Genomic DNA, 72,089 nt, shown 5'->3' on the forward strand with positions numbered 1-72,089 from the left:
GTGAGACCATGTTTGAAAAAAAAACAACAACAACAACAACAAAAAAAAAAAACCGGAGAAGCACTTTACTTTTATATTTACGTTTTATTTGAGAACAGTTTTCCCCTGAATCTAAGAAAATTTTTCTCCTCTTTTTCCCCTGCCCACATCATCTTAGATCATTCTATTCTACGTATTGTTCTTTCTTTCTGACTGCATTTTTACTTTAACTGATGTTTCCAGTTTTTCTTTTCTACCTCTATTCTTTCACAGCTTACATGGATATAGCTACCAACAGGCTCTAGAGGTCACCTAGAACATATTAAGGGTTAATTCTGCATTTTAAAAAGCATTAAACTAATACAGATAATTGAAAAATAGTCTGCCAGTCCCTGAACCTCAAGAAATTTGGAACTCAGCTGTATATTCCTCTGTACGTACACTCTAGCTGTTATTTGAGGTTGTATTTTTCTCTCTGGATTTTTACCAGATTTTCACAAAATGGCATAAGGGTCAGTACAGCTTGGTTCATTGCACACTATTAGAGAAGTTGTTTGCCAGATATTGTTAACAGGGACTAGGAGAATAAAGATAGTATCATCCCCCAGGTTCCTGCCAATGGATGGGATAGACATTCACATAAACATTTTTTTTTCAATGACTATGTTGTCAATACTAATAGAGGCATACCCAATGTGCTGTGGGAGGACAAAGAACAGATAGTTAGCTTAATCTAGGGGTTTAAGAAAAGTATCTAGAAGCAATGACAACTTAGAGTCTTAAAAGATGTGTAAGAGTCAGTCATAGGACTTCTATGTGTATGTCACAAGGGGGGATTGGAAAGGTAGCCTGTGAAGGTAATGAATGTTACCAAGCAGTGTCTGCTGTGTTCTATAGATCATTGGGACCCAATAAAGAGTTTTAAGCAAAGAGGCCTGTCATGATTTAAATATGAGGTATCCCCCAAAAGCTCATGTGTGAGACAATACAAGAAGGTTTAGAGGTGAAATGATGGGTTATGAGAATTTAACCTAATCAGTGCATTACTCCTCTACAAGTGATTAACTGGGTGGTAACTGTAGGGAGGTCGGGTGTGCCCTGAGGAGATGGATCCCTGGGAATGTGCCTTTGGGATATATACTTTGTCCTTGTTGAGTGAAGCTCTCTATCTCTGCTTCCTGGTTCCAAGTTCTGAGCTGCTTTCTTCTGCCACACACTTCTGCCATAATGTTCTGCCTCACTTTGAGCCCCAAGTAATGGAGTTGGCTGTCTATGGACTGAGGCCTCTGAAACCATGAGCGCCCAAATAAACTTCTCTAAAATTGTTCTTGTCAGGTCTTTTGGTTGCAGTAGCGAAAAATCTGACTAAAACACATAATGTTCTCAAGTTCTTGCCGTTTTCCTGTAAATGATAAAATTTTATTCTTCTTTATGGTGGAATAAAACTTCATTGTGTATATACACCACATTTTCTTTATCTAGTCATTGGTTGATGGACACCTAGAATGTTTCCATAGTTTGGCTATTGTGAATTGTGCTGCTATAAACATGGGTATGCATGTATCACTATTAGCATGATGACTTTAATTCTTTAAGATAAATACCAAGTAGTGGAATAGCTGGGGCATATGGTGGTTACACTCCTAGTGCTTGGAGGAACCTCCATATTGATTTGAATAGTGCTTGTATTAATTTACAACCCTATCAACAGTGTAAGAGTGTTCCTTTTCCTCCACATCCTCTCCAGCATTTATTGTTGTTTGTATTCTTGATGGATGCCAGTCTGATTGGAGTGAAATAAAATCTCAATGTAGTTTTTTAAATAATTTTTTATCTTTTTTTAAAATTTATATGTGGTGCTGAGGATCGAACCCAGCGCCTTGCCTTGCATGTGCTAGGCAAGCGCTCTACTGCTGAGCCCCAGCCCCAGCCCCTCAATGTAGTTTTGATTTGCATTTCACTAATTGCTAATGATGTTGAACATTATTTTATGTATTTATTGGCCATTTGTATTTCTTCTTTTGTGAAGTAATTTTCTTAGCTGCAATATTTTTAAAAGTTAAAATTAATGCAAAAAAATCCACTACGAACAAAACCTCAATATTGTAAATAAAGCAGGCTGTTGTTTGTTTTAGGCGCCTTTGCTATTGTGCAAGAAGGCAGTTGTTTCTGAACAGTCTAGGGTTCCCAGGGCCCAAATGGATGTTGTATTTCCCATCAGGCAGATTTATGAGGATTGACAAAAGCAAGTGAAAAGATTGGATAATGTTGGTTTCAGGGGAAACTCATGAGACTCAGGCAGTTACACAGAGGACCCCATACTTAGGAGGGCTCCACACTTGGTTCAATGTGCTGCCACTGCTGGAAATTCTTCATAATTTTTTAAAGAAGGGGCCTTATATTTTTATTTTGCACTGGGTCCTCAAAGTTTCACTCAAGCTGTTTCTGAATGTCTTTTTATTTTTTCTTCAAATTTCATATCGGCATTAGACTGAATTCCGTCTTCTTTGTCATTATTGTAGAACTTTTCAGAAATTTTCTATGTGGTTTAAAATATTAGAGGATGTTTTGGTTTAACTTTTTGTTGTTGTTGTTTCAGGCTCCAAGGTAGGTGCTATTAGAATCTACAGATTGTGGCTCAGTGGTTGAGCGCTTGCCTAGCACGAGCAAGGCCCTGGGTTCGATCCTCAGCACCACATAAAAAGAAATGAATAAAATAAAGATATTGTGTCCAGTCACAACTGAAAAATAAAAAGAATCTACAGGGAAGTGGTCAGGGATGCTACGAAAAATCCTGTAATGTACAAAACAGCATCCCAAAACAAGAAGTTGTTTGGTCCAAAATGTTAATAGTGCTGAGGCTAGGAAACTCTAGGGACAAGGAAGTTGTTAACAATATCTTGAAATGGGTCATTGACAACAAATACAAATCTATAATTTGATGATTAATTAGCTGGGAGGGAGTAGAGTTTGAGGCAAAGAAGGACTCCCAAAATTTTTCCTAATAGTGCACATGTTAATATAGAGAATTCAGGAGGAGAAACTAGTTAGTTAGAGGCAAAAAAGAGGACATCCAAATGGAGATGTTTGTTCAAAGGCACGCATCTGAAGCTCTGAAGACAGAGATTTTAGAATTGTCAACAGATTCCTCTGTTGTGGTTTTCTGCCCAACCAAGACCTCTGGGCAGTTCATACTTCCTGCCTTAAGAATGGAGGAGACAGCTAGGCACAGTGGCATGAGCCTATAATCCCAGTGACTCAGAAGACTGAGGAAGGAAGATTGCAAGTTTTAGGTCAGCCTTAGGATCTAGCAAAATCCTGTCTTGATATTTAAAAAATAAAAAAGGGCTGGGGACATGGCTAAGTGGTAGAGTACAACACACACACACGTACACACACACACACACACACACACACACACACACAGGTACATCTAGACCAAGGGCAAGAAAGGCAATTTTGGTTATTTAATATCCTAAGGACGTTTTTGAACCTTGTGGTGGAGAAATAGTACATTTCAAATAATCAATCCCTGTGTCTATAATTACGGAGTTCATTGTCATGCTATAAGTTACAGGCTGGGGATAACAACAAAGGATCCAAGTATTTTTCCCTGAGAGGAAACAAATATTCCACAGGTTCTGAAGGAGGAAGAACAGAGAGATGCAGAGGAAGGTATGGCAGGAACAACAGGATTGGGTCAGGGATACCAAATGGATGGGGGCGGGATTGGCATGAAAACCTCCCTGGCTCTACCTAAGCAGGTAACAAGGTGCTGTGTTTTCTGATTGATGCCACTTTGCTACCAGGGGGAGGGGAGAACAGCACAAGATCAGCAGCTGGACTACACCTAGTAGTGACATCTGCCTATAGGCAGCCTTCCTTTCCAAAAGCTGCAAACACTTGCCACCACAGGACATAGTGAAAACCCTGTCACCTGTTTTTGAGTAGAAATAAAGGGAAAACACTCCATTACAGATGAATGTCAAAGCAATCAATCTCCCACTGATTTGGGTAAGCTATTTCTGAATGGCTCTCCTCCTCCTCCCCCCTTCCCCTCCTCCTTCTCCTCCTCTTCCTTCTTTTGTGTGTGTAAGGTAAGCGGGGATTGAACTCAGGGGCAATCGATCACTGAGCCACATCCCCAGCCCCATTTTGTATATTATTTAGAGACAGGGTCTCACTGAGTTGTTTAGCTCTCCTTTTGCTGAGGCTGGCTTTGAACATGTGATCCTCCTGCCTCAGCGTCCCAAGCCACTGGGATTTCTTTAATTTTTATATCATCTAAGAGTGAACTCAGAATCAAGTAAGAGACCATTTGTCAAACAGGTATTAGGTGTCAGAAACTATGGTAGGCACTTTACATGTGTACTTTATTTAATTCTCACATTAAAGCACGAAAGTAGGTGTTATTACAGTACTTTTTTCTTTAAGTGATGAAAAACTGAGGCTCAGAGGGGTTAAAAAGTTTACTAGTCAGTGGTAAAGATTCACACTAGGGTATTTTTGACTCCTTTCCCTTAATCTCTAGAAAAATGAGTTTTCTTATTGCAAATTGGGCATAGTAACTAGCTCATGGGTTTGTGTGAGGATTAAGCCAGAGACATCTGTAAGGGGTGGAGAATAGGGTGTGGCATGTGCTACGTGCTCCATTAGTGACAGCTGTTATTGTTGCTGTCTGCCAGCCCCAACCTTCCCAGGGCCCTCCTGGCTCAAGTCCCTGCTTTCTTGGCAGACAGAGCACTACTCAACTCTAAACCAGTTCTGACCAAAGTAGGCAGATGTCAGCTAGGAGCTCTGAAATTAGTGTGCTGCCACAGGGCTGCCAGGAGACACGGGGCAGAATATTCAGTTGCCCAAAGAAGGTACTGTTTTTGGAAAATAAAGCTGAATGGCCCCATTTTGTGAACTTTCTTCCGGGAATGTCCACAGAAGTGAACTGGGCTTTGCCTAAAGTGGACAAGAGTGTTCACAATGTTAACTGATACCTAAAATCACTCCAAGCAGCTGTTCTGCAGGCTCTCCACCTACTTCTGCCAGAGGATGAGTTACTATCATAACTCAGATAGTAACCACCATGCTTACCATCTGTACTTTCACTTATTACTTACACTCAACTAGTCACTGAGCTATCTATCTGGATTTAGATCTATTTAGGTACCTTTCATAAATATAACCCAAAGAAAGGAGGTATCCCCTAGTCCTGTCCATAGGGAGGGCTGAGAATTGGGATAACACATGAACAAGGCAATGCAAATTCCCCATTTGTCTCTCTCAGACCATGAGCTCGAGAATAATGTATTTGAGTGGCAGAATAATGTAGAGAAATGAGATTGCTTTTCACAACACAAAATTTTTTAAAAAGCATTTTTAAACAAGGAGGGTGCTATGCATTTTAAATGTATATGTTTTTCTATCTGTGCCCAACACAATGGCTGCCTTTCTTTAATATAATAGTAATATAATTCAAATGGTTAAAAAGGGCAACTTTTTGGTAATTCGGGGATATTCCAATTAGCAACTCTATAATCTCTAAAATCAGGCCTTTAAAAGATAAGTATAGTTGGGCTCCATGGTCCATGCATGTAATCCCAGTGAGTGACTCAAGAGACTGAGGCAGGAGGATCAGATAGCAAGTTTGAGGCCAGCCTAAGCAACTTAGCCAGAATTTGTTTCAAAAAAAAAATAGATAGGGCTGAGGATGTAACTCAGATGTAGCCTGCCCATGAGTTCATTCACCAATAACACATACACACACACACACACACACACACACACACACACACACCATTAAACCAGTGCTGAAACATTAAAGTTTAAGAAGGGGAAAAAAAACCCAATCACACATATCTTACCTGCCTGACAAACTTCTGTTCCAAATACATTCTCTTCCAAATGTTGTTAATAGCACCTGTATTTTATGAAGCTATAAACTTAATGTATATTTAATTTTCTGTTCTAATATTTTCAGGTCATATAATTTTACAACTATTTTTTTTTCTTTATTGCTAAGTTACTTTTTAAAGTTTAAATATTTGTTATTTTGATGTAAAAAGCAGAGCAATGACATGGATAAATTTTTAAAATCAATATTGAGTAATTTTCACAAACAAAGTAATTTTCTATTTGATAGTTATATTTCATAATACATACATCTTTAAACTGAATTGATAAGTTATTCTAACATACTTTTGGTTGGGAAGTTAATAAGCTAACTTTTTTATCAGTATTTGTTTTATGTACTTTTCTGTATCAATACTATATTTCACATAACAGTATGTTATTATTCAAACAATGTGGAACCACACAGCATGGACAGTGAGGTCCCCCTGTAATACTGCTTCCAGAAAAAAACATTGTCTCATGAGGGCTGAACTCCTTAAGAATTCTGTAGTCTGCTGCCACATAGTGGTAAAGAAAGTAGCATAATAATTGTAGCATAATAATAAACATTTGCCTTGCTACCCATAATGGGCACTGCACTATGTACATAGTGGTAAAGAAAGCAGCACTGTGCCCTATTATTCTAGCATAATAATAAACATTTGCCTTGCTACCCATAGTGGGCACTGCACTATGTACTGGGGATCTGAAGATGGTTTCTGTCTTGGAAAATTTCCTAACTTAGTAGACAAAACAAAATTAACTAATATGTACTAACAAAGTTCCGTGACAAAAATCTAAGTTTGCTGGAGAAAGAGGGACTTCTTATCAAGCTTTATTGAGGAGGTAACGTTTGAAAGGGATTCTCAAGTGTGAGGAGGTTTCTCAGGGGGAAATAAAACAGACCTCCTGCTAGATAGCATAGCATGGAGACTGATATAAGGGAAAGAAAGAGAGGAGTGTTACATAGACAATGCCCAGACCCCCTTTTTGTGGTGCTGAGTCAAACCCAGGGCCTTGAGGCAAGCACTCCACCAACTGCATTATATCCCCAGCTTCCTAGTGGCTGCCTTTTGAAGTGGGGGAAAGGATAATATTGGAATTTAGAGAGTTTGAAAACCATCTAAAATGTTCATTACACATAATCAACCTAGTTTTATGTTTAAATTTTGTGCTAGCTTTGGTGAAAGTGTATGCCATTAAAGACAAATAACTTTACATGAAAACATGAGCATTGATATTTCCTTAGGAGACACTGGAGAAATTCAGACAATTCTTTAATAAATTATTATTTGGTTATGATCCCTTTGTTAGCACATTTTAAGCACCAAGAAAGTCTGCAGATGTTTTATAGTACCATCAGCCTCCTAAATGACCCTACAATGATGATTTTTGTGTAGACCCTCCTACACTGAATATGGATGTTTTTTCTGGAAGCAAGTGCTCTACCGCTGAGCCACAACCCCAGCTCATGTTGTTGTATTTTAAGCCAGATAAATATATAGATAAATAATAGAAGTACTTTGATTTCTTTCACTGATGTGGAAACATTTATATTAAGAAATAAAAATGACAAGGTATCACTTCTGTGGCCATAAAAGTCACTGAAGCTTCTACTTTGCTAAGTCTTGCTCTTTCGGGGGAAGGCCAGCCACCATGTTATAAGGTTGCTCAAGCAGCCTGGGGAAAGGTCCATGGCAGGGAGGAGCTAAGACCTCCTACCAGTGACTAGCATAAAGGATTGTGTCTTTTTTTTTTTTTTTTGTGGTCCTGGGGATTGAACTAAGGGCTTTGTGCATGCAAGACAAGCACTCTACCAACTGACCTATATCCCAAGCCCAGGAGTATGTCACTTTTAAAGTAGATCCTTCTACCCCATCCAAGCCTTTAGCTGATGCCAGTGTGAACCAACATATCCCTCCCACTCCCTACTAGGGATTGAACCTAGAGGCATTTTACCACTGACTTATATCCCTGGCCCTTTTTAATTTTTTAAAGATTTTTAAAATTTGGGGCTGGGGATGTGGCTCAAGTGGTAACATGCTCACCTGGCATGCGCGGGGCTCTGGGTTCAATCCTCAGCACCACATTAAAAAAAAAATATAATAAAAATGCTGTGTCCACCTAAAAAATAAATATTAAAAATTCTCTATTTTTTTTTTTTTTGGAGTCTTGGTCTTGGTTGGACTCAGATGTCCATACTGACCTCAAATTTGTGATTCTCTGCCTCAACCTCCCAAGTCATCAGGATTATAAATGTGCACCATTACAACCCATGTAAGCCAAAATCTTGACTAATAACTTAGGTGTTAATCTCTGTGATAGCACTAAGGTTGCTCTGAATTTGACAAGAAACTGAGAGGTAATAAATGTTGTTGTATTTTATTTATTTTTATTTTTTAATTACTTTTTAGTTGTAGTTGGACACAATCTCTTTTATTTATTTATTTTTATATGGTGATGAGGATAGAACCCAGGGCCTAACACATGCTAGGCAAGTGCTCTACCACTGAGCCACAACCCCAGCCCATGTTGATTTTAGAAGTACATTGATTTCTTTCACTGATGTGGAAACATTTACAATAACAAATAAGAAAATATCATATTAATTAATAACAAAATGTTTATATTCATAGCACTAGTATGCTTTTGGAGTTCATTTTAAACATAGAACTATAAATAAGACTTTTTATGAGAATTACTTATATAAATTACCATTTATTACTGACAGATTACTATAAATTATAATTTTAAGAAATATAAAGTTGACTATGAAACGTGAGAGTTTATTACACTTTCTGTATGGAAAACAACATTTCAAGAGAACCTTATTTTTGTTCAGTTGTATTGCTTCTGAAGTTTTGGCTAGTATGGAGATCTTAATGAACAGGCAACAAATATATATGCAATTAAAGTCTTTTGTGGTCCTAAAAGGCTAGATTTTAATTATTCAAATGTCCTCATAATTATAAAAAAATTTCAATGTTATATCTGAAGACTGGGGATGTAGCTAGTGGCAAAGTTCTTGCCTACCATGTGGAAATCCCTGGGCTCAATCCTAAGACTACAAAATAAAATAAGATAAAATGAAATAAAATTATATATGAAAATGTGTCATTCAAAATTTTTAAAATTTCTCCTTTCTAATTGAAAGGAAAATGCTATTTTAAGAGATGCATATTTATAATGGTAAACTATATTGAACAAGATATGGCTATATGGATTACTTTCCTTGATTTTATCTAGTCCATTTTAACTGTGTCATTTAAGTGTTTTCACTTACACTTTCATATACTAAAGATTACTAGTCCTTTAAAATTCCCTTGAAATATTTTTACAAACAAAACAGTTATTTTTTTATAAAGTTTGTGGTTCACATTTATGCTATTGTGTTCTGCAAAATCTCAAGCAGAGAATTTAAAAGTTTCAACTTGGTAGTACCACCAGGTGCCGATAGAAACAAAAGGTTTATTTTTCTCCAAGTGTGTTAATATTTTAACCTTTAAAACAAACCTTCTTTTGACCCTACTTCCCTAGGAGTTACCATCCATTTATTTGTCCTTTTGTATACTACAAGTACTGGGAGTTTCCTCTACAGTCGTCCCTAAGTATCCATGGAGAATTGGTTCTAGGCTCCTCCCCTGCTAAGAAGATACCCAAATCTGAGAATGCTCAAGTTCCTTATATAAAATAGCACAGTATTTACATATAACCTCAGCATATCCTCATGTGGAGTTTGAATCATCTTTAGATTACTTATAATACCCAATACAACATAAATGATATGTAAATAGTTGTTACATTGTACTGTGAGGGACAAGGAAAAAGTCTGTGTGTACATATTGACACATTTTTCCCCCTGAATGTTCTCCATCCATAGTTTGCCAGTCTGTGGATGTGGAATCTGTAGTTAGAGGGTCAACTATAAATGATTTTGCTAATTCCTCTTCCCCTAGTCTCTTTTAAACTCATTCAAACCTGCTCCAAGTGAACATCTGCCCATACCACTCTGTGGATGCCAACTTCATCCTTCCAGCTGCTCAAGCCAGGAATCTTGGAATGATCTTTGACTCTTCTTTTCTTCATTTTATCCTTCATAAAATTCCAAATTACATCCAGAGTCTGTCCATTTCTCACAGTTTCCATTGCTAATACTGTGGTCTGAGCTACCAGTACTTTGCCTGCTTGCTTTACAGGAATAGCTTCATCACTGGTTTTTCTGTATCCATCCACTAAGGTCTCTTCTCAGCAAAGCAGCCCAGTGATTATTTTGAAATGTAAACTAGATCCTATTACTTTCCTGCTCAAAATGGTTCTTCGTTTCACTTAATGGTGAAAATCAAAGTCCTTATAGTAATCTGAAGGCTTTACATAATCAGAACACCCTGTCTCACTTTGTACTACTTATCTTTTGCTCACTTGGCTCTGGCCATCCTAGCTTCCTTGCTGGTCTTCCAACAGGCAAGCTCCTGCCCCAGGAGTTTTCCTCTGGCTCTTCCCTCTATATGAAAAGCTTTCTCCTCCCCCAAGTGTCTACATCACTTGTGAGTCTTTATTCAATGTTGCCTACTTGATCACCCTATTAAAAATGGCAACAAATCTCCCCTCCACGCTCATCTTTTGTTCTCCAATTTTTTTCCCCATAGCAGTCACTACCTCCTAACATATATGTTTATTATGTTTGACTCCTAGCCCACCTCCCTTTGTGTGGGTGATAGAGTCACAATTTTTGATCCTTATTTTCAAATGGTTTGTTCAGAACAAAAAAAGGGTTGGAAATCTTTAAGAGTTACATAATTATTTTAGTGGGCCTGGAACAACACATTTTAAACACACCCCCCTTAAAAATGGATCAGATGATAAATTTTGTTTTGTGTATTTTATCATAATTAAACATAAATGTAAATACAGAAAAGTTAAGAGCTCTTGTAGAGTAACAAATATTTCAAGAAATTTTTGTTTGTTTTATGTGTGAGTACTTAAATATACTTGTTTTTAAACAACAAGGTACTCCATACTATCAGTCCTCATCAATAAAACATTTTAAACAATTACTATGAAGTTGTGCACCTACTGATGGTTTCTCTAGTTTTTAGTATAATGAAAGTTGGTGTATTTTAAAATACAGAAACTGGGGCTGGGGATGTGGCTCAAGTGGTAGCGTTCTCACCTGGCATGCGTGCGGCCCGGGTTCGATCCTCAGCACCACATACCAACAAAGATGTTGTGTACGCCGAGAACTAAAAAATAAATATTAAAAATTCTCTCTCTCTCTCTCTCTCTCTCTCTCTCTCTCTCTCTCCTCTCTCACTCTCTAAAAAAAATAAATAAATAAAAAATAAAATACAGAAACTGGCTTATAATGGGTAAAAGTAACTTTAGGAAATAATAAACTCTTATTGAGCTTAAAAAAATCTTAGGTTTCAAGGAAGAAACCCGTAAATCAGTTTTTCTCTGCTTGGGCATTTTGCTCCCCAGGGGACAGCTGCCAATATTGGGAGTCTTCTTGGTTATCACAACTTGTTGAGAGGATGGTACTCCTGGCATCTACTGGGTAGAGGCCAAAGAAACTCTAAACATCCTGCAGTGTAGGGGACAGCATTCCTCAATGAAGAATTATCCCACCCAAAATGTCAGTAGTGTTGAGATTGAGAAGCCCTCCTGTGAACAAGGCCTTAACACTCCTTTTTTCTTACAGTAACTGCTGTTAATTCTATTTAAAATGGGTGTAAAGAAGAAGAGAGAAATGCACGTTGCTGCATTGACAGTTCGTCATCAGGACCTTGAAATTTTGAGATGTAGGTGATTTCAAAGTTCATTTACTAAATACATTTTTTTCAACCAGTTTGCAAGTAGAGTGTCTTAATCCTTGCGACCCCATAGCACATAATTTTCAAATTCTATTTAATTTTTCATGTTTCTTATGTCCAGTTTTAGATGTAAAAATGGTTTTCTTGAATTTTGACTTCATACTAAGGTCTACTTGCTTTTTTGGTTTTAAAGATTTATAGAATTCATAACAAAGGGAAACTCATCTACATATTGTTAAATCATTGACTTTTCTTTGCATTTGTTATGTAGCTTTTGCTGATGGGGAAGGGAAAAATCTAGCTTCTTTGCTGTTACATTGTGTGCAACTCACAGATGGAGTGTCACAAATCCATTATATTAAACAGGTAAGGCCGAATTATTACTCATGAGTGTATCCTGAAGGTTATGCTATTATAGATTTTTAAAATTAACTGACAGCTTTTGGCTTAAATTATTCAATGTCAACTTATTGAATAATATCAAATTATTCAATATCAACTAAAGAATACGATTAAAAAAATCTCTTCTGTTTTTTTATATAGTATTTATTCATAGCAGTAATAGAAGTCATATTCAGACTTCTATTATAATTAGAGCTATATAGATAGGATAGGAAATTACTTACCTTTTTAGTAATATTAAAACAATTTCTGTAGATTTGAATCCTCAAAATTTTTCAGCAGCCACATTTAAAAGTTAAAATATAAAGATTACCCTCATTAGTATTTCAGTTACTATTTGAGTTTACCACTTGAGCTTACATAATATTTCTTTGGAAAGAAATTAAATAGATTACCGATACTACCATAATTTTAAGAATGCTGCAAATTTTCTCTACCTTAAGCCTTTAATAGGTCTGTAAGTCTTAAAGAGGTAGGTCTGGAGTAGGAAAAGGGATTTAGGAGCATATATTGAAAAGGTTAATAAATACTAAAAATAGATATTTTAAATCAGTACAATATGGAAAACATTCCACAGTACAATCAGTATAATTGAGATTTAAAAGAGTATTTGTAACCAACCATATTACTTTGTTATAGTTGATATTAGAAAAAATGACTTTGAATTTTTTTGGATTATAGATTGTGCCTCTACTGGAGAAGTTAGATAAAAATGGCCTGTGTGATCCCACTGTTCAAAGTTGTTTGGATATTTTAGCAGGCATTTATTTTTCTTTGAATCTGAAGAATCCCTTGAAGAAAGTATTGGCAAGGTAAGGACAAAAAGGAAGGGAAGTTGGGTATTATAAAAAGTAACCAGGGCTGGGGTTGTAGCTCAGTGGTAGAGCCCTCGCCTAGCATGTGTGAAGTCCTGGATTTGAGCCTCAGCACCACTTAAAAATAAATAAATAAAGGTAGTTGTGTCCAACTACAACTAAAAAGTATTAAAAAAAGTAACCAAAGTTCCTTTCCTGTTCTAATAAAACAAAAAATATCACTAAAAATTTCATTCATACAATCTCTCTTCTCTCTCTCTTGTTCTATCTCAGTTTCTTTTTAGGTCACAGACCTTAACGAACAGACTGCTGCTTTGGTCTGGGTGATAGTTTGCTGACTCTTGGTTCAGTCCACTTGTTGCTACTTTTTTCTCTATTTGTCTCAGCTGTTTAAATGTGGATAATCCAGCAATGCAGAACAATATGCTTGATTTAAAAATGTCAAGCAGTATAGAAATACACAAAAAACTAGGCTTATATTTCACCATTTCTGTCCTATCGCCTTTTCCTTAGTAAAGGGTTATCACTTAACATTTTGGTATCCATCTTTCTAGACTTTTTCTTTATATTTAGCACATGTGTGTTGTGTTTTAGTTTTTACTTTTTATATAAGTGAGGTTATATTCTACATAATGCTCTAGAGTTTGTATTTAAACTAAACAGCATCTTAGAGATATTTCCATCTCAGTATAGTCCTTTTTATTTTTTAATAATGGGAATTGAGCCCAGGTGTGCTATATTGCTGAGCTACATCCTCATTTGCTCTCCCTGCCTTTTTTTTTTCAAATTTTGAGATAGGGTCTCACTTATTTGCCCAAGCTGCCATTGAACTGCTTTATTTAGTTTCCTGAGTTGCTGGGATTACATGTTGTGCTGCTGTGCCCAGCTAGGTTAGTTTTTTTTTTTTTTTTTTTTTTTTTTTAACTGCGGTTAAAAAGCATATAACTTAAAATTTACTTTCTTAACCATTTCTAAGTGTACAGTTCAGTATTGTGAAGTGAATCCATGCTACTGCTCACCAAATCTCCAGAACCTTTTCATCTTGTAACACTGAAACTTTGTGCTCATTAAGCAACTCCCCATTTCTTCCCCAGCTTCTGGCAACCACCATTCTACTGAATGTTCTTAGGAATTTGGTTACTTTAGGTACTTCATGTAAATGGAACATTTGTATTTTTCTTTTTGTGACTGACTTATCTCATTAAACATAATGTCCTCAAGATTCATCCATGTTATAGCATATAATAGAATTTCCTTCCTTATGGATTAAATATATTTGTTTATATGTATATGCCTCATTTTGTTCATTCATCCATTGATGGACGTTTGGCTGCTTCTACCTTTTGGTGACTGTTTAATGTGTCTATGGACATAAATACTCAAATATCTCTTTGAAATTTTGCTTTTTGTTCTTTTGGATATACTCAGAAGTGGGCTTGCTGGATCATATGGTAATTGTTTATAGTTTTTGAGGAGCTGTCCTCTTGTTTCCTATAATGCAACATTTTACATTCCCGCCAACAGTCTTTATTCTAAGAGCTACAGATATATTCCATATTATGGATATATTAGAAATGTATTTCCTGATTTATTTAATCACTTTTCCATTGATGGATATTTGGTTCATTTTCAGCTTTCCTTATTTCAACAATTTTGCAATAGTATTTTTTTTGGTGGGTGGGCACCAGGGGTTGAACCCAGGGATGCTTAACCACTGAGCCACATCACTAGCCTTTTTTTTTGTATTTCATTTAGAAATGTGGTCTGAGTTGCTTAGGGCCTTGCTCAGTTGCTGAGGCTGGCTTTGAAGTCATGATCCTCCTGCCTCAGCCTACCAAGTCTCTGGGATTACAGGCTTGTGCCACTGTGCCTGGCTAATATTTTTAATCTTGTTCATAATCATGTATGTGTATACATGAGAGAATTCCTAGAAATAGAATTTTTAAGACCAAAAGTTATTCATGTTGAAATTTTTATAGCTATTATTAAATTGTACTCCCCAAAAGTTATGCCAGTTTGTACTTCCATCAACAGTGAATGAGTGCCTGTTTCTTCATAGCTCTCTAGCACTGGTTAATATCATTCTTTAAATCTTTAAAATCTAAGGGTGATAAATACTCTCTTGTATAATTTGCATTTCTCAGATGCTCATGTAGTCGAACATTTTGTAATGTGTGAAGTTTGTCTTTTTAATCATTACATAACTTTTGTATATCTTATAATTTTTTTCATTTGTAAGAACTATGAGTAGATTATATGCCATATATATTTCTTTTTCTTGTTTTAAGTTTTCTTAATGTTATCTTTTAATGAAAATTAAAGAAATATTTTGTTATCAACATTATTAATACTTTTCTTTGTATAGATTCCTGAGCTTCATGCCTTACTTATATGTTTTCTCTAAGATGATGATGATGATGATGATGAATCATCCTAGGCAAGCACTCTCTACTGACCTGTATTCCCAGCCTTCTAATACAAGATTATTAGAGAATTATTTACTTGTCTTATAATTATTATTTTTTTTGTTCAGCTTTAAAATTCATCTGGAATTAAGTCCTGAGTATAATGTGAGGTAGAGGTTCAACTTAGATTTCTTTTTCATATAAAAGTCACTAATCACCAAACTCTTGAATATTCTTGTCTTTCCTCACATATTAGGGATGCTACGTTGTTGTGTTATATATGCTTACATAAACAAGAGTTTTATTGATTTTAGACTTGGACATGTTCATTGATATAGCACATCATAGTCTTATTTATTGTAGTTCTATAATGTGGTTTAGTTATGTAATTGTATGTTACCTCTCTACTGACTTTCTTTTTCAGAATATTCCAATTTTTGAATTTTTTTCTTCCAGAAAAGCTATTCAATCAATCAAAAAAAAGCCTATTGGTTTTGATTTAGATTTTTTTTAAATATAGTTGTTGATAGACCTTTATTTTATTTATTTATATGTGGTGCTGAGAATTGAACTCAGTGCCTTACACATGCCAGGCGAGCGCACTACCGCTAAGCCCCAGCCCCAACACCTTGATTTAGATTAATTGAGGTAAAATTGACATAAGTTTAATTTATCCATTCAGTAAAGTTTTATCAACTACCTACTATGTTTTAAACAACGTTCTAGGAATTGGAGATATAATGAATCAAATAATCTAGAATGGGGTTGTATTACAAGGGGAAGATAGAAAATAGACAAAATAAACAACGTATAGGATATTAGATGGCATGGGAGCTAAGGGATGGGGGAAAGAACATCAAAGGTGGGGTAGTAATTTCAGTGTAAAATACAGTGGCCATTTCACATAACTTTGCTCTATGTGATAAGGTGATTTTTGGTTATTGGGTATTTGAGAGAAGAATGTTCTGGGTGGAAGAAATAATAAGAGTAAAGACTGTTAGGTTGTCAGAGGCCAGGGTTGTCAGAAGGCCATGTAACTAGAGCTAAGTGAACAAGGAGGTAAGGTTGGAGAGCTAATAGTGGATGGTGCAGATTGTATAAGGTCATTGAAAACTGTGTTTGTATGCATGTGTTTTGAAGTTGTTGAAGGCTTTTAGGCAGGTCAGCTCTGCATATGTGTGGGTTTTTCATTCAGCCAACCATAGATCAAAATATTCAAAAAATTGCTTTGTGCTACACATGTATAGACATTTTCCTTGTTACCATTCCTAAACAATACAGAATACTAACTATTTACATAGCATATACATTTTATTGGGTATTTAAGAAATCTAGAGATGATGTAAATATATGGGAGGATGTACACAGATTGTATGTAAATACTATGCCATTTTATATAAGAGACTTGAGCATCCTCACATTTGGTATTTGTGTGGGATCTTGGAACCAAATCCCTGTGGATACTGAGGGAGGACTGTCACATGGCATTTTAGAATTATCACTCTGGCTTTTCTGTTGAGAATGGTATAGGAGATGTGAGAGAAGCAATATGGAGCCAGGGAAACCAGAAGAGAAATGATAGACCAGGGAATTCCAGTGATGGTGATATGAAGTTATAATTTTCTGGCTATACTTTGAGGGTTTAGTTCAGTATTTCTACATTCGGATGATTATCCTCCTTCCCCACATATTGGCAGTACGAAGTTGTCAGATTTTTAATATTTGATTCTTTTTCTAGCTCACTAAATGGCCTACCTAAATTTTTTCTAACTGAGGCTGTACACAGTTTTACTTCTCGTCTTCAAGAAGAATTGAATACTACTGATCTATACTCATATAGGAAAGTAATTGACAATATATCTTCCTGTATGGAGAATTTTAATTTGGGTAAGCCAGCACTTTTCTAATACTTTTTCTGGATAATAACCTGTCATGTCATTATTTTTTAATGATGTTAAGTTTAGTGAAATTCCTTACTAATATTAAATTTTTCCCCTGATAGGTAAAGCAAGTATTAATAATCTTCTTAAAAATGGTAAGTGCTATTATTTTATTTTGTTCTTAGGGTATTTTGTTGCTTATGTATCATTTTGGAACTGGTGCTTTTAAGTTTTTTGGCAATAGGAAAAAATCACTAAAGTACATCATGCTCTTTTTAAAATCTTTGCTTCTCTATTATGATATTTTAGAAAACCGATTTAAAATATGTTCTTGTACTGAAGTTAAAATTCCCAATTTTAAGTTCTGTATTGTCATTATATTCTTTTTGTTTCAGTACTTCATTTCCTGTGGAAGAGTTTAATTGAAATCCTAGAAGAAAATAGGCAAGTGCTATGTATTTACATGCTTGTGGTGTGTATGCGTGCATGGTTATAGTTGTACATTCTCTCTGTACAAAGAAAATTTTCAAAAGTTCTCAGAATGTGTCCTTCTCCCTTAATGTTAGACCTGATTATTTAAATTTATTCTATAGAGATTTGATATTTAATTTTTAAAAAATTTTATTTATTTTGTTTTAGAAAGAGAGAGAGAGAGAGAGAGAGAGAGAGAGAGAGAGAGAGAATTTTTAATATTTATTTTTTAGTTTTCGGCGGACACAACATCTTTGTTTGTATGTGGTGCTGAGGATCGAACCTGGGCCTCATGCATGACAGGTGAGCGTGCTACCGCTTGAGCCACATCCCCAGCCCATTGATATTTAATTTTAAAAGTCAAATTATTATGAGAATAAATGTGAAAGAGAAGAGCCCTTCTCCTACCTTTGATCCTTTTTCATAATTTACTGTTCTTATTTCATGGGGCGAAGTTTCCTATGTTATTTCTCTGATGATATTAATGATGGTTGTTTTTTGTTTGTTTGCTTCAAGTATTCTTATATTTACATGCTTTTATTTTTTGTAAGTTGCTTTTTTTCTGTTTGCTGGGTTTGGTCACTATATTTCCTGCTAGGAACTTTCCTGTCAGAAGTCTAGTGATCTTTTGGGTATTCATATTTAAAAATAGGGCACTGAAAATTGATTTGCATCTCTGTGCATATGAATGGAGTTGATTGCAAGTTTTATTCTAGGCTGGTCTGGCTGGGCTGTATCTTGATGGAACCCTTTATGTCACTATCTTTAGGTCTTTTTTTGATCTAGTGGTAGATTCACTATAAAAGAATTATCAGATCACTGTCTTAATATTCTGGTTGCTGAATGAGGGCAGAAAGTTGAGGTCTTGGCTGTAGGCATCTATTGTGCATGCATTTACACAATTTTCCTGTCTGCAATATGACATTGTGTGTGCTGTTTTTTTTTTTTTCCCAGACACTTGACAGTTTATATTCTCTAAAGGTAAACCAGTTGTCTGTTGGCAAGGGAATGTGATGCAGAGTTCTCAAGTAGGCTTGTAGCCAGTCTTCCTGTTTTCAGCTTTGCATTTATCTCCAATTCAAGGAATGCTTAGTGTCCACAATCTGAGCCTTTTAGGCTCAGAATCACCATACTTTTAAAGTATGGTGATTGTCTTGTTTGCTGCCCTTATGTATTTATGTCTTCATGTCTTAAAGCCTATGACTATTGGTTTAGGAAGGTTCTGGAAGGGAACAGAAGTAATACCTGTATGCCATCTTCAACTTGATGTCTCCTTCTGCCACACTAGAAGCTCCTTCTCTGTCTCTTTTTAGACTCTTCTTCATCAGCTCTTCTCTTAAATATGGGTTCAGTTCTTTTTATTTTATTTGTTCTGACTGCTTAGAATCATTCTTTTATTTTTTTGGTATTATCTACCATCTATATATTCAGGATTCCCAAATTATCACTCTAAGTTCTCTTCTCTGGGTGGTAGGCTTATTTCTGGACATCTCAAGTTGGATATTTTACAGGTACCTCAAATTCAATGTATCCAAAAGAGAGTTCCTTCTCCACCGCCCCTAGTAACTAGTAGCTTCTATTCTACTTTTTGTAGCTTTTTGAATTTACCTGTTTTAGGTACTCATATAAAGAGAATCATATTTGTCTTTTTGTAATATGCTTATTTTACTTAAAAATGTTGTTAAGAGTCATCTCTGCAGTAGTATGTATCTGAAATTTATTCCTATTTACAAATAGTCTCTCTATCTATATGCCACATTTTGTTTATTCATCCATATCATGATGGACATTTGGACTTTCTCCTCCTTTTGGCTATTGTGAATAATGCTGCTCTAAACACTGGTGTTCATGTTTGAGTCTCTGTAGAATAGCTGGATCATATGATAATTCTGTGTTTAATGTTTTGAGGAACGGTCAGTTTTTTAAAATTTTAGTTGTAGATGGACACAATACCTTTTATTTTATTTTATTTTTTTATTTTTATGTGGTGCCAGGGATCAAACTCAGTGCCTCACACATGCTAAGCAAGCGCTCTACCACTTAGCCACAACCCTGGCCCCCAAGTGTTTTTTTTTTTTTTTTTTTTTTTTTTTTTACTTACTTACTTTTTTTTTTCTTTCTTATTTGATAATGGGGATTGACTCCAGGGGGGCTTTATCATTCAGCTATATCCCTACCTCTTTTTATTTGTTATTTTGGGACAGGTTCTTGCTAAGTTGCTTAGGGCTTTACTGAGTTGCTGAGGCTAGCCTTGAATTTGTGATCCTCCTGCCTCAGGCTTCTGAGTGGCTGGGACTACAAAACATTGTAGGCATGTGCCACCATGCCTAGCTTGTCTTATGATTTTTTTAATATTTATTTTTTAGTTATACTTGGGCACAATAGCTTTATTTTATTTATTTATTTTTATGTGATGCTGAGGATCAAACCCAGGGCCTCACACATGCTAGGTGTGTGTTCTACCACTGAGCCACAACCCCAGCCTGCCTTATTATTTAATAGGATTACTCTATGTTCTTCTGTGTTGAAAATAGACTGGGGGATAGGGTATAGCTCAGAGGTAGCGCTGTTGCCTAGCATGTGCAAGGCCCTGGGTCAATCCTCAGTAATACCAGGAAAAAAAAGCCTGGGAAGGGCAAGAACAGAAATTGAGAGATTGATTGGAAGCTATTGCAGGAATCTTAGGGGGGAGGAGGAGCAATTTTATGCCAAGTTGGTAACAGTGGAGGCCATCAGATTCTAGATATTTTTTGAAGGTAGAACCAACAGAATTTTCTGATAGATGGAATGAAGGGAGGAAGGGAAAATGATTGCAGTGTGTTTGTAGATAGAGATTCCAGCAGATGGAGCAGGAGTTAAAGATAAGTTCACATATTTTGAGATAGTCAAGTGAAGATATTGAATAGGAAGTTAGTGAATGAATCTGGAATTAAAGAGATCTAAATCAATGAAAGTCTGGGTATTGTTAGTAGATACCCAAACTTTGGCATAAAAAGAGAGGGAGAGGCTGAGAACATTGCTAAGTGGTAGAGTGCCTATTTAGCAGGCATGAAATCCTGGGTTTAATCCCCAGCACCATCAAAGCAAAACAAACCAAATAAACCCCCAAAAACAAATATGGAGAAAAAGGTAGACTGGTTCTAGTGTTTAAGAAGCGATGTAGGAAATCTAAGAGAGCCTAGCATGTTGGAAGCCAGTTCAAAAAAGGGTATCAAGGTTGAAGGAGTATTCAAGTTTAAGTTGTGTTATTAATTATTGAATTTTTTTCTTGATTTCTTACCTTTTCCCTAAAATAGGAAGTGAGGTTAGTCATTGGCTAAGAAAGAGGTGCCTGTTGATGTAAGAGTGTTGAAAGTTTACAAAATTGGAATGTTTGGAAGATAGAGGCTTATCTAGCATAATCTAAAATTAATTTTGGCCCTTTGAGGAGTGTTTATTTTGGAGAGGTATAAAAATGGTAACACATATTTGAATTTCCTTTTTAAATAATGTCTTTTCTTCTTTGTAGAAAATTTGCTGGAAATCATATTGTTCAAACACAGTTGATGAATGACTTGTTGGTAGGCATTAGAGCTTCAATGATGTTAATACAGAAAGCACAGACTTTCCAGGGTAATCTCTGGAAGGCTTCCAGTTCTCCCATATGGCAAAGTATGTGTGACTTGCTGAATATTTTCACCAAATTCTTAAGTGATGGTAAGTGTAACAGCAAACAAATTATGGTTCTAATTGAGTGTCAGTCCATTCTTCCTAAAAATGGTCTGCAATACATTTTACTGAGATGTGGAACTTCTTTTCCACCCTCTCAAAGTGGGAGAAAAGTCCTGGATTATATGTTTTTAATGACTTTTTCTATCAAATGTACCAATTCAGCAAGGGTTAATGTTGAAGGACTTTTATAAGTGTGTGTGTATTGTATACAAAGAAGAAAACCTAACAATCTTAGTGTTGAAAAACTATAGACTTTAAGTAGCAAAAGAAAATTTTTTATAGAAGAAATTTCCAAATTTTGAGGGAAGTTTATAAAGATGAGAACAACACTTACATTTCTCTTTAGCAGCAAGAGCTATTTTCAGATGGTGACAGTTGTTGTTGATTGTGGGCCTCATCAGTACTCCTTCGTGTATCTTACATGTTACTTCTGTCCATAGGAACTATGCTACTAGGATACCAAATAGATGAGAGGAAATTTCTATTTATTTGCTTATGGTGCTGGGGATTGAACCTAGGTCCTCATGCATGCTTGGTTAGTGTTCTACCACTGAGCTACATCCCCAGACCTGTAAATTTCTTTTTATAAAAGTCCTTTAACAGCTGGGACTGGTGGTGCAGGTCTGTAATTCCAGCTGCTCAAGAGGCTGAGTCAGCAGGATTGCAAGTTCAAGGCCAGACTAGGCAACTTAGCAAGACCCTATTTCAAGAAATAAGAAAAGGCTAGGGATGTAGCACAGAGGCAGAATGCTCTTGGGTTTAATTCCCATTTTAAAAAAAAGATTCATCTAATAAATTAAAAAAAGAAATGAAGTGATTGAATATCATCAGTTTGAAACTCCCAGTGATTTGATGTAGGCATTATTAAGCATCAACAATTGCTAACATTACAGAAACCAAAAACCAGGCTGTAAGAGGCTATTAAGGAAAGAAGCTATTTTCCAGGATTTTAAAGCTTCATGTTGATATACAGTGTTTAGCAGCAAGTAATGGAAACTGAACTTAAGAAACTTAAGCAAATGTGCCTCCTCTTCCTTCCCTTACAACAAGAAGTTCAGTAGCAATTGATCCAGAACTGTGCTAGGCACACTAGGACGCAAATGTTTTCTATCTTCCTTCTCTGGCATGTCGGCTTTCACCCATGTTGTTTGTTGCCTTATGTTTGCTGTGACTACTGTAGCTCCAGACATCATGTCTGTGTTCAAGGCAGGAAGAAAGAGAGCCCCTACATCTGTACCTTTAATTAGGAAAAACAAAGATAGCTGAAGAACTTCTGCTTGTATCCTATTAGTCTGAGCCCTCTCATCTGGCTGCATTTAGTTGTAAAAAAAAAAAATTGGGTGAGTATCCTACCTTTGGCTGGACATGTTAGATTTGCTATTAACAATAAAGGACAGAATGAATGTTTAGTAGATAATTTGTAGTGTCTCTCATACTTCTTACCCTTGGTCGAATAATCACCATATTGTTAGAAGTTAATAAAGATAAAATAACAAGAAGATATCCAGGTAAAATTGTTTGGTTGCTTAGGGTACAATACCAGTCATAGTAAAGTTTGTGATTAGCATGGATATAGATATTTTTGCACAAGCCCTGAAATTTCTTTGAGAAATAGTGTATGCATGTGGGTTGGGATTCAGAGGCATTGGTGGATGTGAGGGGACAGGTGGTACCTCTATGAGGCATGCTGGGAGCCTGTAGGTGGAGAGAAAGAGTAGATGTTCTAGAGAGAAAGGAATCAACATTTATTGAGTATATAAACCCTCTTCATTTATCTTTTTAAACCTTATGAAAATGTGTCAGAGGTTATATTTTCCCATTTTACAGAAGAGAAGGCTGAGTTCCTGGGAGGTTCAATAACTTGTCTAAGACTTACTCATCTAAGAAGTGGTCAAACTAGAAGCTTTACCCAGGATTGACCCTACAGTGTTTGCTTTTTGCATGGCACTGGAAATTCTGTCATTTAAAACATGTTGCCTTTTCTTTTGCCAAATAGATGACCTATTACAGACTATTCAGAGTACATCAGGATTAGCTGTTATTCTTTTTATTAAGACAATGTTTCATCCATCTGAAAAGACTCCTGAATTGGTAAGTGCATCCTCTCCTTTTTAGAATTCATTGTGTTGTATTGAGAGAGTGGGACTGTGGCTCAGTGGTGGAGCACTTGCTTCGAATGCACTAGACTCTGTCACCTTTTCAATTCCCAACACTGCCAAAAAGAAAAAAAGAGAAGAATTTGACTCTACTGAGAATTAGAATTTTATTTTTTTGCAGTGCTGGTAATTGAACTCAGGGCCTGTGTATGCTAAGCAAATGCTTTGCTAATGATCTATATTCCTAGCCCCAAAACAAAACTTAGTTTCTTTCTTTTTTCTTTTTTTTTTTTTTTTGGTATTAGTGATTGACCCCAGGGGTGCCTTCGTGCTGAGCTATAGCCCCAGCTCTTTTTTTATTTTGAGTCAGGATCTTGCTAAGTTGTGGAAGCTGGCCTTAAATTTGTGATCCTTCTGCCACAGCTTCCCAGGTTTTGAAATTACAGGCATGTGCTACTGCCTTTGGCTTCCTAATATTTTCTTATTTATACAGTATTTATTTGTTTTTCTTCTGTCATACCCTGAGCCAACCACTTTCCCAGGGTGCCTTTGGAGATATAGGAAAAGGAACATATAGGGCAGATAGGAAGAAAGCAAGATGGATACTGCTCTTTCACATGGCAAAGAGAATGAGAAAGGCCACTATCTGGCAAAAGAGCCCTATGGCCCCTGAAAGGGCAAAGCCCAGAATGGGGTAGGAGAAAAGCTTTAGAGAAGGGTTTCTCAGATGTCACCGTCTCTGGTCTGTTCAGCATCACTGCAGATAGTGATTGGCTCAGCAGCAAAGAGATGCTCCTGACCAAGGAGTAGGTGGAGAGGATTTTGGAACAGGCATACATTTTCATGGGGTCATGAGACATGGCAAGAGAGCTGCTGCCAGTACAGAGAAGACCTTCCTAAACATATTTTTAAGGTGAAATAAAAAATGCCATGTGTGGTGGCACATGCCTGTTATCCCAGGGACTTGGGAAGCTGAGATAAGAGGATTGCAAATTTGATGCCAGCCTTTGCAACTTATGAGATCCTCAGCAAATTATCGAGACCCTGTCTCAAAATAAACATAAAGGGCTGGGGTTGTGGCTCAGTGGCAGAGCACTTGCCTAGCATGTGTGAGGCACTGGGTTCGATTCTCAGCACTATATAAAAATAAATAAACAAAATAAAGTCATGTGTCTATCTACCACAATGACGTTAGGATTGTGGTAGATAGAAAGAGAGCCCACTACATCTGCACCTTTAATTAGGAAAAACAAAGATAGATGAAGAACTTCTGCTTGTATCCTATTAGTCTGAGCGCTCTCATCTGGCTGCATTTAGTTGTAAAAAAAAAAATTGGGTAAGTGAGTATCCTGCCTTTGGCTGGACATGGTAGATTTGCTATCAACAATAAAGGACAGAATGAATGTTTAGTAGATAATTTGTAGTGTCTCTCATACTTCTTATCCTGGGTTGAATAATCACCATATTATTAGAAGTTAAAATTATTTTTAAAAAATAAAGAAAACAAAACCATAAAGAGAACTGGGCATATACCTCAATGTAAAAGCGCCCCTGAGTTAAATCACCTGTACTAAAATAAAAAATAAATAGAGTGAAATAAAAAAATTCTTTTGCATGGACTATCTTTCTGATGACTTTTTTGTTTTATAATAAGAGAACTTGAAAAATTCATCTATACTAAAAAAGTAACAATTCTTATAAATCTATTTTACAATCATCAACATTTTTGGAATATAACCTTTTAATTTCTTTGGTGCTGTTTGTTCAGTTCTATATCTCCTCAGTATCATAAAAAATACTCGTAATACCAAAATTATGCAGAAAATTAATGTTTAGATACATACACAGTACAACCTTATGATAAATAAACATTCTTTTTACTAGAAATAACTCTAAATCATGAACTTTAGGTAGGAATCATACTACAATAAGTTGTTAAGTGAGTTTGATCCATTTGGAAAAGAGTGTGCATGTGTGTGTGTGCATAAATATATTTGTGCGCACGCACGCGCGTGCGCACACACACACACACACACACACACATATTTTTATTGTGTTATGCTGGAGACTAACCTAGGGTCTTTTGACTTCTAATCATAGGATCTACCACTGGGCTACATCCCCTGCACCTATATGGAAAGCATAATAATTTAGACCACAGTACTTACATTTACTGCTTGCAGTTCTTTTTCTTGCTGTATCTAGAAACTCATTTTGTCGTTTTACTTAACTTTTTGCTATATTTATTATGTGTGCATAAAACAATATACACACATATACACATACTATTCTATGAGATCACATAGGAATTATCATTAGATAAAATTGAAAATTTTTTTTTCTCACATCACCTCTCAAAGTGTTAAACTCATCACCTGTAGGTGGTGGTGATGTAGTGTGCTATACCAGTACATTCAAATCAGTAAAATGATTCATATACCTAGTTTTAATATTTTTCCTTTTAATACTAATATAATTTAATATCTATGGCTATTTTAGGTTTAGTTACTTTTCCAGGGATATTTCAGGAGAAAGCATTTTTTGATTTGTATTTTGAAGTATCTCTTGGAAAGTTTTAAACCTTTATATATATATATTAGTTTTTTTTTCTTCCAGATTAGCAGTTTGCTTCTCCGTTCAGTAGACTGTACCAGCATCCCTGAGTGGTTCCTGAACAGCTGCAGGAGCCTCTGTTGTGCTGACATCTCTGTGTCAGCTCTCTTATTCCTGTGTCAGGGGACACTTGCCATGTTGGACTGGCAGGATGGGAGCATGGGCCTGAGTGGAGAGGCCCTGCTTTTGGACACTGTGCATGTTTTGTTCACCTTGAGTTCACAGTGAGTTTTCATGCTGCTGTTTCATATTTTGTTTTGCTTATAAGACATTTAAAAGTTGCAACTGTACCAGTATACTTAGTAATTACATGAAAAGTGCTCAGGATAAATTCTAAATTAAAAGTAGAATATGTGTAGGGAATGAAATGGACATGAAAGAGAAGATGGGGTGAAGGGAAAGATTTATAGGGAGTATTGGTACCAGTTAACCTGTAATTAATTTCTAAAATTAATTTTAACATTCAGTTTCTCTGTTACCATTTTTGGTGGGGGGGGTGATGATAGTACTGGATATTGAGCTCAGTCACTCCACCACTGACCTACATCCCCAGTCCTTTTTATTTTTATTTTGAGACAGTGTCTTGCTAAGTTGCTGAGACTGGTCTTGAACTTGTGATCCTCCTGCATTAGACTCCCAAGTTGGTGGAATTATATGTGTGTGCCACCATGCCTGGCTACGATCTCATTTTCTAAAAACTATAAAAATTTGGGACTGTGAGACTGCAGCTCAGTGGTACAGCACTTATCATGTGTGGGTTTAATTTCCAGCACTAAAATGCCTACAAAAACCAAAAAACTAAAAATTTTTATATGTACAGTGCTAGAGAATTGATGAAGAATTTCAGCATGGATAATCTAATGTGACTTTCATATGTTTGATAGAAAGAATAAGAAATCTAATTTGTTGATTGGTTAAAGTAAAGCTTAGAAGAGTAATGCTTTCTTAAGTATGTTGCTAATAAGAAACCCAAGCCAACAACTGTATAAGGTCTTCTGACTTCACAGTGATACACTCTGTGTTTTTCTTTCATGTGTGTTTTTGCCATAATGGCTGAAAGTGCTCATGTGCTTAAAATGTCAAAACTATAGATATGGCTTGATAATAATGAGCATGTGGATAGCAGAAGAAAATGATCATGTTTTAAAATAACTGCTTACATAGCTATAATCTACATATTATACAAGTCACACATTTAAAGTGTGTGACTTTTAGTATATTTAGATTTGTGCAACCATCAGTGCAGCCAAGTTTAGAATATTTTCATTGCCCTAAACCCCATTTACCTTAACTTTCCCCAGTCTGAGGCCCTTATATTTTAAAAGACTTTTAAAACTGTCATCGCTATGAAGATAGCCAGTGATTCATTCACCTCCAGTAGTTTCCAATAATTCATTTTGGATTATTTTTTAGAAGGTGAAAAGATTCATACACAAATTTGAGATCTGTTTTGGCTTTGTAACTTTTTTAAATTGTAAATTTAATAATAACTATTTTTTCTGTTTATTCTTTATATTTAAAACTTTAAATGGTTAAATGCTTATAAAATGAAATGACTTTTATGTGCCATTTTACAATAATATGGTTCATGTTTCATTTTTCTTCAGGATAAAGGAATCAAAACTGGAAATGTTTCTATCTAGAAACTTTGCATCTTGGACAAATTCAGCCATACATATCCTTGAATCAAGTTCCCCAAGCCTGAAGGACCGTCTGAATGGGAATTCAAGCATAGTTGGGAGACTTTTGGAATATGTCTATACACACTGGGAACATCCATTGGATGCTCTAAGACACCAAACCAAAATCATATTCAGAAATCTTCTCCAAATACACCAACTAACTTTGGAAGGGGCAGACTCAGTCACTGATCCTTTCTTTTTGGAATTCACTAAGAGTGTTCTGCTATTGGAATGGCATATTAAAGGAAAGTACATATGCCTGGGGTGTTTGGTAGAGTGCATAGGAATTAAACATATTTTGGCAATAGACAAAACTATTCCATCTCAAATCTTAGAGGTCATGGGGGACCAATCATTGGTACCTTATGCAAGTGACCTCTTGGAAACAATGTTTAAAAATCATAGAAGTCATTTGAAATCCCATACTGTTGACAGCACTTGGATTGGCCAGTGGCATGAGACTTGGGTTTCTCCTCTCCTTTCTATATTATGTGAAGGAAGCCTGGATCAAAAATCTTATGTGATTGATTATTATTTGCCAAAATTATTGAATTACAGCCCTGAAAGCTTAAAGTACATGGTAAAGATTCTTCAGACTTCTATTGATGCCAAAACTGGTAAGAAAAAATATGTTTTTGTCTTAGTTATTTTTATTATGATGCTTAAATACAGGCACCTTGGCAGATGTTGACCATATTCCAATTTAAATATTACCACTTTATGAACTATAGGAGAGCTATTTTAGGTTGAGATGAGTATTGCTGTACAATGCTGAATGCAGTTTTTGACTTAAGTCATTTGTACAAATTAAGGAGTTATTATAGTTACAGAAATTGGATAAGTTTCCTTAATTATAAGGTTTTAATTTATTTTACCAAGATTTTTTTCTTGTTATTGGAATAAAAATATGTGTACTTTATATAATTTGCTTATTTAAGTGATTGAGACAGTAATTAAAAATTGTTTTAGGCAAGTTGAAAGACAGGTACGTTGGTAGAAGCAGTTTTTGTCTCTGGGAGAGAGACAATATTTGGAGTCATAACCTAAAGAAAGAACTATTTGTAGTCCTTTAAAATAGGGGTAAATATTCCATCAAAACTCAGACACTGAAGGAAATACTGCAATAAAGCATATTTCAGTAAATAATATGGAAAATGATGATCATGGTTCATTATACAAATCTTAAAATTATAATACTCTAACAGCATATCCTGCATAATTTAAAAAGTATTTTCAACTAAAAGTTAAAGACTTTTGATTTCTGCATATAAAAATAAGCCATTATTTGTAATTTAAAAATTTTTTTTGGAATGTTGCTCAGGCTGGCCTTGATCTCCTAGGCTCAAGCCAGAAATCATGCTTCCTCAATCTTCCCAAATAGCTGGGCCCCTAGGTGTGTGCCACTGTGGCTTGCTTCCTTTAGGTCTAAGCTGTTTTTTTTCCTTTTTGGTACTGGGGATCAAACCCAGGGCCTTGTGCATTTGTTTATAATTTTTAACAACAGTTTTCCTTGCCTTTTTGAGAAAAACCCTCTGAATCTGTTCTGAAACAAGGTTGTCTTTATTTTGATATCAAGGTATGCCAGAACTTGCTGTCCCCTTAGTAATGGCCAGTGTCTTAACCCCTGATACCAATAGGTTCTTTGTGATTTTCCTTTTATCTTTATTAGTGAGAAACAGTAAATCTGAAATGTGCAGAGAAGGTCAGTGTTTAAAGACACAATGACCTTTAGTCACTGAAGGTTTTTCCTATTTTTGGCAGAAAATTGTTTTAGTTTGTTATTGTATTTCACTTTTTTCCCCTGACTTATTTCCTGGTTCGCTTTCTAAGTATCAAGGAAAAATTAAAAATATTAGCAAAAAAAACTTACGATTTCTTTATGTTAACAGTATGAAAATTATGCTTACTTTGAAATTATTGACACAAGATAAATTAAATAATTTTAAAATAAGGATTACTTTAGGAACTTTAATTCATGTTAGAATTTATGTAAAATTTGATTTTTATTTCTGAAAACATAACTTTAATTGGAAACATGAACATTAACAACTGAAAATTGCAGTAGTCATTGCATAACACTGTCGTAGTCTTTGTTAGTGCGCTTTTGGGACAATCTCTTCCATCCTTAGGGTCTTGTAATAGCAGAGGGGCTTTGGGAGCTTTGATGGCATGCTTGCGAACAGCTAGAGCTCGTGGACATCTGCAGTCTGCTACTGATGCCTGGAAGAACCTTGTGTCTAGTGCAAGAGTGAAGCAAGGTTTAGTTCATCAGCACTGCCAAGTAAGGAAACAAAATACCTGGGGATTTGTACAGGACCCTGATTCTTTCAGTCCCAATATAGAGGCTCCTACATTGAGCGTAGCACTGTTTTTGGGAGTCTATAATGAGGATGAACAGAAAGTGAAAAGTGTCATCCTTGTACTCCAGCTATCTAGTTGAGAGACAAGAAAGCCTTGTGAAATCTGAGAAAATAACATAGATTCAAATATGCCTTATGCATGAGGACTTATCTAGGAGGCTCAGAAGAGATTAATCAGAGGTGGCTGATAAGAAAAGTGAAATATTGGAGCAGAACGACAGATAGACAAGACCTGGAGGCGAATTAAGGATGTTGTCTGGCAGAAGGAGACTGTTTTGTCTGTTTTATAGACAGCTCCAATGCCAGGCTGATGACTTCATTACTTCCCAGTCACCAGTTAAATGAAGTCTTTCAGCCACAGCCACTCTGTCTTCAGCAAGGAAGTGGCATTAATGGAAACAGAGATGAGTTTCCAGAGTGAGAGCAAAAACAAACCAGGAGACTAGTTAGAAGTGCATGACAGTAGTGTGAGTGTGAGGTAAGGTGATCCTAGGGCAAAGTGGTCACTGAGACAGAAAGTATGAAGCTGAGCATTGCCATGGAATAAAACTGGAGATTGTTGATTTTTATGTATCTTCAATTCATACAATAAGATAAATTAATAGAAAAGAGCTACAGGATTTTTGCAAGTTACATATGGTTAAATTTAGTTTTATTTTTGTTGATGGCCTGTGCAAATAATTAGACATTTCAAGTGGTTTAGGCTTTCCTTATCTCAATGAAAAATTAACATTTCATTACTTGGTATTTTAGGTACAGATAGATACATTAGGCTTGCTTTGTGAAAGTAATCGGAGCACAGAAATTGTTTCCACAGAAGAAATGGAGTGGATTCAATTCTTTATCACATACAATCTTAACAGCCAGTCTCCAGGAGTGCGGCAGCAGATTTGTTCTCTTCTTAAAAAGGTAGAATTGAGCATTAGAAAGTGGTGAACTTTGCTCTGGATATTGTTTTGAGGAAGAGCCCAGATTTGGCAGAGTGCGGGAATGATCAAGGGATTGGGGTACCTCTTCTTGGTCTTTCTGTGACTTGCTCTGTGATATTGTAAAGCTTACATGTGGTATTAAAATCTAGAGTAAAAAGACCATTCATTTTGGGGTAGCAAAACTGGAGGGTTTTTTTTTAAGCCTTTTATTTACTTTTATGTGGTGCTGAGGATTGAACTAAATGCCTCACACGTCTAGGCAAGTGCTATACCACTGAGCTACAACCCCAACCCCTTGTCCTCTTTTTTTGATAGAAAAAAATATAGTGTTTGGGCTCTTGGAATGTAAGGTAGTTTTATGAAAACTTTGGTAAATGGAGGAAGGAAGCATTTGCATTTTTATAGTTCTCTAAGCACCTCACAAAATGGTCATTTTTGAATAATTGAATTTGAATTCATCACACAACACATCCATGGGGTGAAGAATTGGTATAGAAATGAATATATAGTCTTTAGATTCATGTTGACTTAAAGGAAAATGTAAGAACTGTGGTTTAATGGCTGTATTCTAGTTGCACTAATACTGATTTTGGTTTTAAAATGTAAATGTTAATTTTTTGTCAAAAAGAAATACTGTAGATTTTGAGAGTTTGAAAACCAGTACTCTGTTTGCCTTAGATGTTCCCTTCCAGGTCTGACAGTTTAGTTTAATGTGAGGTTCACAGATGCTTTTTATTTTTATTTTTTGTCTCCAAAGTTGTTTTGTAGGATACAGGAAAGTTCCCAAGTACTTTACAAATTGCAGCAAAGTAAATCCAAACATGAACCAGAGAATGAGTTAGCCAAAGAAGAGCCTTCTGTTTCCTTACAATTGTATAAGGTAGGTGATATCTTTCCAGATCTAGAGTTTTAAGAAACCTAAAATAATTGTACATAAGCATTAGAGGGAAACAGATGGAATTCTCTTGGTGAATTGTGTTCCTATGCTTTTTCCTTCAAGCTGGGAGTTACATATTTCTTCTGGTGCTTGGGTACTCCAGGAAAGGTAGCACATGACTCGGGAACCAGGCTGCACATGAGGACTGCTAGAGGATGACATTAATGGGCTCACCTCAGTAAGGCTCACCTTATAGCTTATGTGGGCCAGGTGAAATTAGTACTTTAACTAGCAGGTAATTGCTGGCTCTGGACTTCTCCAGGCCTCCCCAGGGTAGGAGGCTACTGTGGCTGAGCCTTCTTCCTCTTGAGGCTGACATGACATTCAGTAGCTTGACGTTACTGACCCCTTTCCCATACTTCAGCAGTGGAAGGAGGTTGTGTCTATTTGTTCGAGTGAGCTTGGAGAGTAGAGCTAGTTCAGGGCATAGCGTTAATGGGAAGGATGGAATCCCAAGTACAACAGCTCTGGTCTGGACCAGGGCTCAATTTGACAATCTTCAATTTATTTTCAGCAGAATATTCTGTTCTACTGAAAATCTTGCCTTTCAGAAGCAGACCCTTATTTTCTCCTAAGGTTAAAATCAAAGACAGAGATAATAAGAAAAAACAATGGTGGTGGGAGAGAAGGTAGACCTCATCTGTTTCTGTTTTAGTTTGTTTAGGGGAACAGGTGTAATAAATTAATGATACATTTGAACTATTGCATACCCTCTACCTACTCTAAGCATTAGTATGGATGGTCTTGGTTTTTAATTTTACATTTAAAAGATAAAAACCCATTCAATGAAGGCTTTTCTCATATAAAGGCTGAAATCAGCTTCATCATCTTACAATCCCAACAGTAAAGATTAGAAAATCATAGCCTGAACATTAAGGATGTAAGATGAGTCCCACTTCTGCTTTTACTAGCTGAGTGCCTTGAGTCCCTTCCACTGTAATTGGGATTAGTAACTCCTCTGGAAAGGTTGGTTTTGAGGACTAAGTGAGAAAGCCCCTTTTAAACTATAAATCACTCTAAAAAGCCTCAGTGGGAGTCATTAAAAATGACTTAGAGTATATGTGGAGCCCTGCCGTGTGTGTGACAGTTTTCGGTTAGCTTCTCAGAACTGCTAGATTTAAGAAAACACATCTCTTTTGCTTCTTTCCACAAGGGTTAAAATGACATTTGTGAAATCTCAAGTATGTAAAACATACAACTTGTTTTTTGGATTGAGGTTCTGAAATTTAATGTATTCACGGTTTCTTGGTTTGAGCTTAAGGATATGTATTTTCTGAACATTGGTTCTTAGAGACTTAATCTGAGTCAATCTTGTGGTTATGATCTTTTCTCCTGACTGGTAGTCTCCTGTGGCTTCTAGAGGCTGTGGCCATGGCACTATGTTGTCATCATCCTCATAACAATGGCTGTTGTACACAAAGTGCTGGGGAGGACAGGAAGCTATTAGTTGAAAAAATGCCTTCTAGGCTAATGGAGATGATTTCATACCTTAATAATTAGTATTAATAACAAAATTTTAAATATATTTTCAATGTTGATGGACCTTTATATTTATTTATTTATGTGCAGTGCTGAGAATTGAACCTAGTGCCTCACACGTGCCAGGCAAGCACTTTACCACTGAGCTACAACTCCAGCCCTAGAGTACTTTTATTTTTATAAAATGCTTTATATCCATTTTCTCATTTCATCTTTAATAACAAAGGCTGTGGGGTAAGCATTATCCCCATTTAAGAAGTGAGAAAACTGAAACTCAGTGAAGTTCAGTAACCTGCCCAACATCCCTCAACCAGTGAGTGAGTAGAGCTAGGGCCCAAACCAGATCTGCTTTTTTTTAAAAAAAAAAATATTTATTCTTAAGTTTTAGGTGGACACAATATCATTATTTAACACTTATGTGGTGCTGAGGATTGAACCCAATGCCTTGTGCATGCTAGGCAAGCACTCTACCACTGAGCCACAACCCCAGCCCCTCAGATCTGCTTTTGACTGAAACATCTCAGTAGTTTTTTTTCCATGAGACTAGCTTAAGTGAATGTATGGCGGTGAAAAAAAGAGGGAGAACTTGGGGAATGGTGAATTCTCTGGTATAAATGACTTAAGATTTAGAGGAATGGAGGAGTTGAGTAATGGGGAAAGAGTTTATAAAATCAAGTTGAGTGTAGAGAGTTTTCCATGGAAGGCCAAGGTGTTTGGAAGCCTCACTTGGAAGCATTAAAAGAGACTAGGGCATATATTGAGCTCCACCTGAAATGTAGGATGCTGTGCTCAGGACTAGGGATCCTAGTGTATATATGTGGTCTCTGTCTTCATTATGGTTGCAGTATGATTGAGGGAAAGAACTGTATCTAAAAATGTAAATGACAATACATTTAGGGTAAGATAACTCTTAAAAGACGAGTTTGTGGTTCTTTAATGTGAAGGCTGTATTACTTAAAGTTAGTTTAACTAGGATATTTTTTTGGTAAGCACCCTACTCCTTTGAAACCCAGAATAATTAATAGGCGAGTAAACAGGGCTCATGAGGGCCTAAAGGATAAATTCTTGAGGTTGTATGCCCACCAGAAAATGCAGGGATTTTTGCATTCTTGACTCTTGTCTTGAGCCATTTGGAACCAGGGCTGCCTGTGTGCTGCTTAGGGTGCCGTAGTAACAGGATGCTTGAGACTCTTAGTCATTCTTTATAATTTTTTCTCTTTATCTTATGTAGAAACTATTATCATTATTATTTTAATTAGAGAAAAATAGTTTATCCTGGACTAAGTATATCCCACTTTGCTTTTTCAAAATTGCATTTTATTATAAGCTTTCATTTTTAATCATTTGTATAAACAGAATAGTAGAGCAGGAGTCTCAAAGGGCCAGGCAGAAGAAGACAATGGAATAGTTGGATCTTTGAATGAATTATATTATAGCCAAACTTATCAAGTAGTCTATATTGGGTATTTCTTTGTTTATTTTAAAACATTAAAAAGTATTCATATCTTCGACACCTGAATGCCTTTGGTTAGGAAAATCAATATTCATACAGCTCTGTCACAAATCAAGAGCTCAATAGATCTTGCTTTCACCAAAAAGTATGTTTTTACTTGTCTGAGCTATAATAGGAATTATATTTCTTGTTGACTCTGCTAAGATAGGTTCATTAAATCATATTATAGCTTATGATCATAGGTATTGTCTCAGTCTGTTTTGTTTTGCTATAACATACTACTTGTGGCTGGATACTTGAGAAAGAAAAGAGGTTGGTGGCTGGAAGGTTCAAACATCACAGTAATGACATCCGGCAAGGACTCTTTGGCTGTGTCACAATATGGCAGAAAGCTTGCACAGAGTAGAAGCAGTGAAAGAGTGAAAGCAAGAGAGCAAGCCAAGAAAGTTGAATTTGTATATAACAAACTCATTCTCATAGAAACTAATTTAGTCCTATAAGACTTGACTCATTCTTGGGAGAGAGCTTTAATCCATTCAGTAGGGTGGAGCCCTGAGTAGGCCTTGCCTCTTGAGGGTACTGCCATCTCAACATCACCACATTGGGGGCTTTGCTTGAAGCACATGAACCTTTGGGTGACAAGCTGTATCCAAACCATAGTCTGTGCCAAGCTGAATTATTAAGAGACGTGAACAACCAGTATTAGTTTTAGAAATCTTTTAATTAAAAATGAAAGAAACACCCACTCTTGAAGGTGATACTTTAAAGATAACTTATTGTGAGTTAACTCAGTTATGCTTACTGTAATTTTTTTTTTTTTTTTAGAATTTCATGTCATCCATTTGCAACAGTCTTTTTGAAGCATTATTTCCTGGATCATCCTACTCAACTAGATTTTCAGCTTTAACCATTTTAGGTTCAATAGCTGAAGTTTTTCCTGTCTCAGAAGGTAAGTTTTCAGTTATATTTGGGAAAGGTTTTCTTTTAAGACCCATACTTTTCAACATTTTTTTTTCTTAAAGTTTCAGTTTATTGTCTTGTCTTTAGATTCCTTTGTACTATATAGTTCTTACATGTATAAGATCAAATTTGCCAGTAAAGGACAGAAGGGAAAGAAACTATGTCTCCTTTCCATTGATCATTATTTGCCAACTTCACACTACAATTTTCTGTGCTTATTATGAGAAGAGGGAAGTGTTTTACCTCCCTCATTTTTTTTAAGAAAGGGCCCCAATCTATTCCTCCCACCTCAGTATTGGTAATTGAACCTGGGGCCTCACATTGTTCTTTCTGTTTTAAAAATTAGAATAATAATTTTCCTTTTGTATTTAATATTCCTTAGTGAGTCTTTGTGGTTAAAATGTGGTTTCCCCTATATGCTCTCTGTTTCATATGCCTCAATCTGGTTTCGGAAAGACATTATGAGAATGTCATTGCCAGGCATTCTGGTTTAGTGATATTCTGTTTTCCTTCTGTGGGGTACTCAAAAGGATAAGCACTTAGCTTCCCTCTTTGAATCATTTTATTTCCTTTTTGACAAGAAATGATTCTTTGTCCCTGTACATGAGTGTAATGTATAATTTAATATGGGTTTCTTTTTTTTTTTTTTTTGGTACCGGGAATTGAACCCATAGGTGCTTGAACACTGAGCCACAGTCCCACCCACATTTTTATATTTTATTTAGAGGCAGGGTCTTCCTCAGTTTTTTAGGGCTTTGCTAAGTTGCTGAGGCTGGCTATGAACTTGTAATCCTCCTGCCTCAGGGTTCCAAGTTGCTAGGATTATAGGCATGCGCCACATGCCCGGCTTAATGTGGATTTCTTGTCTGCTCTGAGCTTTCCTTGACTCTGGTCAAGTAGGAAAATACCCTTCTCAGCTGCTCTTTAGCAGGGAATGGCCAGAAGACTGGAGAATGTCACATTTTATCTGTTTTTTTTTTCTCTTTTTCTAAAAAATTATTAGGTAAAGTATTTTTTTTAAATGGGAATGTAAGTTATTTGCTGTTAATACCTGTTTGCTTCATTTGAAGGACATAAATTTTCAGTTTTTATTAAAAAAAATCATTCCAGCAGCAAAGTTTTAGTAGTAGTTTAATGGATAGCCATGTACCTTCTACCCTAAATTCGTTTGTTTTTAATATTTTATCATGTTTACTTTATCTGTTATCTCTTATTAGTTTTATAACCATCACATAATGATCAAATTCAGGAAATTTAATGTTGATAAAGTGCTATTATCTAATATGTAGTCCATGTTCAAGTTTTGCCAGTTGTCTCAACAAATGGTCTATTATAGGAAAAACAAATTTCCCATGAACTGGGAAGCAGCCCTAGCTCACACATTGTGTTTTAGTCTTAAGCTTCTCTTTACCTTCCTCTGATCTGTAAAGTTTCTTATCTAATGCCATTGACATATTGGAAGATCATGTCTTAGTTGAGTGTTGTCTCATTGTTTCCTGATGTTTTGATTCAAGTTATGCATTTTGGGCAGGAATATTACATAGTTGATACAATGTTCTCAGGGCATCCTAGCAGGAGATAATGTGAAATTGGCTCATCCCATTATTCACAGTGATAAACACCTCACTTAGGTAGGGATGATAGGCTGAGAAAAGGTCCCCCAAAGCATCTATGTCAAATCCTTAGAACCAGTGAATGTGAACCTTACATGGAAAAGGGGCTTTTGCACAGATGTGATTAAGTTAAGGATATTGTGATAATTTATTATCTGGGTGGGCTGCACATGCCATCAAAAGTTTTCTCTTAAGAAAGATGCAGAGAAAGATATGGCACACTGAAGAGCAGGCAGGGTGACAGTGGAGGTGGAGGTTGTGGTGAGGTAGCTACAAACCATAGAATGCAGGCAGTTACCACAGGCTAGAGGAGGCTCCTTTAGAGCCTGTGGATTGAGCGCGGCCCTGTTGACTCTTTGGCTTTGGACTTCTGGCTCCTATGAGAATGGATTTCTGTTGTTTTTAAACTACTAAATTTGTTACAGTATCCACAGAAAGTGAATACCAGGGTACCCATTAGTTCAGGGAATTTCAGCGGTGCTACAACTGAATTTCAGGTTTATCTGAGAGTGATCAATTACTTTACACATTCAACAAATTTTTTTTGCATGTTTCATGTATTTATACTAAATCTAAGTGTATGAGGAAAATACTAGACTGTATTAGATATGTATTTTTCTGTCAGGAGAAAAATTTAATATATTTAAGTATACTTTGAAAATGAACAACTTAAGTCATCTTCCTAATGGAAGATGGAAAGTTTCTTATATGGAAACTTTATTTTATATCTATATGTATCTTAATTTTTAAAAATATTTTTTGTTTTAGTTGTAGATGGACACAATACCTTTATTTATTTTTATGTGGTGCTGAGGATTGAATCCAGTGCCTTGCAAGTGCAAGGCAAGCACTCTACCACTGAGCTACAACCCCATCCTAATATGTATCTTATTATATACTTATATATAATATATATAATTATGCTGTTTCTGATGTCATAAGTACTTATATTAATTAAACAATGTGGGGATAATGCAAATGTAGCAAGCCATACTACATCCATAACTTTTAAAGAAGGCTGAAGAGCCATGACTTTGAAATATAGGATGCAAAATGCAAATTCATCATTCATCTTCATCATAAGAGCTTTAATGTGGGGATTTTACATTATTTTATAGAAGAACTATGATTTGGTAATAGTCAAAATGATTTCTGCCTTTCCTTAATTGTATTCTAGACCATGAAGAATAGTTCACATGCATTAAGTAGAATTAAATGTCCCAATATTCAAGGTGAGAAATTGAATTCTACAATTAGATTAAGAGGATTTGTTCTGGAAGTATTAATTTAGTGCTTATTATATGTCAAACAGCTAAGGATAATGGAGTGTATGAAAGCAAGTGTTTCCTTTTTTGGAGTTTGTATGTTAGTGAAGTGAGATGGACAGTAGTTAACAATATGTAGAAATTCAGATGGAGATGAGTTCTATGAAAAAAGCATTTCAGGAATACAAATGGGAGATAGAGAGTGCCAGGGACAGTGGGGAATGCTAGCACTTCCATACAGTAGTGTAAGAGAAAACTTCAGATTTGAATGTCTCTTACCCAGTTGGTCAAAGAAAAAAAATCATGAAGCAAGTTAGAAAATGCCTTGAGATCAATGAAAGCGAAAACATGACATACCCAAACTTATGGAATACAGCAAAAGCCGTGCTCATAAGGAAATATGTACCTGTAAATTCCTACATTAAAAAGTAAGAAAGGTCTCAAGTCAGTAACCTAACTAATGCCTCAAGAAATTACAAGAACAAACTTAACCTCAAACAAGGAAAAGGAAGGAAATAATAAAGATTAGAACAGAGATAGATAAAATGCAGAATAGAAAAACAATAGAGAATCAACAAAACCAGAAGTTAGCTTGTTTTTTTTTTTTTTTTTTTTTTTTAAAAGATCAACAAAATTGACAAAATTTTTAGCTAGGCTGGACTAAGAAAAAACAAAAAAGTTGCAAATAACTAAAATCAGCAATGAAAGTAGAGACATTTTGGACTGGGGATATAGCTCAGTTAGTAGAGTGCTTGCCTTGTATACACAAAGCCCTGCGCTCAATCCCCAGCACCACAAAAAAAAAAAAAATAGAAAGAAAAGAAAAGAAAGAAAGTAGGGTCATTTCTACACTTACAGCAATTAAAGGATAATAAGTCAATACAATGAACAATCTCCTGGAATGAGCAGGTCACTAGAAACATAAAAAATTCTGACTTGGGAAGAAATAGTAATTTGAACAAACCTATGACAAGAGATTGAAATAGTTAATCAGAAGCCTACCAGCCCATGACTAGAGTAAGACCACATCATGTACAACCACAAGAATGGGAAGATATACTCCATGTATGTATGATATGTCAAAATACACGCTACTGTCATGTGTAACTAAAAAGAACAACAACAACAAAAAGCCTGCCAGCAAAGAAAAGTCCAAGCCAAGGGGCTTCCCTGGTGAATTCTACCAAACATTTATAACACCAGTCCCTCCTAACCTCTCACAAAATTAGAGAGTGATCACCTCCTAACTCATTCTGTGAGGCTCTCCTTACCCTGATACCAAAGCCAAACAAAGATACTGAAAGAAAACTGCAGACCAATATCCCTGTGAATACAGAAGGAAAATTCTCAGCAAAACACTACTAAACACAACAGTGTATTAAAAATATTGTATACTATGACCAAGTGGAATTTATCCCAGGAATATGGGGGGTGAATATAAAAATAATAAGACGTAGAATATGCCCTATTAAAATAAACCTCAAATAAAGATAAACATAAAAATAACATTATTCTGTGTCATTTCATTCTAAAATACAGTAGGACTTTGGATTCTAGGTCAAGTTTTTAAAAAATTAAAAAATGTTTTATTGGTGCATATTATTTATACAGAATGAAGGATTTCATTGTGGCATACTAGATCAAGAAGTTTTATGAAGATTTTTCAAAAGATATGTTCCTAAATTTTTTTGGTTTTATTTATTTTTTAAAAATTACTTAGGAATCTTTTATATGATACCTTTTGAAAAAGAATGAAATTGTTTTGAATTTCTTTATAAAGCTTATTTCCTAATTGGAAAACCACTTTTTTTAAATTTTGTCATATGAAAAAATAAATTAATGGAAAAGTGTCTTCATGCTAGTGTGGCAAAGTATGAAATAAAGTAGTATTGTGAGTGAAGTATGAAGTGTGGATTTTTGAACTAATTTTCTATAAATTTGATAACTTCAGAAGGTTGTTTTCCTTTTTCTTAAATTCATTTTAACTTTTTAAAATTTTTTTTTAAATTTAAATTTTAAATTCATTTTAACTATTTTTTTTCAGATAGAGGCCAAACAGTGTATCAGCTGAGCGATGATATTGATGTTGATTGTTTCCAAATACTAAAAGAATGTTTTACCAGTACTTTTGAAGACGTGAAAACTTTAGCATTGATCTTCTGATGAAATTATCAATAGCAGTTGTACAATTTCAGGTATTTGGACTTTTCCTATGGAAATGTAAATATGATATAGGCATGAAAATCTACTATTTTAGCATAGATAATACAGTCTGAGAATTATCTTGATTCTTTGTGTCTGTCCTCTTATGTCTTTTGACTGTTTCTTTCAGTCATTAATGTCTCTGTTATTGTGGGGTAGAAATGTTGCAAAAGAGAAAGTCCAAATCAGTGAGCCTGGTTTCTTCTTCTTCTTTTTCTTTTTAAATTGCTTTGTTCAAATGAGTAGCATAGGAAGCAGTAGGTTTTATTATTTATAAGATTACTAGTAGATTTCAGTTAATGATAGTCTCCCCAGTTCACGTGGCCACGTAATATTTGATCAAAACATATCATTTACAGTAACTTGAGTTTTCTAAGTTAATCTTCATGTTCCTGGGAAGCTGAATGTACATAGGGTAGAGAACATGCTTCTGGTCTTCCAATAAGCAATAGCTAAACAGAGACTGAAACTCAAAAAGAGTATTTGAGGTTAGCAACTATTCTCTCCCAAGTGTTCTGCTCTGACTCTGGCCCCAGCCCTAACCTCCGCTTAGCTCAAGCCCCTGCTCTTCCTGTCTTGGAGTAGGAGCCAAATATGGGCTTCAGAGTGAAGGCAGTGAAGGTACAGCATGGGGTGGGTCTTCAGGAATCCCCTCACTAGGCTTTTTACTTTGTACTTGAGGTGTATTCTGGGGCTGTCTGCTGGGGTTATCAGCAGAGTACTGGCTCTAGAGTTTTGCTATAGCTCTCTGTTAGAGTGCTGTAGAGATCAAGGTTGCCTGTTGCTGAGCTCTGAATGGTCAGGGACTTAGGCTGTATTTAGGGCTTGCCAGCTTGTAGGTGTAGTGGTATTCTGTAGGAGCACATACCAGAGAGCACAGTGTTTGTTTCTGTGGCTTTTATGACATTGCAAGATCTCAGGGTATCTTTCCTGATTTGGATCCAAATTGGGAATTGCTCTCCAGTTTCTACCTGTGCCTGTGATTTTCCAGGTGCCCTGGTGAGCAGAAGGTTCTTTGGTGCTTAGTTTGCTAACTCTTGTACCCAATAGAGTTTTAATATAAGAGACTCTTCCTCTCTTAGCTCCTACTCCCTTACCATTCATTACTTGTAGCCTTGTATCACATATAAGGCTATGCTTCTTTTCTGGCAAAAATTTTGAGAGTTTTTGGAGTGAAGAAGGTATATTGTAGCACATCTGTAAAAGACCTGATTCTTAGATAAGCTATGCAGGGCCTTTAGGGAGCCTCTACATCTCTAATTTGGTAAAGACGCACTTGGTTATAAAGACACTAATGTAAAATTCAGAAAATTTGGTGCCACATGTGGCTTGCTGTAGGCTTTTGCTTATTCTCTCTGGTCTGGCTTGCCTGTTGGTAAACTGGTCATTTGAATAGGTGTTCAAAATTTTTAAAAATGTTAACTAAGTACCCTATATTTAATACATATTTGTGATGACATATCTTTCTAAATATGTCTTTACCACTCACTTGGTTTACTGCCCTTCTTTCTGTGGAGCTTAGGTCTTCATGTTGTATTTTGATTGATCTAAGATGGTAGAGCAAAGATATTTAGATTTCAAAGTCTATTTATTCGTTTTTTTTAACTAATTGCCTAATAATACCATTCAAGGACACTATCAGTTGTCAAAATGTTTTAGGTGCTTAATTGTTACTTTTTATATATATTTAAATTTGATTGTTTTTTTTTTTAGGAAGTACTGGTGACTGAACCCAGGGGTGCTCTACCACTGAGCTAATCCCTAGCCCTTTTATTTATTCAGAGACAGGGTTTTATTGAGTTGCCCAGGCTGGCTTCAAACCTGTGCTTCTCCTGCCTCAGCTTCCTGAGTTTCTAGAATTACAGGCGTGCACTACTACACCTGGCTGGCCACTATTTTTAAGTTTAGGTCATAGAAAATTAAACATATCAAATGACAAAGAACTTAAACTGATAATCAAATCAGCACATTAGATATCTACTATTTTGAAATTATAAGACATCTTTAAATATCTATAATAAGCCTAAAAATTGAGGTTCTAAAATATTTCCCCATGTACTAGACAATTATGGAATAATCCTAGTAGAATCAGAATAGTATTGAGAATTCAACCCCTGATTTCCAGAGTGGTGAGCACATGGCCTGTCAGCTGTTGAATTAGAACTGGGACCCATGACTCCTGTTGTCCATCCAGGGCCTTCCATGACTATTGCAGTGAACCCTCTTTGTTTTGGCTTTTTTAGGCTATGTGAGTGGATATTTATAGGAGATCTAGGTGTGGGAGTTCAGATGCAGATTTCTGAGGCTGATCTGATTACTTCATTTCCCACTTATATATGTGGAATTTCACAATGAATAACCTCCCTGTGGCTTTGTAATTTTCTGCATTGAACTACCTGTATGGGAAAGGGGACGGAGAAGAAGGGCAGACATATAATTTGGCCAGGTAAAACATAAACTGTGAGGAAAAAGATTACATTCTATAGAAACAACGAAGGTGATTTGACTGTAGCCATAGTGAATTTCTATAGGAAAAAGTACACTTTTGCTGAAGAAAGACTTCAGTTTTTTAAAAATGATAGCTGCTGGGCATGGTGGCACATGCTTGTAATCCTAGGTGCTCAAGAGGCTGAGGCAGGAGGATCACAAGTTCAAAGCCAGCCTCAGCAAAAGTGAGGTGCTAAGCAACTCAATGAGACCCTGTCTCTAAATAAAATACAAAATAGGGCTGGGTATGTGCCTCAGTGGTTGAGTGCCTTTTATTTCAATCCCTTGTACCTAAATAAATAAATGAATGAATAAATGATAGCTTGTAGTGTTGAATTTTCCAATTGAAAGCATTTTAAGCATCTTCATCTCTGAACTAATAATAATTATCATCAATTGCTATAAGAAAAACTAACACATTCAGGGAGAAAATAAATTAATCTTCATACTGAGTTAGTTATATGGTAGGCTGTGGTTTTTATTATGTGTTATTCCATCAAATCTTGGAACTCTTCCATGGCAGTGACTGAGACTGTACTTCATTCTAGGATTCTGAGAAACTGCAAGGCTTATTCCAGGCAGCTCTGGAGCTCAGCACAAGCATGAAACCCTATGACTGCATAACAGCCTCCTACCTGCTGAGCTTTTTAATCTGGCAGGATGCTCTGCCCTGGTTCCTTTCTGTGGCTACACCCCAGCAGAACGCATGTGGTGATGGAGAAAAATCTGCTGCCGTGGTGGAAAGGAACACACTGATGGGTTTGTATTGAGGAAATGACCTTTTGCTCCTTTTTTGTTGTTGTTAATCAAAACCATATCTTATTCTCTCACCATTCATTGGTTAGATTATCTCATGGTTAAACATTTACTCATGTTATTTTTTTATAATTTTTTAAACATTTATTTTTTAGATGTAGGTGGACATAATACATTTATTTTATTTTTATGTATTGCTAAGGCTCGAACCCAGTGCCTCACGCATACTAGGCAAGTGCTCTGCCTCTGAGCCACAACCCCAGCCTTACTTGTGTTTTTTTTATTTAAGAGTTTACCAGCATATAAATGCCTGCAGTTCCTTTTTTGTTAATAAACAGTGAACTCAGCTATAATATTTGTTTCTAAACAGAGAATTTTTGTTAAATAAATTGATATACAAATGTCCATTAATAAAGTACTTTTTTAAAAAATATTTTTTATATGTTGATGAACCTTTATTTTATTCATTTATATATATGCAGTGCTGAGAATCGAACCCAGTGCCTCACACATGCTAGGCAAGCACTCTGCCTCTGAGCCACAACCCCAGCCCTCATAAAGTACTTTTTAAAAGAGGACCTGTTTCTCTATCGAATGTCTGCTCTTTTATTCTGCAGAAATTTTACCACATTATAGACAGATCAGCTTCATTATTTCTATAATGAAGAGTACTTGAGGTTAGCAACTATTCTCTCCTAAGTGTTCTGCTCTGACTCTGGCCTCAGCCCTAGCCTCCGCCTAGCTCAAGCCCCTGCTCTTTCTGTCTTTCTTTTTGTTTTGCACTCTGCCTCTGAGCCACAATCCCAGCCCTAATAAAGTACTTTTTAAAAGAGGACCTATTTCTCTATTGAATGTCTACTCTTTTATTCTGCAGAAATTTTACCACATTATAGACAGATCAACTTCATTATTTCTATACAGAGCAGAGTTCCCTTATCTGTTGGAGTTTATGTTCTGATTGACTGTCGTGCTCCCTTCCCTTTTATATTTTTATATAGCCTGTTCTAAAATCTTGGCTCAGAAATGGGTTAGATCTAGTGGTTTTCAGCAAATATTTGTTTGGGATTTATAGTCTTAATTTTATGCTAGTAAATCTTTATTTTGGAATTGTAGTGGGTATATGAATAGATACAAATATATATATATATATATATATATATATATATATATATTAGTACCAGGGATTGAACCAGGTTAAGCACTTTAACCACTGAGTCCCCTTTTATATTTCATTAGAGACAGGATTTTTACTGAATTGCTGAGGCTGGGTTTGAGCTCGCCATCCCTCCTGTCTCGGCCTGCTGAGCTGCTGGGATTATAGGCATGGGCCACAGTGCCTGGCTAGATACAAATTTTGCAACTCATATATAGGTCAGATATAGAAAGAAAGTTGCAAATTATTTTTTCAAGATGATAAAAAAGGCCATGATGAAACCTGTAGTGGGAGAAAAGTAGGAGGTATAGGTAGTTCTGGTGGGAACGTGGCCTTTAAGTCCGCAGAGAGATGACAGAATCATAGAAGACGACATTTGCCCACTTTAGTTGCTTCAAGGCTAGGTCCAAAAGGAGACCCTGGAAGAGGACTGCAATTGGGGTGTGCTGGGGAGCGCATGCGTCACAGAAAGCCTTTTAAGATATTTTATTTTTTTATTTTTTAAAATATTTATTTTTTAGTTGTAGTTGGACATGATACCTTTATTTTGTTTTGTTTTGCTTATTTTTATGTGGTGCTGAGAATCGAACCCAGGGCCCTGCATGTGCTAGGCAAGCGTTCTACCGCTGAGCCACAACCCCAGCCTAAGATATATTAGAACTTCATTTCAGACATGCAAAGAACACTTGAGTAAATAAGGTTTAAGTAATAGAAATAGAAAAGCTTCATAAATTTTGTTCACTAGTTAGGTGATGACAGCTTAAGAAGTAGAAGAGGGGTAGAGGTAGAGCTCAGTGGTAGAGAATGTGCTTAGCCTGCCTAAGGCCAGGTTTGATCTCAGAATAACAAAACAAAACAAAATAACAATAGTAAAAAACCTCCCAAAACAAACAAAAAAACAACTCCTCAGTTTATTAGCTGGATGCAGTGGCCCATACCTGGGATCCCAGCTTCTCTGGAGGCTGAGGCAAGAGGATCCCTGCCTTGAGAAACACAGGGAGACACCCATCTCCTAAAAAGAAAAAAAAAAAGAAGAAGAAGCCTCTTCTTTATTCTACTTAATCTTTCATTTTGTTTTTCTTTTTAATTTACCACCAATGTATTGTCATAAATTTGGTTTCACATAATTTTGAAAGCATTGTATATGTTATACAGATTTACCACAATTTATTAATCTATTGTCCTGTTTCAGAGAAGCAACAAATGAGCATAACACACTTGGTTGAATCATCATGATAGCAATCTAAGTCTTCATATTTTCCATAGTACCTAAAATAAAAGTAGAAATACTATATGTATGTTGGGGGTTAGGAGTAGGGACACAAACATTTATTCCTTAACAGACATTTACCTAGAGAAATGAAAACATGCCCAAATAAAAATTGTACAAGAATTTTCATAGCAGAATTATTTATAGTAGCCAAAAAGTAGAAATAATTCACATGTCTATCAACTGATAAATGGATAAATAAAAATGTATGGTCATACAGTGAACTATTATGCATCCATATGAAATAAAGAATGAAGCATTTGTATATGTGGCAGCGTGAACATGGAAAATGTTATGCTAAGTGAAAGATGCCAATTATGGAAGACCTTTTATTGTGTAATTCCACTTATGTGGAATGTCCAGAATAGCAAAATCTATAGGGACAAAAGGTAGGTTATGATTGCTGAGGGCAGTGGAAGGATAGAGGTGCAGAGAGGAAGAAACTGCAAATAGGTAAAGGTCTTTGGGTGGATAAAAAAAATGTTCTAGAATGTGGTATATGCCTAAATCTCTGAATATACTAAAAAACATTGACTTGTATGCATTAAATGTGTGAATTGCATGGTGTGTGAAATATGTGTCACGAAAGCTGTTTTTAAAAGTTATCTCTTGACCAATTAGCACATGCCACACGGACCTGGGCTTTGATACCCCAGCTAGAGGAGGTTCAGAGTGAATGCATAATGAATCCAGGCAATTAGGGAAGACACTCAGTTCTTTAACTAGTATCTTTAACTAGAAATGGGCAGTGAGCCAGATAACCTTGAAAAATCTCTTTCTGGTTCAAGTATGAAGTTAGGTTGAGGTTTTTTCGTGGGTACTGTTTTGCTATCCATAAATTTATAAATGTGTTTTAAAATGGGTATTGTTTTCTCTTTGCTTTTTCTAGTTATCAAGTGCTTGATGGAAAATCTTGAGGAAAAGGTAGCTCAAGCTGAAAATTCCTTGCTTCAGGCAGTGGCATCGTTTCCAATGTATGGGCGAGTTCACTGTATAACAGGAGCCCTGCAGAAGTTACCACTAAAGTAAGAACATCCACAGCCGCCTCTCCTCTCAGAAGCACACTTAGGCCCCAGCTTTCGCCTCTTATCAGTGTGTCCTGGGAATGGAATGTAGTCTGCTGCCTTAAAGAGAATAGAAAATTAGACTTATAAATCTGTTTATACTTTTTTGTGTTTCAAGTATTTCATGTATTACACAATTTTGAAACACATTCTTTTTTTTTTAAAGAGAGAGTGAGAGAGAGAGAGAGAGAATTTTTTTAATATTTATTTCTTAGTTCTCGGCGGACACAACATCTTTGTTGGTATGTGGTGCTGAGGATCGAACCCGGGCCGCAAGCATGCCAGGCGAGCGTGCTACCACTTGAGCCACATCCCAAGCCCGAAACACATTCTTTAAACTCCTTTTATGTATCAATTTCCATTATTAATATTTGTTTTTTGCTTTTGATATAAGTGTCCCTAATGTCCTTGTTGCTGCAGCCTGCAGTTGGTGAGTGAGTGGAGACTTTTGGTGGAGAAACTCCTGTCCATGTCCTACAGGCTTTCTGCTGTGGTGTCTCCGGTCATTCAGAGTTCCTCCCCTGAGGACTTCATCCCCATGGACACTGATTCAGGTCAGCAGACAAAGAGAGCTATAGTGCTGTTGTTTGATTATTATATCATCTTTCTCTCTTCTTTGGTAATCATACCTTTGGAGAGATATAAAAGCTAAGTTGAGAAAATAAGAAAGGCCTGTAGAAGAAGAAAAATAGTAAATATTCATTGATTATGAATATATCAGTGAATGAACAATTACTGAAAGGATAGGAGCCAAGCTTAGTGTCTGGGAGGTCCTACTGTGGCATGCATGGGTACTTGAACAAGTCCAAAAAGATTGGCTATTAAAGATGTGCACAAACATAAAGTGTACCTTTAAAATGAAGTAAATTTATATTTCAGGTTAAAGTTTGTGAATGCATTTTGTAATGCAGATGAGAGCCTTTTATTAGGAAGAGTCTGAGTATATTATGAACACATGCTGTCCATACAATGAAATACCTTGGGATGATATTTAAAGTGGCCTGGAGCAGTGTGTTTTACATGGAAAATGTTGGCTTTTTTAAAGAATAATAATAAGTTGGATAATGTGTTGGTTCATGATGCTAAGACACATTTATTTAGGTTAATGTTTTAGCTTTCTTTCTTTGTACATGAAAATAAAGTAGTCTTTGTTTTTTAACTTTTGAAAATTATTTATTTTTATGTGGTGCTGGGGATTGAACCCAGTGCCTCACACATGCTAGGTAAGCATTCTGCCACTGAGCTATAGCCCCAGCCCAAAACATGTAGTCTTATAGCTGATATTTGGATCAGGCAAATACCAGATTATTCTGGATCAAAGGTCTTGAATATTTCAGTTACTTATTGTAGAAAGAGCCTATAGGGTATGCTAAAATTCTTTGTGTAGGGAGTTTTAAAATATCTTTGGCTCACAGACTTTTAAAAAATTCTGTCTCATCTTTTGATTGTCTTTATTTTTCTCCCTTCTTCCCCATGTTATCTGTCATGCATTCTGAATTTCTTGGAAAAAAACCTCCCAAGAACCATAGAATAAATGAACAGGATCCTTGAAATTTTATTCTGATTTTTCCTCATCTTTGTATAGTATCTTTTGGGCTACTGTTACTTTTACATGGCTATTGAAGTTTGGGACAAAATTTCAGTGAAGAGACAAATGAGCATAACACATTGGTTGTATTTTCATGATAGCAATTTGAATCTTTATATTTCCAACAGTACCTAAAATATAAGTATAAATAATAGATGTATGGCTAATACCTGTTCTTTGATTTGTTCATCTATTCTGCATGATTACCTGTTGGTATTTTTAAAAAGTCAGAGCTTGGGGGCTGAGGTTGTGGCTCAGTGGTGGAGTGCTTGCCTAATATGTGTGAAGTCCTGGGTTGGATTCTCAGCACCACATATAAATAAATAGATAAATAAAATAAAGGTTAATCAACAACTAAAATGTGTATATTAAAAAAAAAGTCAGAGCTTGGCTAACTTCTTATTACCTAGCCATTCATTTATTCGTTCAGCCCATGTTATTGAACCTTGGCCATGAACCAGTTTCTGTTCTAGGCACTGGTACTCCGCAGTGTACAAAGTGTTGCATTCATGGAACTTACTTCTAATCTAGTGAGTGCTCATTGAGTAAAAATGAAATTTAATGTAATACTAGGACTGTAAACCACACTGAGAAAGCAGTATATTATATGATGTATTTAAAGCCAAATATGGAGTCTTCATGATATTTTTATGAAAGACTGTTTGGTTGTTAATTTTAAAGAATTTTTTTAACATTTATATTTTTAAATTATATTGCAGATAGGGAAACAACCTCTTAAAATTAATTGAAATTTATTGGACTTCTTTCACATGATAAGCATCATGTTTGAGATTCTTTTTTTTAACCTTCATTTATTTAATTATTTAAAAATATTTTTAGTTGTACATGGACACAGTATCTTTATTTTGTTTATTTACTTTTATGTGGTGCTGAGGATAGAACCCAGTGCCTCACACAGGGCAGGCAAGCGCTTTACCACTGAGCCACACCCCAGCACACCTTCCCTTTATTTTGCTGAGGATTGAACCCAGCACCTCTTGCATGCTAGGCAAGTGCTCTACTGCTAAGCTACAACCTCAGCCCATGTTTGAGATTCTTAAGACAACAAAGAAGTAATGTAAATGAAATGGCAGCCTTTGTTTTGTGGATGGTTATGGTTGTATTTTTTATCATATCTTCAGCCCAAATTGCCATGTTTTAAAAGTACACTTAAAGGGGGCTGGGGATGTGGCTCAGTGGTAGAGCATTTGCCTAGCATGCACAAGGCCTCAGATTCAATACCCAACACTGCACCCCCGTTAAAAAAAAAAGTCTACTTAAATATCATGAAGACTCTATACAAATAATTTTCACATTACCTACTCTGTCTCTTCTAATAGAGGTTATTATCAGGTGCTGATAATTACACAATTTTTAGTGCAGGTACCCCCAAGTGAATCTGCATGAGATGTGGAACTGGAGTTTCAGGTCTTTCTTGCAGAGTCAGCAAGCCGCTTACAAATAATTCTCAAAGAGATTCAGCCACGAGATACTAACGATTACTTCAACCAAGCCAAAATACTGAAAGGATGTGATAGTTTTGATTTGGAGGACTTGAATATCAATGTGTCAAATATTGATACTTCTGCAGAAATCAAAGGTAACATATGTAAAGTTGATATGTAATCATTGTTTTTTTTTTTTTTTTTTTGTATGGTACTGGGGATTGAACCTAGGTCCTCATGCATGCCGAGTAACAGCTTTATCTTTTAGTTTTAGTTGCAGCCCCAGGTGATTAAGTAATAGTAAAATATATGGAATGTTTTTTTATATAATAAATGAAGTCTTTCTTTTAAAAAAATGGTTTTGGAAATTATCTGGTTTTAGGAATGAATTTTATAGACTTTTAAAACCAGAAAGTGATGTGTTCCAGTTCAGCATACAAGGTGGTATAGCAGAAGGCTTTTAAGTGCTAAAATCCTCTTGACAGGCCAGGTGCTGTACAAGCAGTGTTGCTCCTTGAATCTGAGTGGGGCAGCAGTCATTTCCTTGCAATGGGGTTCATCTGCTGTGCAAGTTCTTAAAGTAGAACAGCCCTTAATGGAAAAAAAACTTTAGTATTCATCAAAATGTGAGGTGCTCTGTTTTACTAGGCCACCAGAATTTCAGTCTCTACGGCTTGTTTTTATCATTAGTTGTTACTATTGAATTTTCTGTGATACTGTGAAGCAGTAGTTTCTTGATTTATTACATATTCTGCATTTTCCAGTAGGTGGCGATATGGTTTTACAAAATTGTCTTTGCAATTATATTTTTAGAATTACAAAACTATTAATATGTGCTTATTGTAATAGTTTCATACAACATAGAGATAAATACAAATTAAAAATAAATTAAAGCTGTTATTACTTCCTTTTTCACTTTCCTGTTTAGTATATGTTCTTTTATACCTATAGTATGTTATTTATATATATTTATCATTTAAGTTTAGTGGACTTTTTTTAAAAAAAAACATGGGATTACAGTATAAATATTATTTTGTTAATTTGTATTTTTAATTTAAAAGTTTATTTTGGATTTTAAAAATGTCAGTACTACAACACTCCTAAAGGGGCTGGGGATGTGGCTCAAGTGGTAGTGTGCTCGCCTGGCATGCGTGTGGCCTGGGTTCGATCCTTAGCACTACATACAAACAAAGATGTTGTGTCCGCCGAAAACTGAAAAATAAATATTGAAATACTCTCTTTCTCTCTCTCTCTCTCTCTCTCTCTCTCTCTCTCTCTCTCTCTCTCTCTATTAAAACAACAACAACAACAACAACAAAAAACACTCCTAAAATACTCCTAAAGCAAGAATAAGGTAGTCAATCAGGGTAATTGTAGCTTATTGACCATGGGATTTAAATATATCTTGAAGGAGATTTTGTGTTTTTCTTTAATTTATTTTTCTTCAGTACTAGAGGTATAAAACCCAGGGGTGCCCTACCATTGTGCTACAACTCCAACCTTTTTTATTTTTATTTGAGACATGGTCTTGCTAAGTTACTGAGCCTTGAACTTATGAGCCTCCTGCCTCAGCCTTCCAAATTTCTGGGATTACAGGTGTGCACCAATGCACCTAGCTTTTTCCTTTGAATTTTCCTTTGGATAGGACAAAGGGGAGAGGGGAGAGGGCAAAGGGGTTGGAAAGACAGTGGAATGAGATAGACATCATTACCCTAGGTACATGTATGATTGCATAAATGGTGTAACTCTACTGCATATACAACTAGAGAAGCAAAATTTCTGCTCCATTTGTGTACAATGAATCAAAGAGCTTTCTATTGTCATGTATAACTGATTAGAACTAATAAATAAAAAACAAAAGGAAAGAAAAAATAAATATGTAAAAATAGAAAATAAAGTTCTTTTCTACTCAACTGATAAAACAGCCATATTTGCCAAAATAAATAAGAAGTATAGTTATTAGTCATTCATATAATACTTTATGGATATTAAAGAGGCAAAGAGAATTTGTTTCATTAATTTCCAAAAGTTAGACTTAAGTTTTGAAGGAATATTTTGTTTTTTAAAAAATTGATTTTGAAAACAACAAATTAAAAAATACTTAGCATGATTTCTCCTCATGGCACATGCTTGACAAATATTAGATTTTTTTTTCTCCTGAATAAATAGAACATATAACAAATTGGTTTGTTTAAATGGATTATTCTTGGGGAAATTATGAACAAGCTTGTTCTAAGAAACCTAGGGTGTGAGTAATCGAGTGTCTAGTGTTGCAATAGTTTTTTTTTTTTTTTCCCTTAAGGTAAAGAAGGAAAAACATGTGATGTAACTGCTCAGATGGTGCTGGTGTGTTGTTGGAGAAGTATAAAGGAAGTTGCTTTACTTTTAGGCACACTGTGCCAGCTTCTACCTATGCAGTCTATGCCAGAATCTTCTGATGGATAATTAACAGAGGATCAGGTAAGGCTCCAGCAGGTAGCATTTTTGGTCAAGATGTAAATCACAAGCTTCTACTTATGATCCAACTTTAAAAAAAATTTTGGAGAGGCTGAGGGAGCCTCTGACCACAGCACAGCGCACCAGTAACCTTGTCTGATGTGATCATTAACCTTTCTGGAAAATGCAGCTGGCAGTCCTCTGAGGTTTGTCATTAGAATGTGAGGAGAGCCACACAGATATTGCACAGACTATTTACAGATTGTTTAGTTTACTTTAAGAGCTATTACTCCACTTGCTTGTGGCAGGAAAATGAGATTTCAACAATTTTTGTGTGTTTTTTTAATTTTTGTGATGAGTCTTCTCCTAATCAACGGACAGAGACCAGCTAATTTGGCCCTGAGAAGAAAACTGCACAGACATAACTGTCTTCAGAGGAGATGTATGCCTCTCCATTCCCGAGTCCCGTTCCCCTAAGATATAGAACTCTGCAGCTGATTTCATTAGGTGTACCAGAAGAAGAGTGAAGGAGAGATCTCAACCACCCAAAAGAACTTCATTGTGGCAATAGGGGGATTGGTTACACTTCATCAGACAAAAAGGAATTGTTTGAAAGTACCAGAATGGTATTTTAGTTCATAGGACTGCCTTCTTCCTGGTTATTCATTTGCCTGCATAACAAAAATCACTCATCTTTTTTCTGCAATTATTCTTACATTGATTAAAAAGAAAAACATCTTTTAATGTCTTAGAACACTCTATAGGTAAAAAGTGCAAGAATTTAAAATTTTTTTATATTCCTATAATCTCCAAAAGTGTGTTGTATAAGTTTAATTCTTAAAATAAATGCTAAATTGGTGAAATGAGTTAGACATTATTACCCTAAGTACATGTATGAAGACACGAATGGTGTGAAAATACTTTGTGTACAATCAGTGACTTGAAAAATTGCGCTCTATATGTGTAATATGAAATGGATTGCATTCTGCCATCATGTATAACAAATTAGAACAAATAATTTAATAAAAAAAAAGAAATGCTAAATCTAAAATCAAGTGCACTGACTGGCTTTGAAGAATATGAAGAAAATTCTTGATTAATTATTTATACTGACTAAGAAAAAAACTATTTGTATTATATGATAAATTTTAGTGTTTATAAAAGTACGGTTTTTATTTTATGAATAATATTCACTAGAAGTCCAGAAGAAAGCATAAAATACTAATTGTAGTCCATGTTATTTTAAAAGGGAAATGTTTATTTCTCAAAAATTTTTTCTCATCATGTAATTTTAAGAAGCCACTGTTTATTTTCCTTGAATGCTTTGTTTTATGGCCTGGATCATTTTGTATAGATAGTTCCTTAAACAGCCTGGCTTAGTTAACATTAAAATAACAGTTATGCAAGCAGGCACAGTGGCACATGCCTATAATCCCAGCAGCTCACCAGGCTGAGGCAGGAGAATCATGAGTTCAAAGCCAGCCACAGCAACTTAGCAAGGCCCTATCTTAAAATAAAAAAGGGCTGGGAATGTGACTCAGTGGTTAAGTGCCCCTGGGTGCAATCCCCTATAAAAAAAAAATAGTTATGCCAATGATGCCCTAACATGACAAAAATCTGTATCTAATAGGTGACTGTTTATCATTCTGATAAGCTTTGTTTTGATGCTGTTCAACCTGTGATAGATATACAAATAAAAAAATCAGAAAAAAAATTAGAAATATGATTACCCAAAAAGGAAAACTATTATCTAGATCTGAATAACTAGGTATTCCCAAGTGGTTAAATGTTATTAGTTTGTATTTATTGAAAGACTGTTAGCTTAGTGACACAAAGTTTAAGTTAATTCCAGATGATGAGTTTACAAAATCATACCTTGAAACTTGTAAACATTGTAAACATTATAGAGTAAGAAAAGATATTAAATTAGTAATCTTTATTTGCTAAAAATAGCAGTTTGGCATTAATGTTAAAGAAAATGAAACAGAAAAATCTCAAAATATCATGGAGTTTGTCTTCCTGTCAAGGTTTATTTAAAAATGTCTTTTGGAATAAAAGGTACTTAAGGCACTGAAATTAAACTTATATATAAAATTGTTTATCTCATTAAGTTAGATGTTATTGGGGAACTCCTAAATAATTTTCTGGATAAATTATAATTCCTTTCCACAAGTGCACCTTGAGTAGAAACATAAGCTATTGTCAATTATATTTATATTTAAAACAAACTCACTTGTATACTATACATATAAAACACTTTATACAATTCAAATACATCTCATTCTATAAAGCCTGTATTTTTCAAGTATGAATTCTCATATTCACAGAAGAACAGTTAAAAATCAGCCTTAATAATGTAATTAAGTGGCTATTGATTTCTGCTCCTAATAATTTAATAAAACACTTGGTGACTTAAAAAAAATTTTTGAATTTTTCTTGAAGAAAATTTTACAGCTGTCAACTGAAAAATAGTTCACAATAACTTAGGATTTTAGACCTGTAGTACATTTCAAAACTATGGCATTTTAGGAATATTTTTATATAAGCATAGTTTTTAACCTCACTTTTTACTGCAATATTATTATTTTAATTCTCTTTCTCCATTTAACATACATAAACTTAAATTTTAGTTGAAACTCTCTAGTAAAACTCTCCAAATCTCTTAAATTTTGCAGAGGAATACAAGGTAACATATTGGTTGATTATGGATCTTATGTTTCCCACTACTTCAATAATAAAGTTGTAGTCACTTTGGTTTTTTTGGCTGACTTTTATTTTAAGACCACAAAGTTAGTTCACCATCTGGGACTGTTCAAGGGACTTGAGTGCAGTGTTTACAAGAAATTAGTTTACCACAAGCATTTCATTTGGAAATATTTTAGATTTATTAGATTTCTGTTTTAAATTGATCCCCTCTTCCTTTCCATATGGTTTCAACAAATCCATTTCCCACAGTTTTCCAGCAAAGATATATAACACATACTTTCATTTTTAACCTTTTTCAAATAAAGATAATTTTTTCCCCTAGGGTATTACAACATTCAAGAACAAAACAAACATTGTAGTATGCTAATGCTGATTATTTCTATCATCACCACGTGACTCATTCCATGGAAATAATGCTAATTATTTTATTCTCACACTCTGTGGCTCATGTGCTTGCATCTGGTTAACAGATGGCCTGTGATGTTGCAAGGCCCCAGGAAGGAGAGAGGCAAAGGCGAACAGTACACTGTGGGCAGCATTATGTTCCTTATTCTCCTCCAAATCAAATAGGTGTTAATGTTCTAGAGTTACTTGGAGTGGTTGCTGGTAACTGGCTGTAGCGCCAATGCCAACATCTTTGCTTAGGAATCAGTTATGATTAATGATTACTTCACTGATGTTTACCATATTGCTATGAAATAAACATGTGCCTTGATTTCTCATCTTCTCTTTACAAGGACAAGTTAAAACATATAGTTTTTTGGGGGTTGTTGGAGTGTATTAAAAATAAATTAAGGGAAACATTTTGTTTCCACTATAACTGAGGCAGACCTGAGAGCTTCCTATGAAAATTATTTTGCCTTGACACCTTTTCTGATGCATCCAAAGTTTTATGCAATGTAAGTGAATTTATGTGGGATAACTATGTAAAAATTCTGAATTAAGATGAAAGAGATGTTTGTAAAAAAACTCACAGACTAACAATAACAATAATAAAAAGACAGGCTCTTAAAAATCATAGAGTACTTCCAATGGTGATTTGCTTGAATAAAAATAGAATTCTGACTTTTTTTTGTTAAACCTTAGTTTCCATTCTAATGCCCTGCAGTCATTTTTCCAGTGCGTTGTTCTGTGATAACTGTAGTTTTGAGAAGAAACTAATGGCTTAACAAGGGATCAAAAATATACGTGATAATTGTGTTCTAACATTGAAATACTTCTCTCTATGGAAAACTTTATTCTTGATCTTGCTGACTTTAAAGAAATGTCTCAGTTTAGGAGTATTTGGTCCATCAAAATCCAAAGTCATCAAGAAATTAGTTATATGACTGTTTTTAAACAAAAAAATTTCCTTCTTTAAAAATACTCTCATGTCCTTAATACCTTAAGAGTTAAAAATATAAATGACAGAGAAGAATGTAATTTACATTGGAATGGCTGGCCACACCTCAGGTATACCTTGCCAAGGGCATGGTTGCCCTGTTGCAGCTAGATCTGCTGTGCCTGGTGGCAAAACTACCAGTTTAAGAGTCAACACCTTAGGTGAATGTGACTCCAACAGACCTGGACACATTGAGGCACTGATGTGACTTGCAGGCAGAATTCCAGCCTCATGGTGGAGAATGTGAAACCTAGGTTTTATAGTACCAGCAATAACAACTATGGCGGCTTTTACATCAATGAATGGAGGACGCTGTTCCATATAGACTAGCATACTGATTATTCCCTCCACTTTTGAAAAAGTAATATAATTCTATCATAATTTGAAATTTCATGGCTTGAGGCTAGAAGACAGGGAAGATTTTTTTTGTAGCCCAGTTTTCTTAAGACCATCCTGATTTTATGGCCCTTTGTTAAGGGGGTGGCCACTTAAATTCCACATATGTGAGTATATCTTATAATAAGGCTAACAGGAAGTAACATTACAATTTGAGGGCTTTTGTTGCTGTTTGAAGAGAAAAACTGAGGCTTGTTTATAATTCCGAGTTTTCAGTGTTGTAGTCACAAACTATTGGAGCGGAAAGGGTCACAGAGATGATATTCTCCAGCTCCTTTGGACAGGAGGAAGCTGAAACCCCTGGATGCTATCTGGTTCTCCCAATATCACAAAGCTGGTTTGTGGCAGCTCTGGATAGGAACCTGATTCTTCTCCTTCATAGACATGTTCACATGGTGCAGTGCTGCCTTTGTTCTGAACTGCTCATTTAATTTTTCTTTAAGTTGATTTTTTTATTTCTAATACTCAAGCAAATATTTGCAAGCAGCAAGGCAGTAAGACAATTCCCTACTGAACTTTTTAACACATGATCTTTTCCTTAGATCACTTTTTATGAAGCAGTATGCTCTCACCCGCTGTTCCACGAGGCAAATGTGTTCATTCAGTGGCATGTCTGACTTTCCTCCTGCACTGTAACCATGTAATGAAAGGTTCTTTCATAATGTCCCTGTATAAGAGGCAGAGATAAAACCAGATTTGAGGAATGTAAGTGGAGACCCTTCCAGAGTGGGCAGTGCACACAGCCTTATCGCACAGCTTGCTGGATAGTTGGTGTGTGTCTAGGTTTCTAGCTTGATGTTTTGCTGATACAGACTTTTGCTTGATACATTTTCTTGGTCCTCTTTCCATGGGATATCTGATACCTGTTGCCTACTGATTTTTTAAAACAACTTCCTCTACCTGGAGTAGCAATACATTTACATATCTTTTCTGATATTCCTAAAAAGAAGCTTTTGTGGAAATTTTTCATTCCTCTTCCCTCTACTCGTAATTGTTGGCACAGAAATCATATGAATAAAAATAATTGCCAACTATTAGAAGAACTTCTACTTTATTTTTATTTTATTTTTTAATATTTATTTTTTAGTTTTAGACGGATACAATATCTTTAATTTATTTTTATGTGGTGCTGAGAATCAAACCCAGTGCTTCATGCATGCTAGGCGAGCACGCTACCACTTGAGCCACATCCCCAGCCCAGAAGAACTTCTACTTTAGATTTGGTTATAACTTGCATAATGCACAGGGCTAACTGGGTTGATATATTCCCTCTAGGTTTTTCATTATGGTTTTAGATTTTTTGAAATGGACTACAAATGAAGTATATGTTTATTAGCATTTGTAAATTTAAAAGTAATTGCCTTTGTATTTTATTTTGCCCAAGATTGATTAGTTTTTAGAATTTGAATTGTGTTGCATGGAAGTTACCTTTTTTTAATTTATTTTTAAAATTTTGAGACAGGGTCTCACTAAGTTGCATCGGGCCTCGCAAAGTTGTTGAGGCTAGCCTTGAACTTGCAATCTTCCTGCCTCAGCCACTCAGTTTGCTGGGATTATAGGTATGTGGCATCTTGCCTAGCTGGAAGTTATCATTTTTAAGTTTTGAAATGAAGTTGAGCATGAAACCACATCTTTTAGTCACCTATTTATTGGCTACCTTACTATATGGGTATGGTGGGGACATAAAAAATAATAATTTGTGGTTTTTCTGACCTCAGAGAGCTTAGAAGGATAATAAGGGGCATAAGACAAGTTCATTAAAAAAATTCAGACTAATGGGCAATGGTTAAAATGGCTTAAGATTAAGAATTTGCTAGAAAGCAAAGAATAAACATTCTGGTAAGATATAGGTGCACTCCAGAAAACTATGGCCTTTGTTGTTGTTATCCAGGAAAACAATGTTTCAGCTTTGAAGAAATCACTGTAGTAGAGAATGTAAAGTTGAAAACATTAATTATCTTACTGGAGGATAAACTTTTGTAAAACATCTCATTTAACCAAGGTGGAATTTGAAACTCAACTGTTGACATTCTCAAAGTTATAAGAAGTGACTTTGTCTTGAATTGAGTCTTATTTTTTAAAATACAAATAAAGCCCCAAATGGACATTTCTTGATTGCTGCTGTGCCAGGTACTCTACTAAATGCTTATATGCTTAATCTCATTTATTTCTCACAATCATCCTGTGAAGTAGGCTTTAGTTCACCACCCTCCTGGCTTCAAAGTCTCAGATCTTAACCACTGTATGTGCCCTTGATAGAAGTGTCCCATCTGTACTTAAATCTTCTTGGGTTTATGTATTTATGAATGGAATGAGTCTTGATTTGTCTACTATATTTATTGTATAGGTAAATAGTAAGTTTTAAAAAGTGAGTTTACATTTGACTTTTGTTGGTGTTATATTCTAGATGAACATTTAGCATCCCTGATTTGTCTGGTGATAAATTGTAGATATCTGGAGACATAGCATGTAGCTGTCTTTCCCTATGGCAATTTACATGCTATAAATACAAAAAGCATATTAATTTGCCTGCAGAAATAAGTTTATAAAAAAGTTAGAAGCAGGATATGCTAAATTAAAAGACAGTCACTTGAATTTAATTTGATTTGATTTTATTTTTAAAAAAAATTTAAAGTTTTATTTTAGTTGTAGGTGGACACAATACCTTTTTTTTTAAATTTATGTGGTGCTGAGGATCGAACCCAGGGCCCCACACATGTGAGGCGAGCGCTCTACTGCTGAGCACCAGCCCCAGCCCCTTGAATTTAATAATAAAAAAAGAAATCATTGCCATTTGTTCTGCATTTTTAGCGTAATTCTTTTTTTAAAAATCCTGAGATGTATGCTATTTATATAAAAATATTTTGCAAATACATCATTCAGAAAGAAGGCATTTATGGATTTTTTTTAAGCCAGGTGTGCTCTACCACTGAACTATTCTCCTCCCCACTTTTTTTCTTGTATTTTGAGACAAGGTCTTCCTAAGTTTCTGAGGCTATTCTCAAACTTGAGAGACCCTCCTGCCTTAGCCTCCCGAGTGGCTGTGATGAGAGGTGTGTGCCATTACAGGCTTTTATGAACTTTAAATAGGAACTCAGTGGCACCTAATGAAAGGCAATTGAGTTGGAGTTTTCAGAGAACTTTTTAATTAAGAATTAATTAAAATTTTTTTTCTTCCTCTATTCTTACTTTTTAAGTGGTTTGAATAAAATTTGTTCTCCAGTCTGAGTATCTGCTGGGAGATGTCTGGAGGGCCCTTCTATGTCTGCTCATAGACTACATTACTCACTACTCCATCCCAGTAGTTGGGTTCATCTCTTCCTTGCATCCCCATCATCCACTGTTTTGTAGCATGAAACCTCTAGGTCATTCATTCAGGTCTGCTAGCCTTAGCTTTGTTTATGTTGCATCCATTTAGATAAAAAGACCTAGCTCAGTGTCTAACAGGTGCTTAAAAATGTCTATTCATTCATTCTAGCCTCCCAGCCTCTTCTCATGTCAATTATGCCTTTCCATTTTGGTCCACCCAAGTGTGTATATCCTGTTCAAGGTCTGGACATCAAGCCTTTTCTAATTCTACTGCAGAAGGATCTTTGATTTCTTAGAACTGGGTACTTCTCTGCATATTGATTTTTCCTCTGCCAATCCGAACTGAAAGCCTACTAAAGACAGACATTTGTTTTTATCTTCTTTATCTACCCCAGCCATTAAGCTGCTAAGCATTTTGCAGGGTTCCAAAGAAGTACTTATTTTCTGATTAACAGTAGTTTTATATATATTACAAAAGCAAAAAATTCACAATAAGCTTGGTTATTATCTGTGTGTGTTTCTTGGGAGATGAAGAGCAGAATAAAATGAGGAAAGACTCTATTTCACCTTTTTCTTTAAAATGTCATTCTGATTTCTGAGGCCAGGATTAACTAAGGCAGATATCCAATCTTAAGAAGACTGGTAACCCTATTAAGGTCTTTATTATATGCCTTTTGGTTTAGGTCCCTTTGGAGGAAGTTAGGATAAAGGAAGCAATGAAAGTGGAATTACTGCTTAAGGAGATTGCAAATCATTACTGAGTCCACAAAGAAGCAATTTTTTCATAATATTATGTTTTCCTGAAGTATGTTTTGATATCTGTGACATTTTGGGAAACAGAATTAACTAAGAAAGAAACTATCTCTATGATTTCCTGTTTTAATTTTCTCTGATTTGAAACACCATAGAAATCTTTTATTTCTCTAATAATAGAAATGGTGGATGTGATGAGTTAGCTAACTGGTGTTTCTTCTGGTCCCCATTTTGTAGGATTAGATATTGAGCTTCAGATCTATTTTGAGGATGGAATTTAGATTTAAGTCTTGATAATTTTGTTCAAAATATATTCTGCAATTACTGTTTTGAAGATGAAATAAGACCTATTTTGTGACCTTTAGCCTCATATAATGTGACCTTTAAAAATATTAAAGGAGTAACATTGAGATATGAGGTGAATCATTAGATGTTTATAGGAAAGCTTTAACTGAAGAACATGATATATTAATCTTTGGGATATGAAAGTGTTAGAATTTTAAAAATTTAACTTTATACTGCTTTTCTGGATCTTTGTTGGCCTCGTTTCTGAGTCTTCTTTCTCTAATGACATCACTTCTTAGGTCATCATAATCAGGTAACACTATGAGCGTGGATACTTTCCCTGTGTTTAGAACCCCAGAAGGCTTATGTCAAATCAAATTAGATTATAGGTTATGGGCTGGTTCAGAACTTGGCAATTTATTCATTCTAACAGAACAACTTATGAGGTAAGTTCTGTTACAATCCCTAAAGTGAAGATGAGGAAAGTGAGACGCTACCTGTGGTCACTTTTGTAATCCTTGTGCCTCCTATCACCTCTGATACATGCAGAACACTAATCTAGTCACTCTGCTGACATGAAGGCTGTTTCAGGGTAAGCAGATCAAAACATCCTGGGATGACTTGCCTTTCCACTCTACTGAGATCTGTGGAGATGTGGATCAAGAGATAGCTGATAACAGCTTTGGTTCTGAGTTTTTTGCAAAACCTGGATTTTCTAAATCCAGTAGCCACCAGATATAATGGTATAAAGCCCAATCAAACTAACCAGTTTAACATGATAAGAACCAAAGCCACAATCACAACTAATCGTTAGTTGTGTTTTCTTTAAATAATCAGTTTAAAATTTGTTTGATTTTTCATGGGGAATAAGTGTGTTGGAAAGTGATTGGCTGGCATTCTAGCATATCCCATGATTCTGAATCACAGTGATAACTGTTGATTTTTTTAGGATATCCTTTGTACTAAATCTTATGTTGCCATTAACAGTGTATCACTAGAAGGCAGTTATTGGGGGTTATTGTTTACTGAGTGTATTGTTTCAGTTTGGGAAGGTGAAAAAATTCTATAGTTGGATGATTTTGAGGGTTTGGTTATACAACATGTTTGGTTATACAACATGTTTCTGACATGTACTTAATGTACTTAATGTACTTAATGCCACTAAATTGTAATTGAAATTAATAACTAATTAATAATTTAATTAACAGTTAAAATGGTAAGTTTTGTTATGGATGTAAGAGAGGGAAAAAAAACTTTTATACAAAGCATGATTATTTTATCCAGGCCTACGTATGTGAGTGCTATTGTTTGGTGTATTTTATATTGGTGTTGAATGACAGGAGCACACTGTGAAGTTTGTGACTCTGGCATAGGAAGGCAGTTCTAGTGTGGCACTTAAAGATGGCTGACTCTGGAGTCAGACTGCCTGGTTGTGTGTCCTGGCTCCACCACTTACTTGCCATGTGACCTTGGGAAGCTACTTACCTTTTCTGGACTTCAGTTTCCCCATTGTGGAGTAGAGATAATAATTGTACTGGGGCGGGGGTTGTGGCTCAGTGGTAGAATGCTCACCTAGTGTGGGTGAGGCACTGGGTTCAATCCTCAGCATCATATAAAACTAAATAAATAGAAATAAAGGCATTGTGTCCACTAACAACTAAAAAAAAATATTTTATAAAATGTACTTATTTCATGGAATATGAGGATTAAATGAGATAATAATAAAAAAATGCTTAAAACATCATCTGTCACACAGTAAGTGTTAAGTGGATGGACATCTAGGGGTAGGTTCTAAGTTATATTACTTATATACATATAAATGTAAGCATAAATTGAATATTTTTTAAATTTTTTTTAAAGGTAAAAGAAATAGGAGATTACTTTAAACAACACCTTTTACAGTCCAGGCACAGAGGAGCATTTGAACTGGCTTACACTGGTTTTTTGAAAGTAACTGAAATACTAAACAGGTAAAACAAATATCCTTTTGTGTAGGTTTTTAAAAGACTAAACGTATAAACCATGTGCTTGGAGTATAATTTAGTTTTGTCTTTTGATGTTGAAAAGAATAAAGACTTAGTTGGCTACAAAACTCTTGGAAGGAATGGTTTTCTTAGGTCTCATTGTGTGATTTACTGCAGATGATTGAGTGAAATGTCCATACCAAGTTGCTCTCTCATTGAAAGGTGATTTGAAGTCAACTCAAAAGTTTTTGCTAAAAATAGCTTTGAAATTACTATTTCTTTTCATTGAACAAAATGAATGTTTTGTCTGTTTGAAAATTGCTTGGCATTTGGAATAAAATAAGCCCTGGAGTTTTTGCATTTGTATGTATTACAGACAGAGAAAAACACTTAAGGATTTGGTCTTTTTCTTCATAATTTTGTTTTATAGAAAATTAAAAGGAGCAAAAAGAAGATAAGATTATTTCACATTACCTAGAAAAATACTTAGGCATGTTTCATATGTTTAACCAAATGTGTATTTTTGACATAGGTGTTGGTAGTTTCATTCATTCATATTATAGATTTCCTCCAAAGAGCTTGTGAGGAAACCTTAAATTACTTAATGACTAAGGGTTCATGGCAAGTGTTCTCTAAATAAAAGGTAGTAATTTCCAGGAAAACATTTCTTTTGCCTAGAAACTTTTTGAAATGAAGCAGAGTTCTGCCAGCCTTGTAGCTTCAGCAAACATTTTATTTTGGGCTGTTAAGACATCTACTACTTGAATATTTTTAAAACTTTTCTTTCACACTCCTGGTGAAAACATTTATAAAACATCTTGGCAGTTATGGACTGCACAGAATATCTTTAAATAATCCTTTTAAAATGTCCCTGACATTAAACTGCTGATCTTGAAAATATTTTGTTATCTTTTAAACTTTTGTTTCCAGTGTAGATAAGACTTATGAATATTTTTTCTCACAATGCAACATTTTCCATTCCTTCAAATCATCTGACCAATACATATTGAATGTTAGCTGTGTGCTTGGTATTGTGTTTATTTTGGAGAATATACTACTTATTTATAAGACATGGTTTCTGTTAAGAATTTATGGTTTCATTTGGGAAATAAGCAGGGATGAAGTACACAATGTTTAAAAAAAGGTGTGCCGTGGGCACCAACTGGTTAGAACAGACACTGGATATAGGCATCCAGCATCTCTCCATGTGTATGGGGGTGTGCTGCTTGCACAGCAGCCTGGAACGTTAGACCAACACACTTGAATAAGATGAAACTGCCAAATTTTTATATGAAATTGATGTTCTGTTGTAATGGCAGAGAGAGAAAACCATAAGAATAGGCTGGTAGGTCTTCATAGGAGATAGAATTTGTGCTCATGCTTGGGTAAGGTTTGAATGCATAGGAGAAGAAAGCAGGAAAAATCGTTCAGAGGCTAGAATCAGCATGGTTTATTGTTAGGTAACTAAGTCTTCTTGTAGTGCTGCTGCTGCTGCTGCTGCTGGGGTTAGTTATTAGCTAGACAGATTGAGGCCAAATTCTTATCAACCTTGAAAGTAAATTTGCTGTGTTAGGGATGGGGAGAGACATCAATTGTTTTTGATCTGAGTCAGATCATAGTGTCATAGACAAGAGAAACAATGATGGGATGTAACTTAAGCTCTTCTTGGTATACTCATTCTGTTGATTGGTATCGAACTGGTACAAAAGTTAACCTCCTTAGCTTCTTAACTCTTCATCTCTAAAATAAGAAAAAAGAATATTTGCCCTCCTGAAAGTCTCCTTGGCTTTGGTTGTATGTAGCAAATAAAATAGATTTTATAACAACTCTTTGTATTATATAATTTCCTACAAATGTGAGATTCTGTGAGATTTGTTTTGGGTTGTGGGGCTGGTTGTATTAAAATAGTTTTTGGTTGGAGGGGTTAGGTTAGATAGATTGTGATGACAGATTATAGTGAGGAGAGTCTGGATTCAGTTATAATGATCTAGAACCCAGGTGATTGGGGCTTCCTTTATGTCAGTGGCTGTGAGGGTGGAGACAAAGATGTGACATTTCAGTTAACATATGACCTCAGGTAGTAATGGTTCCGCATATGACAGATGGAGTGATTAGAAGAAAAATTCTGGACATATTTTATTACATTTTATGAATTTGTGTGCCAGGAATTAGGGCAGGGCTCAACTGGGTTCTTCTCCCCAGGATGTTTGCTAAGTTCAATGGGTAGAATTTAGCTGGCAGATAAACTGGTTGGAAGGGATCTAAACAGCTATGATCACACTTCTTTGATGGGGACAGCTAGAAAATTGGGCCTAACTGGGACTATGTGTGACCTCTCACTCAGCATGGCAGTCTTGATGTAGCTGAATTCTTATGTGGCAGCAGGCTTTCCTCACAGAGAACAATCCAAGAGAACCAGGCAGAAGCTATCTGATCTTTTCTGACCTAGCATTGGAATTCTCACAGCATTTTGGTTATTAGTAAGTCTCTAGATGAGGCTGGATTAATTTTCACCTTCTGATGGCAAAGTGGCAAGATCATGTTGTAGAAGAATGTATGGATGAGAGATCCTGTGATAGCCATCTCTGAAAAATGAATCTGCCTCTTGAACCATTGAATGTGGGTTTGGAGGTCATCAAGGAGTGATTGCTTCTCTGGTTTTAGTTTCTAGTGACCAGAAAAATGGGATTGATATTGCCTAAATTAAGGAAAAATTGGCTTTGTTCTCAAGGAATGAGGTAATTGGTTTGATAAAGATGAATATGTTTGTTTGGTATGGATCAAGTGTGAGATAATGATGGCATATCCTGGTGGAAATATTTAAGTTACCAGTTGGAAGTAGGGAATTAGTTTAGCTGATGTAGCAAAAACAGAGATGTAGATTGTGAGTTTTTTTCCATAAGCATCATAGTTAGTAAGATCGAAGTTATTAGAGGAGAGCAAAAATGAGAAAAGAAGAGAGGACCAGGTACAGAGGCTCCTGAACTACTGTGTTGGTATAGTTGAAGACGTCCCAGATACAAGGAATGGAGAGACTAGGGAAGGCCCCTAATCTACTTCAAAGATCTCCCTCATGGCTGTCACTGGTGGCTTTTAACCCACCTGTTATGAATTCTTGGCTGTTGTTTCCAAACCATGTGCTTCTTCTTTTGGAGATGTTTCAAATCTGCCAAACAGAACATTTTACATAGAACATCTTTGTAGTATGTGTGACTTTCTTTTGTTTAGTTTTTATTTTTAAGAGAAAATTTTCTTTTGGACTCCTTTTGAAAGCTTTTTATAAGCTCTTTAGTTATGAAAAACTTGTTGAGGCATATAGCATTTTTCAAACTTGCTAAAAAGAATTCTGGGCATTCATGAAAACCCACAGAAATGGAGGCCAGCTGCTGACCAGCTCTTGAACTACAGCTGTGTCAAGGAAGGAAGCACTTAAAGAGATTAATGGGTACATACCCAAAGAGGTAAACATGAGCTATACCATTTAAACTGGTTTTTAATAGGATTATTCAGAATGTCTTCAAATGTAAACTGATTTCACTGTCATACAATCATCTAGGAATAAATAATGAGGGGCACTCTTTTTCTGGGAAATTTTTTAAAGTAACACTTGTACACATAAGATACACAAACAATATGTTAAATTTTTATAATCTGATTTTCTTATGTAGTGATTTCTATTTAGAATTTGAAAAATATCATACTTTCTTTGAAAAACACAGTTACCTGTCATGCATAATTACCTGCCTAAACATTTGGTTGGTTAATGGTTAACTACATTAAAATCATAACTCTAAATTGAAGTTCTGATAAAATTCACAATTGCTTATTTACTATATATGATAGTAAATTTCTTATTATTTGAAGTTGTTCTTTCAATTGAAATGACCAGAATCCTACACTAGGGTGTAAAGTTGCAGAATCTAGTTTTCATTTATCCAGCCATAAATTAAATACTTAATTAAAAGTGGACAAAATTATTGACTGCAATTCTAAATCTAGAAGGGATGTTTGTGACTACTTGGCAATATCTTATTCTTTGTATATTTGAATTGCTCTGCTTATTGCAATATTGATAGGGTTTATAAGATGGTTGCAGTGCAACCATTTTTCCACTGCTAGCTTAAAGATATAAATGCTGGCATTTAGCTGTTTTTGTCATAAAATACTTCTGCTGAGGCATGGAAATCAACACTTATGGTGGACAGAAGTAATTTAAATATGTATTTAAACTTCATTAATCATAGTTATTATAATTCAATAGAAAGACTTTTAATGAAAAATTGAAATATAATAGTAAAAAAAGCCAATTTCTTTTACCTTTCTGGAGATAGAAAGACTATGTCTTTAAATAAAATGCAATTGAATAAGAAATAAATGTTGAATGTTAATATATGAGAGTTTTGGAGGGAAAGTCATTCAACTCTGAATGAAAAAATATACAGTCTTGTCTAAAATTTAATCACTTTTTTATATGAATTCTTCATAGAACAGTCCTGTTGACACTCTGAAGTGGATTAAAACGATCTGGGGAAAAGCAGAATGTCTTAATATTCACCATCTAAATCATTGTGTCTTTGGTTTATGATCTGTTAATGACTCTTTAATTTTTATTTTTAAGTCTGCTCCTATTGTGGAGTCAAATATTATCTTTTTCTTCTGGAAATTTGTACACTGGTTTTCCAAGTCCTCATAAAAATCCTGTGTCATTTTAGCCACAGCAGAGAGATGTATTCTCAGTGAATAATCTCTATCCTAGTTTTTTAGAACTCATTTTTTTTTTCTTCTTGATCTCAGGGAAATTGTATGAAGAGAACAACTATCTGTATGTTCTTCTTCCAACCACTTTTAATGGCCCTCTGGTTGCTAATTCAGTTTAGATGTTGTCCTTGTTACTGTTGTATGTGTCTGTAACTGAGACTTCGGAGTCACCCCTGAGGTTTTAGCCTGTAGTAGACCTTGGCTGTGGGGCTGTGGTGAGGAGGCTAAGATGGCCCCTGCTGATGATGTAGCTTTCTCACTGGGTCTCATTTGGACAAATCAGTTTCCGGGCTTAAGTTTCTCCATGCTTCAGGGTTCTGTTCCCTTTTAAAAACAAGCTGTACACACACACACAGCCTTCCTGCACACATCTGTCAGTGTTTAGTTTAATTGAAATAATAAACATAAACCTTGAAATAATAAACACGGTACTTGACCAAAGAATAAATGGAGTTGGAGAATTTAGCTTATGAAATAATTGGAGATTGGAAAAATTTCTAAATTAGGAAAAATAACCATCCTGAAATAGTTTAAGGAAATAATAACATTTCTCAATTAACAATTCATAAGCGATATAACTAATTGGAAGTATCAAAAAATAGCTATGTTGCCATCTAGGTGGATGGATGAAGCCATCAGAAAGCCACTTTGTAGTCAGAGAATCTGATTTATTAGCATAGAATAATCTAATGACCAATTAGGGGAGTATACAGCACATGTAATTTGATTTTGGTCTGCGGGTTTTATGCTTATCTTAGAATACTTATCCACTACGAGTGAGATAGCTCTGTGGATAGAAGTTGGACTAATCTGTTTATAGAATAATAATTTGCTTCAGTGATCTGCTGAAGACAACTCAAAGGCCTGCGCACTGGCTCCTGCCCTGTGTGTTTCTGTAGGGGCTCAGGGCATAGCACTTGGCTTAGGAAAACAGCACTTTTTCCTGTCAGCATTGTCCTCCCCCACCCCAATTTTTGGACCCTTCTTGATTTTGATGAGGAAAATTAGTGGTTCTGATTGTCCTCCACCTGCATGAAAGAATTTGGAGCTATGAATTTGAGTGAGTAGATTTATCTATTGGCTTGTTAACAAGTAGAACCATTTACCCTCACTGGGATTCTGTTTCAGCTCACCATAAGAGAAGCGAATTGGGCTGTGTAAACTTCCTTTGGGCATTCTGCTCATTGCACAGTGCTGCTTTTCAGTGCTGCTTTTCAGTTTCCACTTGGGAAAGTCTGGGGATTTGGCGTGTGTAAGATTGTGGGAAGCTGGATACATTTTAGAAAGCTTCTTTTAGAACTGGTAAACTGATCTCATAGAAATATTTTGTACCAAAATATTAATGTACAAAACACATGGTATTAGTGAGTTGTTAATGATAAAGCTTAGAGCACTGGGAAGAAACTTACCATTTTCTCTGTGGCAAAAGACACAGCATGTGTTGTATTAGTTTGAAAGGACAGTCAAATAGAAGAGCCTTCAGACAGAGAGGATGTCTGCCCTTTTAGCAGAGAGGCAGTCACTAACAAAAGCAGGATTTTGGAATTCCCCAGGACTGTGGTTGGTGACTGCATAGAGCTGGCAAGGATCCAAGGGCTGCTTCTTTACTCAGGAACCTTTCCCTTTTCGTTACTGACCCCTGGGTGTGTGATGAAGAACCAAAACAAACAGGAAGGGTTTTTTGCATTGTTCTTGGGATTCTTGCCTGTTTTTACCTCTCAGTTCCTTCATTATCATAAACACCAGCAACACTATTGCTTTGCAGTCACTTTCTTATGAAGTCATCTTTCCTTGCTTGGAGTACGCAGCAGGTTCATTAACTGGCCTCAACTCTAGATGAGGGATATTGCATTTTGTTTTATTTTATTTTATTTTATTTTATGATGTTTTATTTTTTGGTACCAAGGCTTTAACACAGAGGCACTTAACTACGGAGCCATATCCCCAGCCCTTTTTATTTTATGTATTTTTAATTTAGAGACAGGGTCTCACTTAATTGCTTAGGGCCTTGCTGAATTGCTAGGGCTGGCTTTGAACTTGTGATCCTCTTGCCTCAGCCTCCTGAGAAACTGCACACCTAGTAGGGTAGTGTATTCTTAAAGGCATAGTGACTTGTAACCATTGAGAAGCCTTAAATTCCAGCCCCCCTTTTCCACACCTGGCTTTTCAGTTTTGTACCTACCAGGGGGCACAGCTAATGTGCAGCAGCTCTACCAGTGCTAGTTGGGCCTTAATAACCCCATTTAAGAGAAGGAACATCTACTGTGTGCCAGATATTGTGTTAGATCAACTCCTTTGACAGTTACTTTGAACCTGGAGACAATTAATAGGGTATAAATTTAGGGACAAAGGCTTATGTGGGGCCATGATATAAATAGTTGGGTGACATTCTCATCAGGAGCTTTGGGCACTTGTATATTTTAGGATAATTGACTTCAGTAGGTCAGGGAATCACATCTTGTTGGAGTTTTAAAGCATTTCTTTAGTGATTTTATTTCATTTTTAAACATTGAGAAGTGAAGTGATTTGTTCATAGTCATATAAGTAGGTGACAGAACTAGTACTAAAATCAAATATTTTTCTGGAATTTTCTTAGAGATTAGCAATTTAACAAAAGTTTATTGATAAGTTGCTTTATATACAGGATTGTGCCAGGTGGGCACTATAGAGGGTAAGAGTACTGATAAAACACAGACCTTGTTCTTAGAGGGACTTCTAGCCTAGCATTTTAAACTTGGGAATTAGATAAGTGAGCTAGAGAATTTATAGACTCAGACAAAGGTCCACTTGTTGAGCTATTCCAGGTGATGGGAAAAATCATTAATGCTAATAACCAAAAAGCAAGGCAAGGAAAAAAGTGCTTGATGGGAGGCAGAATGGCGCTTTAGACTCATCATTTGGTGTTGGGGTGCTGCCTAGAAGGAGGACAGACGATTGGAAATACCAGTCATGAAATTGGGAGAGGAGTCAGAGTTGGAGATAGGGTGACCTGAGACTCCCCCAATTTTTTCGTACTGAAGTACAGTGTCCAGGAAAGCCCTCAGTCCCAGGCAAAAAGAGAGTTGGTTACTCTGACTGAAAATATGTATTTGAAAGACAAACAAGAAATAGTAGAAACCATGAGCTTGGAAGGAGGTCTCCTAAAGAGGCTTAAGACAGAAGGGAAAAAGTTATAACCTTGGATTAATGTTTTATCTATTGCTAAAACTTGAAATATTGGTTTACAACATAGTTTTTACCTCACTAACAACTGTACAACACTTTTTATGAACCTGAACTATCCTTGGTTTTGAGCCCTATACTTGGTTTTGTTTTGGATTCTGGGAAAAAAAAAAACAAACAAAAAGAATATCTTTTGGGGCAACATTTAGACTAATAATGTTCATTTTGATA

General features: G+C 35.6%; 1 protein-coding gene and 2 pseudogenes across 1 annotated transcript; 2 read left to right on the plus strand and 1 right to left on the minus strand.

The window, feature by feature from the left end:
• The first annotated feature begins 11,584 nt into the window (after positions 1–11,584).
• Positions 11,585–47,640, plus strand: LOC144252282 (tRNA (32-2'-O)-methyltransferase regulator THADA-like; annotated as a pseudogene).
• Positions 24,066–24,291, minus strand: LOC144252266 (ATP synthase F(0) complex subunit C2, mitochondrial pseudogene; annotated as a pseudogene).
• A 5,816-nt stretch (positions 47,641–53,456) lies between the features above and the next one.
• Positions 53,457–53,621, plus strand: LOC144252270 (apelin receptor early endogenous ligand-like). Its single transcript, XM_077794702.1, has one exon. The coding sequence runs from the start codon at positions 53,457–53,459 to the stop codon at positions 53,619–53,621; it is 165 nt and encodes a 54-aa protein (XP_077650828.1).
• The last annotated feature ends 18,468 nt before the right edge of the window (positions 53,622–72,089 follow it).

Source organism: Urocitellus parryii, unplaced genomic scaffold (genome assembly GCF_045843805.1).
Source record: "Urocitellus parryii isolate mUroPar1 unplaced genomic scaffold, mUroPar1.hap1 Scaffold_40, whole genome shotgun sequence".
Lineage (NCBI taxonomy): Eukaryota > Metazoa > Chordata > Mammalia > Rodentia > Sciuridae > Urocitellus > Urocitellus parryii.

Bases quoted from the DNA above. Each gene is read 5' to 3' on its own strand.
- LOC144252270 (XM_077794702.1), top strand. From the start codon at position 53,457: ATGAGATTTCAACAATTTTTGTGTGTTTTTTTAATTTTTGTGATGAGT.